We start from the raw sequence: 53,990 nt of genomic DNA on the forward strand, positions 1-53,990 counted from the left end.
CGCCCAAAACAGGTGATTATGAGAGGCAGGGGGTTTGGGGAGACTAAAAGTTCTGTGGCCAACTCTGGTCATTGCCACTGAGGTCCACTAGAGGGCGCATGATGCTCAAGCTGCTGTCACTGACTCAACACAAAGGAACAAGCCAAAGGCAAACAAGTTAAATATTAAGTACTAGTGTGTGTGTGTGTGTGTGTGTGTGTGTGTGTGTGTACACGTGCGCACACGCATGGGTGTATGAACCAAGCATAAATAATTTTGTTTGTTTTTTTGAGACACAGCCCAGGCTGACCTCAGACTCTAGGGATCCACCTATCTTTGTTCTATCCAGAACACTGAGATTTAAGGCCTGCACCACCAAGATTGCCTTTTTAAAAAGATTTATTTTTGTATTTTATGTATATGAGTCAGATCCCATAATGAATGCTTGTGAGCGCCATGTGGTTGCTCGAAATTGAACTCTGGACTCTGGAAGAGCAGCCAGTTCTTTTATCCACTGGCCTGTCTCTTTAACCACCCCCCATCCCCAAGAAAGGAATCCTTAAAAAGGAATAAAAGAATGGTTTTAGACTTAGGAAACAGGTTGCAAAAATAGTTTGGCACCTTATGTGCTTTTTTTTTAAAACCAAGACACACACATGATGAATTTGCTGCTACATACGATGTCTTGACATCGTTTTCAAGCAAGAACACATTGCTTATTAAACACAGAACAATCTGGAATGAATGGAATTGTGAGGCACACTGGGCTGAGCCGGAGCTCAGCCGTGCAGGGCAGTCCTGCCAGGAGAGAGGAGGGAAGAGGAGGCAGGATCCGGAGCGGGTAATATTACAACGCAGGAAACAGTTGTTGGAGGGCTGCTTTGGAAACAGGAAGTGTCTCTAATTTGGCTGTGGTGCTATTGCTGAGTAAAGATGAAGCTGTTACTGACTGAAGATGTTCAGGTGATCAAGGGCTTGGAGGGTGGAATGACATGGTACTGACACTCCCAGAGCAAGGAAGTGTTGGTGAGCTACAGATGGGCAAAGCTATGTAGTTGGGGAAGGTTCTAGGCCTACACAGGGGGAAGAGCTGGGTTGAGGGTTGGGTGGGGAAGAGAGAGAGAGCATAGGGTCTGAGATGGCCTGAAGGTGTCCTCTCCTACCTTGGCCTGAAGCCAGCTCAGAAACCCTCTACTGACAGCTTTCCTCTACCACAGCCCATCAACACGGCCCAGTGGGCAGTGTGCCCAGCCAGCCGCCTGACCCCCTCTCTGCACACTGAGCATAACCCAGCCCCCTTTACCCCCTTTTCCTCTTCCAATTCTTCAAATTTCTTACTAAAAAGGAAAGCCCTCCAGCAGCCGACATGCCCTCAGCAAAGGGGTTAGAAAGGAGAGGAGAGGCACACTGGATCCCACTCTCCTCCTGACCCACCAGGGCAGTGGGTTCGGGCAGGCCTGGTTTTCCATGACTGTGTCCTCTGCAGACACACAGGATCTCGGCAGAAGGGGTGATCCCACCCAAGCTGGGGGTGGGGTTGGGGTGAGTTTTGTCTTTTGGATTCTTGTTTTGTTCTTGCTTTCTTTATCCTTTTCCTGAGAGAAATGACTTGAAGTTGGATGGGTAGGGAGATGGGGCAGGGTTCTCTATGAGGACTTGAGGAGACAGAATATGATTAAAAAAACAGTGTATGAAAAATTGAGTCAGGCAGTGGTAGTGCACACACCTTTAATCTCAGCACTCGGGAGGCAGAGGCAGGAGGATCTCTTTGAGTTCAAGGCCAACCTGGTCTACAGGGCAGCCAGTGCTAGGCCAGAAAAAAAAACAAAAACAAAAACAAACTAAACACAAACACAGTTAAACACACTTAAATATAATCACATCATTTTCCTGTTCTCTTTCCTCCCTCACACACTCCCCCCAACCAATTCTTTCACTTAAATTCGTGGCCTCTAATTTTGCAACTGTGGTGACATATATGCATATATGTGTGTGTGTGTGTGTGTGTGTGTGTGTGTATGTACCTCCCAAGTGGGAATTGAATTGGGGTTACCTTTGGAGTGCAGGTATCTTATGGGCAGCTCTACCATCTCTCCTGAGCAATCGTTAAATGATTATTCATCCTGGAGAAGGCGGAGCCATTTGCTTGCAGCCTGTGGGCACTCTCCCTTCAGCCTCTGCAAGGGACTGCTAGTGATCTAACCTTGTCAGGGTCTTTTTCAGATCAGCACAGGTTAGTCATTTATCTTGTGGGGTGTAGGGAACATGCACCAATGTTGAGGGACTTGGTTTTCTCCCTCTGTGGAGAGCTTTTTGGTTGTTTCTAGAAATTTGCAGGAGTTTGACATTGGGCTAGGATAAGGAAGTAAGCTCTGGTAAGAATTTGGCTTTGATCTAGGACAGAGAAGTAGGCTCAGATAAGAATATTTACTTTTGGGCTAATACAGAGCTCAAGGTGAAAGACCCCCGGAGGGTATCTTCCGTCTGAAGAGACCCGTCCCAAGGAACAGCGAGACCACTCACTTCGGATGCAAGTAGCAAGAGGTTTATTTACACAGGTACCTGTGGGCACACAGTCTCTCGGAGGACTTGCGCACCGGACAAAGGGGCAGTCCCCCTTTTTATAGGGCTTGGGGGGCAGAAGCAAGGTACAGAAGCAGAAGCATAGCAACAGGGTTTTAATTGGTTAGTTTAGATGTGGCCAGGGAGTGAGCCCAAGGACATGGCTCCAAGGAAACAGCTCCTGATACCAGCTGGGGCTGCAGCTCCTGAGAATAGTTGCCTTGGGCTTATCTAAGTGTGGGAACTATGGCAGAAAAATGGCTTTAAGGAGGCAACTCCAGGTACTAGTCGGGGGCTGCAGCTTATCTGAAAGCTGGGCTTGTCTGAGTGTCTCCCTATCTTTGTCTATTGCAAGCTGGCCGCCCACTGGTATCTTGCTTGGCCACCTGGGACCCTGACCTAGCCTGCCCCGTGTGTGCACAGCCTTACAGAAATGGCATTTACTGTTGCTAAGCGGGGGTCTTTCAAAGGTAAACTCAGCTGTGGAATGTGGCATTTTTGTTTTTTTTGTCTTGGACATCCTGATAATCCCCTAGAAACATTGATCACTGGAATTTGATTGTTTGTCCCTTGACTTTTTGTTTATTGTCTTGTTCCTTGACCTAGAACTGGCCTTAATAATTGCATGTACTTAGAGTGGTATAAACGCAGATGGTGGAATAAATAAACCCATTTCAGCCTCAGCACTGACTGGGGCCATGCTACAGTGTTGTCTAGTCGTCCTTTTCTTTTTCATCTTCGCTCCCCCTAGAGAACCTGTTGACTGACTGTGCTGGTTTGGTTATTCCTCTCTGTGAGTCTAGGGGCTTAAAGTCAAGCTTGATGACAAATGTGTTCACTGAGCCACAATCACAGTTTGATTGTGAGTTCACTAGCCTAATCACATGTCATGCCCAAAGGACAAGTATTTCAGAGATCTGAGCAATATAGAAGGCCAGCAAGATGTCTCAGTGGATGAAAGGTACTTGCTGCTAATCCTGATAACCGGAGTTCAATCCCTGGGCCCCTGATGAAAGGGGAGAACAACTCTTGAAGTTGTTTTTTTTTTTTTTTTTTTTTTTTTTTGATCCACATATACAGTGGCACATGTGTCTACACACATACAAACATACACATATACACACAAATTAATGTGTATATAAAAATATTTAATGCATAAAAGTAGATGAAGATTTATTGAAGAGTAAATAAATTTAAAGGATGTGGAGACAGCATGGGACAAGGGTACCACTTATCCACATCCCAGTAAAGATGCTGGGAAGTTTGGGAGTCATCGGGTTTTCAGGTTAGCCTACCTTGAAGCTGAGATGGGCCACCCAAATCCCAGGTGTCCCTGGGCCAGGGCAAGTGAGAGCTGAACACATGGTGCTCAATCTGTTTCTGCCCATGCAGATTCAAGTCAGATGGAGATCACAGTGGCTTTTATCCACACGAAGTCCAGGTTCCAACCCGCACATGTCAAGTCCATGTTCTCTCTCCTAACGGTGTGACAGGTATCACCCGCTGTCTCTGAGCTTAGGTGAGCCCAGAATCTCCCAGCACATCAGCACAGTGATGGCTCATGACTGTTGGTGCCTAGATGTCAGCGTAGGGCCCTAAGTGGGCTCATCAGATGCCCGAAGAAGGTGTAGGGAACCTTGGACACCTCAAGACCAAGTTGTTAGCACAAAGCAGATTTATCTGTCCCAGATGGACAAAGGGCAAGCATAAGGGACAAAGACAGGAAGGAGACAGAGGACAAGAAAGATGGGAACAGGGGAGAGGGAAGGAAGAGAGAGCAGGGGTATTTGTCTTGGGGCACAAGGATGTAGGCCTCTGGATAGAGTGGAGACAGATGTGGTCCATGGGCAACTGGTGGTTTGTAAAGGTAAACTGGAAAACCCCGAGAGTTAGGACGAAGTGTTTAATTTTGATTGGGCATGTTTATAGGTGAGCCAAAGGAGGCTTTTGATTTCTGGACTTGAATAATTTGATGGTTGACCTTGGTGGTCAGCCTCAGGAGGAGAAAGTAGCCAAATAAGGGAATAGGCCTTGGTGGTTATCTGAAGAATGTAATCTAAGGTTTTTAGTAAGAAAGAGGGAATGTGGAGAAAGGCAAGGCCTGCCAGAGCCATGTTTGTGAACTGGCCAGAGTTCCTTCAGCAGGTACCTGTAAAGTGGAAAGTTAAGGGTTCTTTAGAAAGTCAGTTGTGTTGGATGGTGTTAGGCTGGGGCAAACACGGGAAGGAATGTTTCTTTGATGCCAACACAGGTGAAAGACTAAGCCAGACTCATGAAGGAATGCTTTGCTTTAGCACAACATCCTTTCACCTGTGTCTACTTCAGTGAAACACTCCTTCCCATGTTTGCTCCAGAAATACATTATCCCACACAACTGACTTTCTAAAGAACCCTTAAGTTTCCACTTCACACCTCAGTCAGACTCAGTTGAGAAGATGGGCAAAATCTTCACAGTGAGAGAAGAAGGCGTGTCCAGGAAAGTGCTGAGCACGTCCCTAGGGCCTTGTCCTGACAGAACTCTTCATGTTACCAGTTTTCCAGACCCACTTCCCAAGTCTGTCCCTTTTATCTACCTACCTACCTACCTATCTATCTATCTATCTATCTATCTATCTATCTATCTATCTATCTATCTATGGAACTTGGTATATAGATTAGGCTGGCCTTAAACTCATAGATCTGGGGATGGAGAGATTGCTCAGTGGTTAAGAGCATTGACTGCTCTTCCAGAGGTCCTGAGTTCAAATTCCAGCAACCACATGGTGGTTCACAACCATCTGTAATGGGATCCGATATCCTCTTCTGGTGTGTCTGAGGACAGATACAGTGTATATTATATGTAATAAAATGAATAAATCTTTTTAAAAAATTCATAGATCTGCCTACCACTAAATCCTGAGTGCTGGGATCAGAGGCTTGCACCATCAAAGCAGGCTTGGTTTATGAGTATTTACCCGCATCTGACTCGCTTGCTTGGTTTTGTTTACTTCCTGTTTAGTTGCATATTTGTATGTGGTACAGTGTTGTAGTTGATATAGGGGTATATTATTCAGCAATGGTCAAATTACGGTAATTAACAGGTTCAATACGTCGGTCATTCCCTTGTTATCACACCACTCAAATACCCCCTTTGTAATTTGCTTTGTTTTCTTCCCTTTTATTTAAATTCTTAAAAAAAAGATTTATTTATTTTATATGCATACACTGTAACTGTTTCCAGACACACCAGAAGAGGGCATCAGATCGCATTTCAGATGGTTGTGAGCCACCATGTGGTTGCTGGGAACTGAACTCTGGACTTTCTGAAGAGTAGTCAGTGCTCTTATCCACCGAGCCATCTCTTCAGCCTAAAAAAAATTTAAATGTATTTGTTTTGCAACATGGCCTGACCATGTAGACTAGGCTGGCTTGAAACTTCTATGTAGATCAGGCTGACCTCAAACTCACAGAGATTCACCAGCCTTTGCCTCTTGATTAAAGGAGGGATTCAAGATGTGTACCACCATACCTGGGTCTTTCCTTCCTTCCTTTCTATTTATTTATTTTTTTGAAGAATTATTTATTTTATGTATATGAGTACATTGTCACTATCTTCGGGCACACAAGAAGAGGGCATTGGATCCCATTACAGATGGTTGTGAGTTACCATGTGGTTGTTGGGAATTGAACTCAAGACCTCTAGAAGAGCAGCCAGTGCTTTTTCCAGCCCTGGCTCTTTTCTTTTTTTAAATTAAAGATTTATTATTTAACATCATGTGTCTGTGATTTTATGCTGTGTATAGATGCAGTGCCCTCAGAGGCCAGAAGAGGGAGATGGAACCCCAGGAGCAGGAATTTCGGTGATTTGTGAAGCATCTGACTTGGGTGCTGGAAATCACTCCGTTCCTCTGGGAGAGCAGAGGATGCTCTTACCTACCATGCCGTTCCCCCAGTCCCACTTCACACCTGTCCTTTCCACCGTTCTGGAAGCCCATCACCCTTGTCCAGGCCTAGCCAAAGGTCATCTGTAGCCACTCCTGACTGTTCTCTGGACCACAGTTTAGCCACTCACTGTCCTTACCAAGCAGCACTTGGTGTTCCTTTAAATCTTGCAAGTCTTGTCATTAGGTGCCAGAATGTCCACCTTCCCCACCTCAAGCCAAAGCTTCCGTCTGAGTCTTTCACAGGAACCACCACTGGGAAAGAGTTTTATGTGTGAACAAGTACAATTGTATAAAAAAGAGAGATTGGCCTGCTGATGTCACGCATGGCCACCCCACCTGCTGTGGATAGGTGTAAGGGGGTATGGGTGCTTTGTAAAATGTCTGCATTTGGCTTTCTCCCTTTAAAAGGATCCCCAGTTGCTAGTGAATTGGTCCTTTAAGAATTCTTAGCTGTTAGAACTGTGCTGGTTGACCCTTGGATTTTTTGAGCTATAAAAAAGCCAGTTGAGGCTGAGGGGGGAGCAGGGCTGGCAGAGCAAGAGGAGACGGCATTTGGTGTAGAAGATATGGTTAGGAGACAGCTGAGCTGAGCGGCTGGAACAGTCATTATAGTTCCGAGCTGCTGGCATTGGGGAAACTGAGAGAAGGAACTATGTAATCAGACTGTTGGGGACCCGGGGGAGGAATGATTGGGAGAAACCTTTGAAGGGGCTGGAAACTGGCAGGGGACTGTAGGGAGTTAAGACTCTGGTTACTGTTCAGAAATAGCTAGCTGTTTTACAGCAGGGTATTATCTTGTTTCAGTTGAAAAGTCCTGGCAGGTCTGTGAGGGTAGGTGCATATGGATGCAGAGACCCACTGAGGCTCACAGAAGCCCGAGGTGGCCAGGCCCTTGGCATAGGGAGCGGATGAAGCCCTGGCTGAGTGTGTATTGAGCAGCATTGATATGTGCACGGCCATGTTGAAGACTCCAATGCCTCATACCCATGGAGATGAAAGGCCTTCCCTGGTCTGAAGCATTTAGATAAGCCAATGAGCTTCCCTTCCTGGGCATTCCTTTCTGCAAAAGGTGTTTAATCCCTGGCTCACCCTGAGTAAGGTGTATGCATTTACACTGGTCATCAAATAAAGCATTGTGAATGAGCAAGGACCTTCTTTTTCCTTTTCCTCAAGGATCAGCATGGGGGTGGGGTGGGGGAAAGGCCTTCATCGGAAAGAGCCCTTGCCTCAATCTCCCAGAGAAGACCTTCTGTCTTTCAGCCTGTGACTCTACTCTTTGAAACCATTTGGAACCAAACCAGGGTCTGTTCCTTCAGGGGCTGTGGCTTTTCCTCCCTGCTTGGTGCATGGACACCCATGGGGGAAGCTTGGACCTCGGACCCCTATTCCCAACTCCCAGAAGTCTGCTAGCTGCGTCTGGGTACAAGGAGCTCAGGAACCAGTGCAGACTCCAGTTTCCCATCTGGAGAAACAAAGGCTGAGGACCTCCATTACCAACTGTATACTGCCTCCCCTGAGTGGCATGCTCTGGCCACTCCTGCATGCCAGCAGCAAAGCCCTGCGTTCCTCCTAGATGACTACACCCTGAGACCTCTACAGAGACTTCCTGTAGAGACAGGCTAACCTGTCTCCCTCTCATCTGGTACATAGTTGGGATGTGCTGTTACAGTATCTCCATCCGAGAATTTGGCCTTGGCCACATCCAGGCTCTGAGTAACAGTGAAGAGAAAAGTGCCAGATGTTTGCCCCTAATATTAAGAGGAAGAAAACCCAACTTCTTCCTTTTGTAGATTTGTGAATTTGTGGTGTTAAGGCCAGAGGGCAACATCCTCTGGGGTCCCTCACCAAGCCTGGAGTGCTCCAATTTGGCTGGAACTGAATTGCCAGTAAGCCCCAGGGACCCTCCTGAGTCAGCCTCTCCAGAGCTGGGTTTATGGGTGAGTTCCTAGCCCCCATTACTACTTCCAGTTCAAGCCTACAACCTTTGGACAATGCACCCAGCATTAGGTCTACATTAATGGTTGCCTTCTTTCTTTACATATTTATTTGGTGTTTTGAGACAAAGTCTCCCATAGCACAGCTGAAGTGAACTCTCTTTGTGACTGAGGATAGATGACCTGGAATTAACCCTGTCTCCACTTCCGACCACACGGAGCTCCCGACCTAGGCTTATTTCTGGCATGGTTTACAGACTATTCTCAGGACTGTTCATATGCATTTGAAAAGGATATTTTCCTATGTTGATTATTTTGTTTCTTTTTTTTTTTTTAAATAAAAAATTTTTAAATGTATATGAGCACACTGTAGCTGTCTTCAGACATACCAGAAGAGGGCATCAGATCCCATTACAGGTGGCTGTGAACCACCATGTGGATGCTGAGAGTTGAACTCAGGACCTTTGCAAGAATAGTCAGTGCTCTTAACTGCTGAGCCATGTCTTCGGCCCCTTTCATTTTGTCTTTCAAGATAGAAATTTTCTGTGTACCCCAGGCTGCCCTGGAACTGGCCTTGAACTCAGAGATTTTCCTCCTCTGTTTCCCAAGTGCTGGCACAAAAGGTGTGCCCCACCAATGCCTGGCATTTATATCTCTTACTTTTAAAGACCTCCATGGGCTAGGGATGTGGTTCAGGTGGTAGAGGATTTATGCAAAGACCTGGATTGAATCCCCAGCATCAGATTAACCATGCTTGGTGGTGCATGCCTGTAACCCCGCGGGTAATAACTCAGGTAGTAGGATGGGAAGACTGGCTGCTCAAGATGGCTCAGCAGAAAAGAGGCATTTGCTGCCAACTCTGATCACTTTAATTTGGTACCTAGAACTCACGTATGGAACAAGAGAGTTCACCTCTGCAAGTTGTCTTCTGATCTCTACAGACATGTTGTGAGACACACGAACTCACACACATACACAAAATGCACATGCTCAGGATAAATACATGAATGTAATAAAAGTGTTGAAAGAAGCTCAATGTCATCCTCAGGTATAGGCTTTGCTTGAGGTCAGCTGGAGTTCTTGAGACTGTCTCAAAAACAAGCTCTCTTTCATCACATAATAGAATGTTACATTTGGCCATCAGAGGGCATGACAGACATTTCTACAAGAAAAGACTTAGTTCCTGGCTTTGCCATGTTCCTCCTGCTAGCTCAGTTCAGTGACCAGGGCATTTTTCAGCTCCAAGCTCCTGCAGGACACTGTGGCCAGTACTCATGTTCACTATGGGGCTATGGAGGGCTTCTAGACATATTTCCTGTCTTAGGGTTGCTGTTGCTGTGATGAAAACACCATGACCAAAAGCAACCCGAGGAGGGTTTCTTTGGCTTACACATCCCAAGGCATAGTCCATTGAGGAAAAGCCAAGGCAGCAGCTCACACCAGGTTCTCACACCAGGTGGGAACCTGGAGGCAGAAACTGATGCAGAGGCCATGGAGGAGTGCTGCTTACTGGCTTTCTGCTCGTGCCTTGCTCAGGCTGTCTTTTTATAGAGCCAGTACCACCACATAGGGGCATCCACAATGGGCTGGGCTGGCCCTTCTCAATCAGTCACTGATTAAGAAAATGAACTATATCTCCTCCTTTAGTTGCTAATTAAAAAAATATGATTTACAGGCCTATTTACAGTTTTTTAAAACGATTTTTTAATTTTTATGTATATTAATGTTTTGCCTCCATGTATGTCTGTGTGAGGGTACCAGATTGTCTGGAACTAGGGTTATGGACGGTTTTGAGTCGCCATGTGGGTGCTGGGAACTAAACTTGGGACCTCTGGAAGAGCAGTCAGTGTTTTCATCTGCTAAGCCATCTCTCTAACCCACAGACTTTGCTTATGGGGGCATTTTCTCACTTTAGCCCTCTTACCTCTCAGATGATTCTAACTTGTGTCAATTTGACATAAAATTAGCAAGCACTCTTCCCAAGAAACATGGTTCATTTTCTGATATGTTCTATAAGGTCAGCACAGCCTGTCAGGAGCTTCTTTACTTCCCAGTGAAGCACAGCCAGCTGTTTCCTCTCCAACAGGGTCTGGGTTCCAGACTTGGGGTTGAACAGGGTCTTTCTGAAATACTATGTTTCAACTTAAAGGCTACTCCCTCTGTTCTGAATGTATGTATGTATGTATGTATGTATGTATGTATGTATTTAGAGACAGGTATCAGGTCTCAGTGGGATGTTCTGGAGAGTGCCCGACACACAGAAACTTGGAAAAGTTCCATTATCAATCACCTTTGCCATCATCGCTAGTATTACTACCATGTGATTAAAGTATGCCAGCAGGCTGGAGAGATGGCTCAGTGGTTAAGAACACTGACTGCTCTTCCAGAAGTCCCAAGTTCAAATCCTGGCTACCACATGGTGGCTCACAATCATCTGTAATGGGATCTGATGCTCTCTTCTGGTGTGTCTGAAGACAGTAACAGTGTACTCATATATAATAAAGAAATAAATCTTTAAACAATAAAAAATAAAGTGTGCCAGTAGTCCAGAACAACCTGTGCATCTTACAGCCTTTAACCCTATTGACATGGGAACCACATTACATAGATTCCCTGCAGGTATTAGAATGAGAACATCTTGGGTAGGATTTTTTGGCCTACTAACATGGAACAGGTACTGCTGTTCTATCCTTCTTACAGCCGAGGAAGCACATAAAGCCCCACAGCTCATACTTAGTAAACCTGGAAATCAAATCTAGTCATTTTAACTTTAAATTTTAACAACGAGATAACCTGGTAATAACCCTTCATGCCATGCACTATTTTATTTGCAGAGAATATTTGACACAGGATAACTGCAAATATTTGCCTGTGTGAAAAAAAGAGTTAAGGCTTCCTGCCAGAAGGGGCTGTCTTAGTTAGGGTTTACTGCTGTGGATAGACACCATGACCAAGGCAAGTCTTATAAAGGATAACATTTAATTGGGGCTGGCTTACAGGTTTAGAGGTTCAGTCCATTATCATCAAGGTGGGAACATGGCAGCATCCAGGCAGACATGGTGCAGGCAGAGTTGAGAGTTCTACATCTTCATCTGAAGGCTGCTAGTGGAAGACTGCCTTCCAGGATGAGGGTCTTAATCCCTGGGCCAAGCATATACAAACCATCACAGGGGGTGTTGGAGGCCTTAAAACTGGAGTTACAGGAAGTTGTGGACCAGCAGAGGGTGGAGAGTCACATCTGGAAGAAAAGGTTTAATCTTGGCTTTGCCATGTTCCTCCAGCCAACATAGTTCCGTGCCCAGCACATCATTTCCAGCTCTAAGCTCCTGCAGGACTCTGGCCAGCACCCATGTCTACTTTGGAGATATGGAGTGTTTCTGGACATACTTCTTTAACAACAGTTTCCCAGACCTCTCAGGACATTTGCACCCCCCCCCACCGCTACTTCAACCTCAACCCCATTCTCAAGTTACTTTACTGTAGTAACTAACAGGTCTTTTCACAAATTCCTCGCTGAGCCCGGAATCTTCCCACTGCCTGGCGAAGGAGATTTTGGCTTAGAGATCACCATTCTCCTCACTACTCTTACTTTCCCATCTTCCTGCAGGAAGTAGCCTCTTTTCTATCTCCCCATCTCTTTCCACCCACGACCCCCAGGTTTAGATAGGCTCTATTGTCATGCTCACTTCGTGATCCCGCCCCCTCATCAACCTACAACCGTCGCACGCACTACTTTTCATCACACTCAATTTTTCTATCTAGGCAAAGCCACAACTTAGGAGCGTTCAGAAGACCTTCTTGGCTCACCCCTCCTTCCACACTCCGCCCTGCTCCGAGAGGCCTGCCTTCAGCCCCGCCTCCGTCCGGCAAGGCCCCACCCCAAAGCCGCGCCCCCACATAAGCCACGCCCACAGACCAGAGTGGCTCTGATCTCGCCCCGCCCCGCCCCGGCTCGGGCGGCCGGAGGACCCGGAGTGGAGGCTCCCGAGCCCGTGGCGGCGGCGACGATGTGGTTCTTTGCTCGGGACCCGGTCCGGGACTTCCCGTTCGAGCTGAGTCCTGAGCCCCCCGAAGGCGGGCCGCCCGGGCCCTGGATCCTACACCGAGGCCGCAAAAAGGTGAGGTACTGCGCTGCTCCGCAGGCCGCGGCCGACCTCGGCCTTTCCTAGTCTGTATGCCGGTTTCGTTGTGTCGCGCCGGGCCTGACGTGGCGGCGACCAAGGATTCTGGCAACGGGCTTGGGAGCGGGGCGAGCAGTGACGACGTGGCGGGGCGGAAGGATCGAGGGACCAGCAAACCGGACGGGGATCACATGGGCCTGGCTAGATCCTTAAGGGCTGTCCTGGGGCGAGACTGGCTGGAGTCCCTTCACTTCTGTTCTGGAGACTGGCTTGGAGCTGCTATAGTCCAGGCAGGTTGGATCACCTGGCCCGCACCTCTCAGGTTGCTGTGTCCTCCACCAGGCCACAGGCAGCGCCGTGTCCATCTTCGTGTATGATGTGAAACCCGGAGCCGAAGAGCAGACCCAGGTGGCCAAAGCTGCCTTCAAACGCCTCAAAACTCTCCGACACCCCAACATCCTGGCCTATATCGATGGGTTGGAGGTACCTGTCGCCCGATCTGCCCATCTTACTCTCCTCAGGCCCTCACTTTGTACCCAAGTGCTTCAGCACCTTCAGATTTGGTATCTTCTCCACTACCTCTTTCCCAGTCACGTCCCTCACCTTCCCTTCCTTACTGGAATCGTGCCCTGATACCCTTTTTCTTACTCAGACAGAAAAGTGCCTCCACATCGTGACAGAGGCTGTGACCCCACTGGGAACATACCTCAAGGCACGAGCAGAAGCAGGTGGCCTGAAGGAACAGGAGCTGTCCTGGGGGTTACACCAGATCGTGAAAGCCCTCAGCTTCCTGGTCAACGACTGCAACCTCATCCACAATAATGTCTGCATGGCTGCTGTGTTCGTGGACAGGGCCGGCGAGTGGAAACTTGGGGGTCTGGACTACATGTATTCAGCACAGGGCAACGGCGGGGGACCACCCAGCAAGGGGATCCCTGAGCTTGAGCAGTATGATCCCCCGGAGTTGGCTGATAACAGTAGCAGAGCAGTTAAAGAGAAGTGGTGGGTGCCTGATGTCACTGTACCCTGATCTGCCCTACACTGGAGACCCCTGCACCTTCAGGACCCTAGACTAGCCGAGAGACCCCTGACCCTTGCTACCTGCCTGGGAAGGGAAGCAGGATCTTAGGAGGAGGGTGGTTGGTTAAAAGGGACATTGTTAAGGTGTTTGGTGCTTCTCAATTTGAAAGCTGTGTGTTGGGCTAATGAACTATTTGGGGCTAGGGGGTCAGTGCAGGAACACAGCCAGGGCCTGTGATACCGTGGGTGTTTGGTACCTAAAGCAGGTTGGAGGTATCACTAGTATCTGCTGGGGAGCCCTGAACAGCTCTGGGTTACTGCCACAGGTCAGCAGACATGTGGCGCTTGGGCTGCCTCATCTGGGAAGTTTTCAATGGGTCTCTACCTCGGGCAGCTGCCCTGCGCAACCCTGGGAAGGTAAGTGTCCAGCCTCTGCCTGCCTTATCTGCTCCAGGCCCTTCTTTCTTGTCACCCACCCATTATTCTTTCTTTGACATGTAACCTTCTCTTAATAGATCCCTAAATCCCTGGTGACCCATTACTGTGAGCTGGTGGGAGCCAACCCCAAAGTACGCCCCAACCCAGCCCGTTTCCTGCAGAACTGCCGGGCACCTGGTGGCTTCATGAGCAACCGCTTTGTTGAGACCAACCTCTTCCTGGAGGAGATTCAGGTGAGCCCCACAACCCATTGCCGAGATCCCTTGCTAGGACCTCTCACCTCTGTTTTAGCATCTCACTTTTGAATTGTGTGGAGGCAAGAATGCTGCTCACTGGCTTACTCCAGTTTGCTTTTTTATACAACCTAGAACCACCTGCCTAAGAGTGGTACTGCCAACAGTGGACTGGACCCTCCCATATCCGTCACTAAACATGAAAGTATCCCCAACAGATTTGACTATAGGCAATCTGATGGAGGCATTTTCTCAGTTGAGATTCTCCCTTCCCAGATGTCAGAACTAACAGCACAGTGGGGAGTTGGCTTTAGGACTCCTGAGAGTTGGTAAATGTTCTGATCCTCAATGTAAAATGGCATAGTACTTGTACATAATTTATATCCTTCCACAGTTATGTGTGTGTTTGTGTGTGTGCGCACGTGCGTGCATGTGTGTGTGTCATATATAAATGTGCGTATATACATGTGTGAGGATGTGGATTGTCTATGTGCAGATGTGCAGAGGCTAGAGGAGGGTATCAGGTACCCTCTATCCCTTGTTGTGTGATTCCCTATTACTTAGGGTCTCACTCAAGCTGGAGCCAGCAATTTCCAGTGTTTCTTCTGTCTCCATCTCCATTGCCCTGGGGTTACAGGTGTGTTGGGCTGTGCCCAGCTTCTTACATGGATGCTGGGGATTTGAACTCATTTCCTCATGTTTGTACAGCAAGTACTTTAACCCACTGAGCCATTACACCACTGCCTCCTGTATTCTTTAAATTATCTGTAGCTAACTTACTAGCTCCTTAGATAACGTATATCCTGTGTAATTACTATATCATGATATTTGGGCAAACTGTGCATATTACAGGTAGTGCTTTCTTTCCTGATACTTCTTTCTCTGGTTGTTGAATCCACTCATTGTGGAGGCAGATAGGGAGGGCTGCTGTATACATGTGAGCACACAGTAGGTTCTTAATGACTCCCTCTGCCACTTAGCAATGACCTGTCAGTCAGTTCATACTTGCATTGTTGCTGTGTTCCTCATGGGTACCACACAAAGTGCTGGGGAGGGAGGAGAGTCAGACCTGCCCTCGAGGATCCAGCAAGGAGCAAACAAACAGGTCCCTACCTTTGGGAGCTCTCATTACAGGAGAGAGACAGGCAGTGTTACTGAGAAAACCTATGCTCCCTGAGTAAGTGCTGGAAGAAAATGACCCCGTGTCTGAGGATCACTTAGAGAGGAGAATTGTACTAGGACCTGAAAGACTCAAAGGTAGGAACCATCTGGAAGGTGACTTGGGAAAGATGGTCCCGGAAGACAGAAGAGCACAGGGAAGGGGGTGCCCTGTGCTTCACTTCTGAATCAGCATTCATGTCAGTGCAAGGGAGAGAGTCAGCAGCATCCAGCCTCTCTTAGTGTAGTGACAAAGGCCTGAGGCTCCGCTCTGACCCAGCTAGAACAGGAAACAGAATCAGGAGCTGGGCAGGAGGGTGGCAGGCCTCAAAGGAACAGAGTGCATTGTTGGGGTGAAGCAGGTAGGCCAGTATCTTTGCTTTTTCTTTTTTTTATTAGGATTTATTTATTTCCTGTATGTGAGTATGCTGTCATCACTGTCTTCAGACAAACCAGAAGAGGGCATAGGATCCCATTACAGATGGTTGTGAGCCACCATGTGAGTGCTGGGAATTGAACTCAGGACCTCTGAAAGAGCAGTCAGTGCTCTTAACCACTGAGCCATCTCTCCAGCCCTTTTCTTTCTTTCTCTCTCTCTCTCTCTCTCTCTCTCTCTCTCTCTCTCTCTTTTTTAAGCAAGGTATTACTATGTATCCCTGGTTGTCCTAAGACTCACTATGTCATGTAGACCAGGCTGGCCTCGAACTCCTGGAGATTCTCCTGCCTCTGTCTCCCTAAGTATTGGGATTAAAGACATGATTCACCATGCCTGGTGGCAAAGTTTTATACCTTGAAGAAGCAGCTGGGATTGCTTGAGCCCTGATGTCTCCTGGCCATTGGGGGAGGGTGGGGTTGTTAACGTGGAGTTCTCCTCACATGGCTGGCTGACTCTGCCTGTCCCCTGAAAATGTACTCCATAGAAAATGGGTGGTTTCTGGCTAACCCCCAGGAGAACGTGGGAATAAGAGAGCCCTCTGTGACTCTCTGGAAGAGTGGCCTCGGCTGTGATTCACTCTCTTTGAACCTTACTTGTCACCTCTCCGGCTCTGGGGTCAGAGCTTGTTTCCCACATTGGACTACACAGCTTCAAGCCACCTTGGCTTCTTGCACCTCAGCCAGGGTCACTGCTTCTGAGCCAGGCTGTTCCTGAGGGTGGCAATAAAACGAGACACAGGAGGCTTTGGGTAATGACTACCCAAATACTTGATTTTCTTCTCCCTGAGGCAAGGTCTCAGTATGAATCCCAGGACGGGATTGTATCCTCCATCCTGCCTTGGTGTCCCCGATGCTTGGAAGGCATGTGCCACTATAACCAGCTTCCAGCCATGGGACCCTTAGCCCTCATAGTCTTTTGTAAATGGGAGAGTGCCAGCATCTTTCTGCAGTATGCAGTCACAGAGGTGTGCTGGTTCCTTCTTAGCTGTGTGTCCTTAAACAAGCTCTCTTTCTGTCTGTGATTTGGCTTGCCTGTTGGTAAAATGAATGTTCTTTCCTGTTGTGCCATAACATTGTGGAGACGGTTATTTGCGATGCCCTATGTGGATGTTTTAGTTTTCAGACTGTGCTCACGAAATTTGTGCTGTGGCTACCACAGCCTCAGGGTAGAGGTGTTAGAAGACTAATGACTGTCAAGCCTGGTTTGGCCCAGGTCTGGTGGAAGACTGTGTACCTATTTCCTGACTTTCTGTGGCTCTCCAGAAACCCCACTCCATGTGTACAACAAGGGCAGGGCAAGGAGCCAAGTAAGATCCTTCCTGCTTTGAACTTTAGTTTCCTCTTGTGGGTTGTTGAGAACAGTAGAAGACATGCAATCCCTTAGTGATTGATTACCTTATAGGCTGAGTGGCAGGGATATAGCAAGGATGGTCCCTAAAAGACTCTTAACTATATAGCCCAGGCTGGCCTTGATCTCACTGTGTTGCCGAGGCTGCCCTCCAGCTCTAGATCTTCCTGCCTTCACCTCCTTAGTGCTGGCCACAATGTGGGGGTCAGACCTGGCTCGCTGGCAGCTTTTATGAGCATTTTCTGGTTGAAGCCTCCAAGCTGTAGTAGTATTGCTACACCACTCTGCAGGTGAAGAGTCAGCCCATGATCACTCTGTGGTGGAGATCACCCCTGGACTCCATAGCATTGCTTCTCTTCCATCAGACTGGGGTGGCCCCTGCCCTCATCCAACTGGAGTGTACATGATATGGCTGGTTTCCTCCATGAACCCTGTCTATGCTCCCCCAGATCAAAGAGCCAGCTGAGAAGCAGAAGTTCTTCCAAGAACTGAGCAAGAGTCTAGACTCGTTTCCTGAAGATTTCTGTCGACACAAGGTGCTGCCCCAGCTACTGACTGCCTTTGAGTTTGGCAATGCTGGGGCTGTGGTCCTCACACCTCTCTTCAAGGTAAATGGGGCCAGGAGCTGTGGGATCCAGAGACCTGGGTGGATACAGCACTGGGTGAGAAGCATACTCAGGGTAGACTCAAACCCAGTATCCTCATGACTTAGCAAGCAAGGACTACCTGCTGAGGGACTTGTTAGCCTAGGGAAGGACAGTCCCTGTGTATCCAAGTTATTTTGCTTACAGACCCCTGCTTCAGCCCCACTGGTTTCCAGGGCCCAGGAATCTCCAACCCACTCCTCTCCAAACTCAACTCTCTGACTTTCAGCAGCTTGATCTTCCCCTCTGCCTCTAACTCTAGCCAGCCAGTGCTGACATAGGCTCCTACCCATCCCAGGAGACTCTTTACCCCTGAAGAGTCTTGCTGGAAGAGTCTAAAAGTCTAGAATTTGCAGCTATCAAATTCTATTTAATTGGAACCCTCAGAAATCATAGGCAGAATTTTGTGTGCATGGGTCATACAGGCTCTACTTTATAGGGAGGGATACTGAGTTCTCCACTGACTCTAAAACATGGAGGAAGGTTAAAGTGAGAGTTACCTGGGGCAGAGTGTGGGCCACAGTTCTGCTGAGGAAATGTTTTCTCCACCATTAGCTCATTCCTTCCCTAGGAAGCCAGCAGTGAGCCCAAGCAAGTTGAGGGCAACCCCTGTGAAGTTGCTCTAGCCCTGTGGGTGTGGCCAAACTCTCTTCCTGCTCCTTCCTCAGGTGGGAAAATTCCTCAGTGCTGAAGAATACCAGCAGAAGATCATCCCTGTGGTGGTTAAGATGTTCTCATCCACTGACCGTGCCATGCGCATCCGCCTTCTCCAGCAGGTAGACGCCTCAGCCAGTCTCTGCCAAGATCCTCCACCCAGACCTCATCCTGGCTCTGATCACCCCCAGCCTTAGGCAAATGGCCAGAGCCTGTGCTTTGGTTACCTAGGGACCCTAGAGACATCTTCCATGGCCACCTCACAGCTGAAGGGCCGGGAAGGAAGGTGGAGCTGGTCCCAGGGCTCCTTGCAGCCTTGGGTGTTCCAGACTCCATCACTTAGGTCCTTTAGAGTAGGACACGATTTCTCCTGTCAGTCCCAAGATGGCTGGAGCTACAGATTGTTGGCTTCTAGGTTAGAGGGTCCTTAGGAGCCAGAAAGAACTAGTGACTCCTAAGTTCCAGGAACCAATTCCTATCCAACTATCACATGCACTTTCCTCCTGAGGGGACACACACTCACTCATGCATGAACTGGGCTTCCTCAGGAGGCCACCTGGTGGCCAGTGTCTGCACTGGAACAGCCAAAGCCATAGTGGCCTGTGACTTCAGTGGGGGTGCAGCTATTTTCTCATGCCCTATCCTGGGTCACAGATGGAGCAGTTCATCCAATACCTTGATGAGCCAACGGTCAACACCCAGATCTTCCCCCATGTCACACATGGCTTCCTGGACACCAACCCCGCCATCCGGGAGCAGACAGTCAAGGTGAGTATAGTTAGGCCTTAAATGGTTACCCCTTGTCTCCCAAGACAGGGAAGTAGTTCTCTCTGGAACACAGGCTTTGGTTTAAGCCTAAAGGTTCATATGGAGGCATGCTACCAATTCAGTGCCTGGGTGTAGCCTTAAAATTGGGAGGGATTTGGGGTGACTTGGCCCGCAGTACTTTGTGTTGACATTAAGCAGCTCTCAGTGCCTGCCTGGCCCCATACTGGGACACAGCACACATTGGCAGCTTGTTCCTCAGTCTGTGAATGGGACAAACACTGGGCCCAGCAGACAATAAACAAAAGATGTGTATTTTATCAGGAAATGAATGGGGGTATAGAAAGGAAAGTTTGGAACTTTAAATGCAGGACTACCTATCTGCCTAGCATGGAGGCATATACCTATAACACCAGCACCCAGGGGCACAGGCAGGAGAATAGCTGTGAATTCTAGGCCAGCCTGTCTATGTATGGTGTTTCAGAAATGTTTCAAAAAGGCTGCTTTAGCCAGATGTTGAAGCTCTTGTAATCCCAGTGCAAGGGTGGCAGAGTCAGGGGGAATCATAGGTTCAAGACCAGCCTAGGCTACATGAAGAGCGTCATAAGAAGGGAAGGGACTGCCTTGATCTAGTTTGCTAGATGTCATGGAAGTAACATGCTCCTTGTAGGAGGATCAACACATGCAAAGGCTCTGAGGCTGGGGGGTCTCTAATAATGTAGATGTAACAAAGAAGGAATTAGCATGCTGGGAGTGTGTGGTTATGTCAGGTGGGGTCAGACAGATAACAGTCATTGGAGCACCTGGCACACCCACTGGAAGTGAGGCTAGAGCTGCACTTGGGTTGGGCAGTGGCAGGGTCTGACTTGCATTACTGGGTGTGGTAGTGCACACCTCTAATCCCAGCACTCAGGAGGCAGAGGCAGGTGGGTCTCTGAGTTCAAGGTGAGCCTGGTCTGCAAAGCGAGTTCTACGACAGCCAGGGTACACAGATTGTACTCTTTGTGGAGCCTGACTATCGGGCCGGCGTGGAGCTGTTAGGAGTTGTTGGGTGCTAGGATAATGATGGCCACACTCGGGGAATGAAACTGGACTGACAATCTTTTGTGGGAGTTAAGGATGATTCTGTGGCTTCTAGGCTAAGGTGCTGGAAGTGTGTGAAGGTGAAGTGTGCTGAGAGGCTGAGGAGCAGGCTGTGTGTGAAGGTGAAGTGTGTGAAGGTGAAGTGTGTGAAAGTGGAGTGTGCTGAGAGGCTAAGGAGCAGGCTGTGTGTGAAGGTGGAGTGTGCTGAGAGGCTGAGGAGCAGGCTGTGGGAACAGCTGGGCTGCGATATGGGCAGCTGTTTACTGTCAGGTGGAAGCGCTAAGCTGGCACTGACCGTGCACAGGTAAAGTACAGGGAAAAAGTCTTGGTTAGGGATGGCACCAGGGGACTGTGCTCTCAGCTTACTCCACTGTGACCAAATACCTGAAATGCCCTAAAGGGGGAAGATCTGTCATTTCTGGGGTCAGTGTCAGGGCTTTCAGTCCATGGTCACAGCTCCGTTGCGTCTGGCCCTGGGAGAGCGGGGATATTCTGGCAGGACCACAAAGTGAAAGCAGAAATACTTTCCTCATCTCAGAAGGACAGGGGGGAGGGGCTGGGCAAGTGACAGCTTCCAAGGATCCACTGCCTTGAACCAGGCTCATGCCCATAGCTCCCATCATCTCCCAACAACCGGCAGCACTGGTGAGGCTTGAGCGCTCAGAACCAGTCACTGCCTGGAAGTGTGACTCCGAGCTACACCGAGGCAGCAACCCTGCCTTCACTGCATGTGAGCCTTGGGGATCCAAGCATCAGGGTGTGCATGCCATGCAGGGAGAGAGCAGAAAGGGCAGGAGACTTAAGATACAAAAGAAGCTGAAGGTTCTGACCACCCAGATCTCAGTAAGACGAGCATTCACCCAGGTCGGGGCAGACTGAACAAAAGCTTAAAACTGTAGAAAGAACTTGGGGTATCAAAACTCCTTAGGGTCAGAGGTAAGAGAGAACGGGCCCTTGTTCTGGTTCATTTTATTGTCAGTCTGAAGTCATCTAGAAAGAGGGAAGCTCAAAATTTGGAATTGCCTAGCTCAGATTGGCTTTTGGGCATGTCTGTGGGGCATTATCTTATTTCTCATTCCCAGCCATCCCTGAACGTGTGGTCAGAGTGTGTGGTATATAAGTTTGAACAGGGTCAAATGTAGGCAAGCTTCTGCGGTCTTGCCATAAAAGGGAGCTAGAAATAGGGGACTCCCTTTTTTATATACTAGGTGGGAGGGGACTGGGCTAGACAGATGACAGCCTACTAGCAGCCTGCAAATTCTCCCAGTAGTGCATTCTTACACGTGTTCACAGTGCCCTCCATCCTTTCTCCTCTACAGTCCATGTTGCTCTTGGCCCCAAAGCTGAATGAGACCAACCTCAACGTGGAGCTGATGAAGCACTTCGCAAGGCTACAAGCCAAAGACGACCAGGGTCCCATCCGCTGCAATACCACAGTCTGCTTGGGCAAAATCGGCTCCTACCTCAGTGCTGGTGTGAGTGTCCTGTAGAGCTGTGGAAGGAGGGCTGCCTCCTCTTGGGCTACAAAGCCTATGTGCCTGGACAGTTAATAAGACTGAATGAAAGTTGAGCATGGTGGCATACAAGAGTCAGTTTGAGGACAGCAGAGGTACACAGTTAACCTCAGGGAAGCTGCTGTATGCACCTTGAGGCAATGTGGTACCCAGTGGTCCAAGAGAAACCTAGGTCCACATTGTAGGTATGTTCTTTCTTTTTTTGTTTTAGGTTTTTGGATTTTTGAGATAGGAGATAGGGTTTTTCTTTGTAGCCCTCACTTTCCTAGGACCAGCTCTGTAGATCAGTCTGGCCTTAGACTCACAGAGATCCACCTGTCTCTACCTCCTGAGTGCTGGGATTAAAGGCATGTGCCACCTTTCCCTGACATAAATTTTTTATTTTATTTTATTTATTATATATAAGCACACTGTAGCTGTCTTCAGACACACCAGAAGAGGGCATCAGATCTCATTACAGATGGTTGTGAGCCACCATGTGGTTGCTGGGATTTGAACTCAGGATCTTTGGAAGAGCAGTCAGTGCTCTTAACCACTGAACCATCTCTCCAGCCCATAAATTCTTTTCTTAAAGTTGAGATTGATAGGTTCACATTTTTAGATCTCGGGTCCAGAATGGCTCCTGATCTGGGAAGTGAGGTCTGGTAGGTTGGGGCTGCTTGTTGCTTCGGTATATTTAACCATCCTTTTCCTACCCATCTGGACTCTCAGACTAGACACAGAGTCCTCACCTCTGCCTTCAGCCGGGCCACTAAGGACCCATTTGCACCATCCCGGGTTGCGGGTGTCCTGGGTTTTGCTGCTACTCACAATCTCTACTCGATGGATGACTGTGCCCATAAGATCCTGCCTGTGCTCTGCGGCCTTACTGTGGACCCTGAGAAATCTGTGCGGGATCAGGTAAGCCACAGCCAGGGTAGACCGGGGGGCTGGGCTTGGAGATATTCCCAGAGGCCTAACTGTACCTTGCAATGCTGGAGCACCCAGCTTGGCCTCTTGCTACTCCACAGGCCTTTAAGACCATTCGAAGCTTCCTGTCCAAATTAGAGTCTGTGTCAGAGGATCCTACCCAGCTGGCAGAAGTAGGTGAGTGACCCACATTCATGTTCTTTCACTTTGCTGTGTCTTTCACTGTCCCCTGGTATGTCCTATCCCATGGGAGCATCTGAAAGCTGGGAACCCCCAGCGAGTTGCCATAGATGTTGTGTAGATTGGAGGTTTGCCATGCGTCACTGTGTTACAGAGCTGTCCTCTCTGTCATCTCAACCTGACGCGTGTACCTGTATATCTCTCACTGTCTAGAGAAGGATGTCCATGCAGCATCCAGTCCTGGAACAGGAGGAGCTGCAGCCAGCTGGGCAGGCTGGGCTGTGACCGGGGTGTCCTCGCTCACCTCCAAGCTGATCCGAGCACACCCCACACCTGTGCCATCTGAGACCACTGTGCCCCAAAAACCAGTGCCAGAGGGTGAGTCCCAGGCTCACTACATACATCAGTGGCTGAGGGCTGAGAGCTATTGTCAGACTCCCCTGCTGCAGTGACAGAAACATAAGGCACAGGGCATTGTCTAGTCACGCTTTGGGCCTCTGTGATACCCCTTCTCCTTTCATCTCTTTCCTTTACCGTGAGAACTCTGTTTTATAGGAAATCCTGCTCCTGCCCCTGCCCCTGCCCCTGCCCCTGCTACCCCTGCGACCTCAGGCCACTGGGAGACACAGGAAGACAAGGATGCTGCAGAAGACAGCACGGCGGCTGACAGATGGGATGATGAGGACTGGGGCAGCTTGGAGGTGAGCAGGGCTGAGGCCTCACCAGGGACCCCAGCTCGAGGCACGGGTTGTCCTTCAGCGGAGTGCACAGCCTAGAGTTGGGCCGCCCTCATCTGCATGGCATCCTGGTAGGGGAGCTTTATGGATGGTCATCATAGGCCAGCAACAGCCACTGAGGTCCTATTCAACTCCAGGGCCCTTAGAGCTGGGTCAGAGAAGAGAGGGCTTGTAGGGCTCAAAAGCAATAAAAAACCCGAAGAGCAGAGTCACGGCCAGGAGGGTTCACTGTACTTGCCATCTTGGGGGTGAGAATATTGCTGGTCATGCATCTCTCCTTCTTACCATGCAGCAGGAAGCCGAGTCTGTGTTGGCCCAGCAGGATGACTGGAGTGCCAAGGGCCAAGGGAGCCGAGCTGGACAGGTGGGCTGGGTCAGGCAGGGGTCTGTATAGAGCACTGTTTGGTCATTTACTCTACCTGGCCTGTCTTTCCCACTGTTCCCTCACAGGCTAGCCACCCAGACCAGGAATCTCTGGAATCACACTGGAGCAGCTGGGAAGTTGAGGGCTCCTGGGACCAGGGCTGGCAGGGACCCAGCTCTGTGGCATCTCCCCCAGAAGGCACCCGGCTAGCTAGCGAGTATAACTGGGGTGGTGCAGAGCCCAGTGACAAGGGCGACCCCTTTGCTGCCCTGTCTGTTCGTCCCAGTGCTCAGGTACTGGCTCACTAGAGCACAGCTCGAAGTGTACTGTACTGGGCGTTGACTCCCACTTCAGCCTGCCTTTTCCCTTTCAGCCTAGGCCAGACCCAGACTCCTGGGGTGAAGATACCTGGGAAGGCTTGGAGGCTGAGAGCAGTGAGTATTTCCCATGAGGAGCTACCAGGGACCTGTTAGGACCAGAGAGCTGAAACTGCTCAACACACTCATCCTTTCCTTCCTGATCCCAGGACAGATGAAGGCAGAGCTGGCCCGAAAAAAGCGAGAGGAAAGGAGAAGAGAAATGGAGGCTAAGCGGGCAGAGAAGAAGGCCACCAAGGGGCCCATGAAGCTGGGAGCCCGGAAGTTGGACTGATAGCCCCACCCCCAAACCTCTGGGCATTTCCATCCATTGGAGAGCAGGCCTGGCGGATGTATTTATTGTACAAACCATGTGAGCCTGGTCAGCAGGTCAGGCACATCTAGTGTACATAATCAGAGCCACAATAAATTCTATTTCACATCCTGGGTTCCAGCTCAGCCTAACCCGTCCAAGCAGTAGGTCTTGGTGCTGCCATCCCAACTAGCTTTGGATGTGAATATCAATTTGCCTTGAAAGCCAAGAGTAAATTAAAGGGGCAGAGCTGACTTCGACGTTTCTAGGAATTATCCTCGGGGATGAAAGCAGACAGCGCTCTGCAGCAGGAGCACCCTTGGGTGTTTGGGGTGTGGGAAGATCTGTGGGCTCCGAAGGATCCTTGGGTCCATGCTCTCATCCAGTGGGAAATACTCTCGATGATCACTGAGGTGTGGGCTAAGACTGTGTCAGCGGCGGCGCTGAGGCACACAGGCCCCATGCGGGCGGCTGCGAGTGAAGCCAGCTTTGCAAACGCAGCGGAAGGAACCGCTGGTGTTCACGCACCGCTCGCTTTTGCACAGCAGCCCGCGCTGGTTCAGCTCTCTGCACTCATCAATGTCTGCAAGGTGGCAAAACACATGCAGGCTTCAGCTAAGTCCCATTATGGTGCAGTCTGATCCCCACTGACTCTGCCCTTCTGTCCCGAACATCTTGCTCACCCACGCAGCGGGCACGGGAAGCGTCCAGCTGAAAGCCCCCAGGACACTCGCACACTGCCCCTCCTGGCCGCAGCACACAGCGGCCGCTCACACAGCGGCATTCATCTGAATCCTCCTCCGAGCTGTCCTCGTCTATATGGGCCAGAGGAACACAGATATCAACATGGGCTCCCCACTAAGGGCCTCTAATCCACACCTCTGCTCCCTTGGCCTCGCTCACCTCGCGGAGACTTCCCCAGTAGCAGGGGACTTGTGTCCCAGAAAGAATTGCTCTCACTCTGTGAAGTCGGGCACTGGGACCCTGGAAGTGGATTCAGAGTCAGCAAACACTGCTGTATCCCTGTCCCTACCTTTAGTCCCTCTGGGGTAGCTCACCAGTACCACGTGGCGGGCACGGTCTACACTGGGTACCCCAGCCACGGCCCTGGCGGCAGCAGCAGTCATCGAAAGTGAGGGCAGGTCCCGCCAGGGGCCCCATACACATGCCGTCCTCTCCGCGCTGGCCCCAGCACACTTCACGTCGCTCTGGGGCGTGCTCTGTGGAACATGACCCACATAAGCAGGAGGGAGGCAGGGACTACCCACTGTTGTCCCACCCCAGCTGCCGACTGTGGCCCGGGGGCTCCACCCTGACAAGACTCAAAATCGGCCCAGGACGAATGTCGCCCTCACCCGCCTGGCTCTCTGGGAGCTGGCAGTCGTGGCCAGAGGGCCCGGGCACCCAGGGCGGGTGACACTCGCAGCGGTAGGAGCCCGGGAGGTTGACGCAGCGGCCAGGGCGGCAAGCAGCCGGATCCTGGCACTCATCCATGTCTATGGGACATGGAGGGGGTTGGTGGAGGTGGTAATCACAATTCAGCCCGGGCTCTGCTCCCTTCTGCACCCCGCACTGATCCCCCGGGCCTCACCCATCTCCTCCGGGTTCAGACACTGGCGCTGCGCCGGACTGTACTCTGCGGGCGGCGTGCAGGCACAGCGGTAACCGCCGCGTGTGTTCTCACACACTCCGTTCCTGCAGTTGGACTCATCCAAGCACTCATCCACATCTGCAAAGAGAAAGAAGGGCTGGTGACAGGAGCAGGCCTGGATTAGGCCGCTTCCCCAGGAATACCACCCGGAGGTGTGCTCACCCACGCACTCCAGCAGGTTGCCATCGTAGTAGAAGCCCTGCTTGCAGTAACACTCGTAGCCGGGCTGCGTGTTTACGCACTTGCCCTCCTTGCAGATCTCTGCCCCAAACAATATGCATTCGTCGATGTCTGTGTAACCAAGGGAAACGAGGTGAATGCCCAACGGCCATCCTTTATGTGGAAGTTTAGGGAAGAGGGAGCTAGACTCATGGGCGGGGCTTATTGGGAAGTTGAACCCAAGACTGGGTTTTTGGTGGGGATTATTAGAGCCAAGCTGATGTAAGGGGTGAAGCTTATTCAGCATGTGGCAGACCCAAGCAGCACCCTTAAACCGAGCCAAACTGTGATGGGAAGGAGTAAGGAGGTGCCAGGTCAGAGCTTACCACGGTGGGCTGGAATGCCATAGTTCACGATGTTGTTGTCCTGAGTATAGCCCTTCCCATCCGGACACAGGCTGTGAAATTCCGCTGCAGGGTGAGTGAGGGAAGAAAAAGCAGGGCTGAGCACGCACCTGCCACACATCTGCTCTTTCCTCTTTTCCCTTTGGTTTCCTCTGGGAAGGAGTGGGCGTACCCCTCTTACCTGAGCTGTAGACTGGACAGGGATAGATTTCACAGTGGTCTCCCCAGCCAGCTCCCAGAGAGCAACAGCACTCCTGCTGGGTGACATTGGTAGCCAATACACTGTCACAGAACACTGTGTCGTCAAAGTTAAGGTAGCACTCTTTCTTGTGGTGGGGCTGCTCCACCTCTGGAGAGGGGGTGACAGTTCAAGTTCATGGAGATAGTAGTTTTGGCCCTGTTTACTGTACCCCAAAACTGCACCCACTCTGGCCTTCACCCGCCCTGGCCCTTCTTGTCACCTGGTGAGAGGTCTAGCTCCACCCACTTCTCCTAGGCAAAGAGGATTTCTTCCTGTTCCATGAATTCAAAAAGGCGGAGCTGGGACACATCTCCAGGCCAGCTGTAGCTCCATGGGTTACTAGTCTGAGAGAAGGGAGGGTACTCACCCTCACACCCATGCTGGTCCTGGGTGAGTGTGAAACCCTCATCACAGACGCAGACATAGGAGCCCTGGAGGTTCTCGCAGGCCCCATGGGGCAGGCACAGGCCTGGGTCCTGGCTGCACTCATCTATATCTAGGAGATACAAGGAGACCAGGAAGCAAAAGCAAACTCAGCTGTGGAGAGACCCAGCCCCTCGTTCCCTGGGGTATGCCCCAAGGCCTACACAGGCTCAGAACCCGAGTTTCTGCTTTGGTACAACAGAGCCTCCTTGGGCCTGTCTGTGTGTGACTGTTAATGACACTGCTGTCAGCTTGTGTAAATCTTAGGTCCTCCTGACCCTCAGCTGACATTCAGAGACCTTCCTGCTCATCTCCCACCACCTTTCAGTTTTGTTATTCCTTGAAGTCTGTTGCCTGATATCCTCCTGCCTCAGCCTCCTGTGTAGCTGTCCACATTCTCACTCCTCCCAAATTTTTGCTCCAGGGAAAGTTGTCCCCACCCCTCTATAAATACATTGAATACTTTGCAACTGCTGTTCATGGGGTAGAACCCCACTCAGAGAGGTCCTTCCCCCCCCCCCAGCCCCTGCTGAGACCCTTCCACCCAGAGAGATCCCTTCCCACCCAAAGTTCCTTACTGAGGGAGCCCTTCCTTCATCGAGCCCCTGCTGAAAAACCACTTGTACTTCAAATCTCAACTCTATAGTCACCTCCCTTTAATTAGCTTCTGGGTACTTCACCCTGAACCTGAGGCTCATTTTCATGCCTCTCTCCAATCTAGGAGCCCAGTTCATGGCTGAAAGACCTAGTACACCACTTGGCAAACGGGTGTGCAGGCCTCATGGCGGCGCATGAGCATAGCGGTCAGTCAGTTGATGGGTCAGATTATCATCTGTAAGGGGCTGAGCGGAGTGGCTGAAGAGGTGGCTCTTCCAGATGACCCAGCACCCACATGTTCACTCACAACCATCTGTAGCTCCAACACCCTCTTCTGGCTTTCTCAGGGTTGTATGCATGTGGTTCTCAAACATGATTCAGGCAAACACACATGCACAAAGTAAGAAAAAGAAAAGAAACACAGAAATGTTGCAGCCTACAGGGCGGTCCTTGTTAGAGAGCAAATGCACTGGTGAGTGAGTTAGATGGGCTGAGGGAGGAGTGGGTGGATACAAAGACTGCAGAAAACCGACAGTGTGTCACATAGGTCACACTGCCCTGCCGCTCCTGTCAGGAGCCCACTGCCAACTCCTACCTTGGCACTTCCTGCCGCCCACCAAGCGATGGCCCTGGGGACAAAGACATCTGTAGGAACCGTTGGTATTGATGCAGTCACCCCCGATGCAGGCCGCAGGGAAGTCACATTCATCAATGTCTGTAATTAGGGTTGGGAGAGTTTCATGGGTTGATCCCATAAACTCAGAGTTATCTGAGTTCCCTACTCCAAGAGCCCTGGGTCTCTCCCACACCCTCAAGTCACATCTGGAATCTGGATGGGGACTGGACCTGGGCAGTAGATCCTGGGGTAGGTAGAAACAGGCCAGCGCCTGGGCTTTGTGATCCCTCACCCACCCTCACAATGGCTCCGGTCCCTTGACAGATGATAGCCGGAGAGGCACTGGCACTGGAAGGAGCCTGGTGTGTTCGTGCAGATCCCATCATGGCACGTGGTCCCAGCCTCACACTCATCCACATCTGCAGGGCACAGACGAGGGTCAGGGGACCAGGCTCTGTGGCCTCAGGCTTCTGCTACTGTTTTCCCACTGCTGCCCATTTGTCTGAAGCACAAAGCTGAGGCCTAGGGAGCCTTCACCCTGCTCCCACATAAAAACCAGCATGGGTGTCCAAGCCAAGTGTTCCCAGGATTCCATGGCCATACTTAATGCTAAGGAGCTCATGTTTTCCCACCCTTCACCCACACTCACAAAACAAGAGGTACCCTCTCTTCTTATACTGCTTACAGTTCTTTAGCCTCTCAGGTGGTGCTCTGAAGGCCTAGCCACCTTCCATTAGCCCTACCATGCCTACCATCTCCTGATGCCCTTTCATCTATCCCACCTTCCCTAGTACTGGTGACAAGAGGCCCTGCTAGATGTTCTTCCATCCAACTTTATCTCCTTGGGTAAGCAGGCTCACCTCAGCTCTCCATAGCCCCCACGGTCCGCAAACCATAGTTCTTAGGGACATGTCTGATTCTAACCTAACCTACATTGCTCAGCTTCTGGCGTTTCTGACTGAGACCCAAATGGAGTTTATCTAGCGTGGATAGGCTCCCTAACTTCCCCTTTAAAGGGGCCCGAGGCCTAATCCCAGGGACCCTATCCCAATGGACAGCACCACACATGGAGGCACCAAATCAGACTCCCCTCTTACCCTGACCTTGACATCTAGCCAATTTGTTCTACTATCAAAGCATCTCATGGCGATCCCAGGCTACTGCCTGCATCCCATCCATCCACGAAGCATGCTGCTCTCTCATTCTTCTCTGCTTAGCTAATTCCTACCATCCTTTAGGGAAATGCAAGCCTCCTTCCTCGACCTCTGTCTCTGCTAGTTAACAACTTTGTTAAGTTTCCCAACTTGTCTGAATTCTAGTGTCTGGTCTAGTTTTTGGTATTTAAATATTACCACGAAGAAGAGGGCAATGATTCTCCCAGTCTGACATCTTCTTTTCCTTCAAATTATTAAGCTTCCCAAACTAAAGTTTCAAACCTCATCTCTTAAGAGACAAAAGTTGGTTCAATAGTTAAGGTCATTTTCTGATCTTACACAGGACACATCCACTTAAGAGTTCACCAAAGTCAGTGACACCAGTTCCAGAAGATCTGATCCCCTTTTTTGGTTTCTGAAGACACTAGGTATGGACGTGGTACACATGCACGCATTCAGGTAGAACATCCATACACTTTAAAAAAAAAAAATCACCCTCCAAAGTCCAGCTGCTTCGCTGAAAACATAAGCCTTAGTAAGACAGCAGAATTAGTCCCTCACCAACTACTGACTTCCGTGGATGAGAGTATCTGGCCCGCCTAGCATGCTGGAGCTCACCTATGCAGCTGAGGCCGTCCGGTGCGGGCTCATATCCCTGGGCACACGTGCAACGGTAAGAGCCCGGAAGGTTCTCACACCAGCCAGGAGAGCAAGGGTTACCCTCGGAGCATTCGTTGACATCTACAGGGAAGAACCCTAATATCATACTGTGCCCTACTTACAAACTGCTGGGGTGAGGCACTGCTCCCCAGGGCTAGGGGCGGAAATTTAATCTCAGGAGGCCCGCCCCCCACATGAAGCCAGATCCGCCCTCACCACGACAGGCCCCGCCCCCCTGGCTGCGGTAGCCAGGCTGGCAGGCGATGCACTTGAAGCTGCCAGGTTTGTTTTCACATTTGCCATCAGGGCAGGTGCTAGGGTCGCGACACTCATCGATGTCTACATGGAAGGGAAAAGGAAGGGAACAGGTCTGGGGATAAAAGCTGATCCGGTGCTCATAGTCCTCGACACGGCCTCCCTCCGTCACAAATCAAGGCAAAATGGACCAGTTTTAGCTTCCTTAACTGAGAGGCTCAGCGATGGGTGCAGGCCTCTTGCTCCCATCCTGAGTTGAGGGACGGCTGTGATACCCACTTTGGTCTGGAGGGTAACCCACCTTCGCAAACGGGTGGTCGGGAGGCTTTGAGCCGGTAGCCGGGATAGCAGTTGCATTTGTAGTGACCAGGAAAGTTGATGCAGAAGCCACCGTCACCACACAGATGAGGCTTGGCGCACTCGTTCAGGTCTGAGCAAAGACAGGATGCGATGGGGCGTGGGGCGGGCAGTAGGAGCTGGTCCCACCCAGTATACCCGGGTTAGCCAGGGGCTGGTGGCGCTCACCCACGCACGAACGGCCCCCTGCACCCACGTGGAGGCGGTAGCCTCGGTTGCAGTGACAATTGTAGGAGCCACCAGTATTCATGCAGATGCCTCTCCCGGGACCGCAGGGCTCTGCCTCGCACTCGTTCACATCTGGATCAGCCGAGGAGACATCAAAGCAAGTTGTGAGCTCTCAGGCTCCTCCCAGGCCAATCCCTACCCCCTCCCTAGCGCCCCCCACCCACGGCTCACCAACACAGTAGCGGTGCTGCGGATGTGACCGGTAGCCCGGGTTGCAGTGGCAGGAGTAATCCGAGGGGCCAGGCACACACTGTCCATGGCCACAGATATTCTGGTTCAGTTGGCACTCATCAGTCTCTGTGGCATGGGGGGATCGGGTCAAGGGGCTGATGAGGGAATATGTGCTTTCTGCCGTACCTCGGAGACAGATACTGACACCAGCTTTACTGACTAGGAGAGCTTGGTCTCACAGTGACCTCTTGCTTCTGTATATGGGTCTTTAAATCCTAGGAGTTCCTAAACATTATCTCAAGTAATACTAATGCCAGACAGTCTTCAAATAGGACTCTGGTGTCCTTGTCATCCCTGCCACCTTCATTACTTCCATGCCTACCTAGCATTCTAAGAGCCTGACCCCTGTCACCTCAAATCAAACCACGACGGCTAAGTGCCCTATGTTCTTAATGCTCTTTTCCAAGAGTCTCTGAGACGCCATTCTTGCCAGTCCCCTTGAAAGTTTAAACCCTGTGGTTTCAGGTTTATTAATGTCTTCTAGCCAGTGACTTCAACACCCCTTTGCTCAAGGACCCGTGTCCTCCATTTTCCAATGGTCAATTGTCTCCTCTTCCAAGACAGATACCAGTCAGTTTCTAGGAACCCAACTTGGGCCAGAACTGTGTCCAGATGGTCAGATGGAGGACTCTGCTTGTCCTCTGGTTATAAGTTCCATTTCTTCCTCTCCCCTTTTAGTCCCCAACTTTTCCATGAGCCCAGGGTGATGCTAAACTCAGCTTTGCCAAAACACACCTGACCGGTAGGTTTTTATAGGCTGCTCTCTGCCTGGTGTATCTGTCCACAGGCTTCCTTGCTCTCCTCCCAGGCACCTTGTCCTCCACATTCCCACATTCCACCTGAGCCCCTCATCTCAGGAACTCACCTAGGCTCAGGGTCACAGACTGTGGCCTTTGAGTCCCTACGACATAGGCTCCCCCTGTCTTCTCTGTGACCTGGGATAAATTGCTAAACCTCTCTGAGCCTGGGTCTTACATCTGGAAAACGAGGCAAGCATTTCCCCTTCAGAGTAAGAGAGCAAATGGATGCTCTGTGAAGTTCTGCCCCAGAGAGCCTGGCAGAGACTGCTCAGGTTGTGTTGGCAATCGCTCCGATGCTCAAGTCCTTGCAGACACTTCTCATAGCCTTTAGCATCAACCCTGGGCCTGTTATGGCGGCTCTATGCTTCCCCCTGCTTCTCTGTGGTTTCTCCCTCCTCCACCAATGATTCATACTTCTTACACCTTTGCCCAGACTTAACCTCCCTGGAATGTTCTTTTTCTGAATCTGCATGTCCCTCCCCTCCCCACTTCTCTTGAGTGTCTAGCAATCTTTTAAACACTATACACACACACACACACACACACACACACACACCACAACCTCTCATTGCTGTCTACTGTTACAATCTTCCTGTTTTTTCTAACTTACCTTGTTGAGTAGCATTTATGAGACATGCTAGACTTTAATTATTGTTCTATTTTGCAGCTCTCACACTGTAGCCCAGGCTAACCTTGAACTTCCTGAGTATTGTGATTACAGGTGTGAACCACCACACCAGACTTGATCTGTTTGCTTTGGTTGGGGTTTATCTGGGAGGCACATAGTAGATGCTCAATAAATATAAGTTGAACAACGAAGACTCTCTGTTTGATCTGGCCATCATACTAACAGGACCCCCGGAAAGCAGAGTGACACCTCTCCAGGTCACTGGCCCTTCCCAGCTCCGAGTTCTGGGCAAGTGCTGGCCTGTTAGCCTACGCAGTGTTGGAAGGAGCACTAAAGCTGGATGTGCAGCCTGTTTCAGGATGTGGTCCTGTTGGCAGGCCTTACCCGTGACCTGAGTGGGAGCGATCTCCACTGCACTTCGGGATGGAGGCAAGTCTGGCAGGAACCGGTGGAAGGTAGGTGGGGAGGGGCGAGAGATCAGCTCTGTGGGCAGAAGCAGGGGCTTTTCAGAAAGCAAGGCTGGTGACTGAGCCTCCTACCTCCTGCAGGCTACACCCAAGCTTTGCCACTCAGTCCTCACAGGAGCACCCACCAGGAGCACACGCCTCCCCAGTGCCTCGCTCACCTGGGTAAGGCCGGGCCGGTGGTGAGGTGGTGGTAGTGGGGTGGCTGTGCTGCACCGATCGCTCCTCGCTCACTGGCTGTGGTTATGGTAATATAAGCCCTCCTTGGCTCCCTCGGCTCCCTACCCCCTCCACCCGGGCTCCCATACTCACTGGGTCCATGGTCACTCCTAAAAGAGAAGGCGGAATATTATTTATGTCAGAACGGGAGATCAAGGATCAAGGTATATAACTAGGGTGGGTCTCAGAATTCAAAGGGCATGCCTTTGGGTCAAGGGTCAAGGCTTAGATCCTGGAATTAGGGTTTGCTTAGTAGTTATTGCCTAGAGCACAGTGGTTGAGGTCGATTTGTACAGTGGCAGCCTAGGAGGTGATAGCTCAAGAAAGAGGGTAAGGCCTGGGGGGGAGAAGGGTGTTCGTGGTTCTCAACCTTCCCAATGCTGTGACACTTTACTACAGTTCCTCATGTTGTAGTGACCCCCAGCCACAAAATTATCTAATTGCTACTTCATAACTGTAATTTTGCCTCTGTTGTGTCCTAATGTAAATATCTGATAGGCAGGATATCTGCTATGTGACCCCCCTCCCAGAGGGGTCCCGACCCACAGATTGAGAACTCCTGCCTTGGACGGTCAGCCCATGAGTCTTATCTGTGGATCTGGAGTCACTGCATCAAGCCAGACCTCGCTCTTCCTCTGTGTCCTCGAGTGGTGGTGCTTGGCTGGGGCTTTCAGGAAGATGCTGGGGTTTGGGTGGCCCATCGGGGTGCAGGAAAAGGGAGAAGTCACTTTCACCCTGGATGGTGAGCGTCTGGTGGGAGGTGAGGATATGGTAGCCCTTCCCAGCCGGGCAGATCTCCTTGAAGGCTGCTGTGAGACGCAGACACCGCAGCGAGTGAACTCCTGGTAGGTACCCAGCCTGGCTTCCCATCCCCCACCATCCACTGCGGGCCTCGGCCTCACCTGTACCGTCTGCTGGGCAGCGCTGGCACCGGGCACCCCAGGCTTTGCCCACACTGCAGCAGCAGAGCTGGCGGGTGAGGCGTGTGGTCAGGGGGTGCTGGCACTGATGTTCAGTGCTCACAAGGCGGAAGCACAGGCTCTTCTCCTCAGGTTTGTCAGCTGCAGGGGTGGTAGTGGAGGGCAAGACCTGAGCATTGTCCATGTCCCTCTGCCCAGCTGCTTCAGACACTACTTCACTGTTCTGTCAACTTTTGATCCATATGTGGCCCTGACCTCATGAGACTCCCTAAAACCTCTGTGACCACTGACTCCTGATTAGAGTTGCTCTGAATTCCTCTGACCTCAGGTCATGTGACTCACCACTGGTTCGATCTGCTCTGAGTCTTCTCCTTTCTCCTATCAACCCTTTACCCCCCCCCCACCTCTTCTGACCTCTTGACTCTGCTTGAAGCTCTGCCCCTCCTATCCAACCTTGTGAATTCACAGGACCAGGAGTCCCCAAGTCTCACCAATGCACTGTGTGCGTGAGGGACCCAAGCTATGACCGGGCGGGCAGACACAACGATAAGAGCCAGGGTTGTTGAGACAGTCACCATGGCGACACATGCCGGGCATCGCACATTCGTTGATGTCTGTGATAAATAGTTTGATTCTTGTAGCCAGGCTAATAGGGTGGCAGCAAGCTGCAATGACGAACTTGAGGGTTCTGCCTTCATAAGACCCTTTCTCTCCCACCTTGGGACACCCCCATGACCACTGATCCACCCTACAACCCACAGACTCTCCAGCTGACCATACCCTGGCAGTGGGTGCTGTTGAGCCTCTTGTAGCCCTGGGGGCAATCAGCACCCATCTCCCCACGTACAGGTCCTGGCTTCTGCACCCCTGTATCTGCAGAGAAAGGACAGGCACAGTAGCAACAAGACGGGGGGGGGGGGGACACTGTGGTTCTGCAGGAAAGAAATGAGGGCTCTGGGGAAGAGACAAGGATTTGGTGGATTCACCAACAAATTTGGGGGCAGAGGCTGTATTGGGGATGGTGTGCGGGAGATTCCCATAGCTGGGAGGGGAGAAGGATAGCGGTCACGGTCACGCTGTGGGGGATACCACAGGGAGCCAGGCACTCACACTGAAGCTGTGGGCACTTGTGACACTTGCTTTGTCCCCAGGCAGTTCCGATGCTACCGCAGCAATCTTCTTGCTTGGTGAGGCCAGGCAAAGGGTTGCTGCCACACTAGAAGAAGGGATGTGAAGAGGAATCACGGAGTGCCCCGCCCCTACTCGTCTCCCTCCTGAGGCCCCTTTCCTTTTTCCAGCCTCAACCTGTGACACTCGATTGTATGCAGTCACGATGTGACTCAGGTGACCCTGAAATAGAATGACTGTTCTTTTGGAATTGTGGTTTCACTCACAGGCTGCTTGGGCAGTGTATCCTGGAAGCAGCGTCCCAGTGGCTTTTGGGTGGGTGGCCTCGGGTGCGGGGGCTTGGGATGCGGCAGCAGGTGCTGAGAGGAGGCTGGGCCTTCGGCATTCGGCCCCTCGATGCGGTGCACCTGAACGGAAGCTTCAGGAGGGTGATGGACACGCACGTTCACCACGGGGGGCGGAGCCTGCACTGGGGGGCGGGGCGCGGTGGCCTCAGGGCTGTCCCGCTCCTGGAGGGTCGCGACGCTGAGCTCCTCCAGGGCCTGGCCCGCGCCCAGATCCGACAACCCTTATTGCCCGCCCATTTAGGCACCCCCGGGTTGCCCGTCTCCTAGTACCTTCTGCCGAGATTTGTCCTGGCCCCAGGGGCACCAAGAAGGCTGCATGTTGTGCAGGAGGACCCTCCCCCGGCCCGGGAGGATCTGCGATCACCTGCACCGCATAAATGGCGTGTTTGCTAGCCACAGACTCTCCTTCTGGGGCAAGGGGCGGCAGTGGGCCTGTGGACATAGCCCCGGTCCGGGCCAGTCCGGGGCCTGAACTGCTGGTGCCGGCTCCAGTTCCTGCGGCAGGCACCTGGCAGAAACGCCCGGTGAAATCCGGGGGACACAGGCACTGGTTTCGGGAGGAGCACTGGCCACCGTTCATGCAGGGTAGAGGGCACACCACTAGGGAGGAGACAAGGGTCAGAGCCCAGTTTCTCTTCAGGCCCACGTCCTAGCTCACCGTTCAGACTTTCTTGCCACCTACTAGCTCTGCCCTAATTGGGAGCCTGACTTTACTAAAAACTCACACATATGACCCTTAATAGCAAAAGAAAATAACAGAAAAGAGAGTCCAGAAGATGGAAGAAAGCCTTCTGCAGCTTCTGTCCATGACAAGGTTAATATCTGGAGTTTACAGAGAACCAAAAATGTTGACATCTAAAGAACCAATCAATTAATAAGCAGGCATGAAAGTGGCCTTCTGAAGGTCCCCAAAGCCTTTCTCTCCATGACCATGATGGATTGTGGAATCTTAAGTTCTGGGCTTAACTCCTGGCCAGTCCCCTTATGTCTCTGAGAACTTTCTTGCCCTTCCCATGTGTCTGGGCCACATCTACCGGGTAATGTTCTCAAGTGAGCAATGTCTACACAGATGCTTACCCCAGTGTGTAACGGTGTACAGAAGTGACCGTTAAAGCTCGCCCCTTAGTTCAGGCCTCGTTTCTCGTGCTCACCCTCATCTCCTCCATCTTGCTACCTACCCCAGCTCACACGGCTGCCAGTGACACCGTGTCTCACCTCACCAGGATCTGGCCCAGGAAACTAACAGAACTCAGTGCCTCTGTCTACCTGGGCATGATTACCCCCTGGGAATTCTTGACTGTTCAGCCACATGGAACCCATCTCTGGTCCTCCTCAGGGCCTTTGCCCACCTGTCCACAGTTCCAGCGCGACTAGAGAAACCTGCCTCAGGCAACGTTTTAGCCAAAAAGAACCCCACCCCTTCACTCATCTTATTGTTCTGCTCTCTGAACATTCAAGACCATGTTCCAGAACCTTCTTTTACTCCAACTCCCTTTGTTCGTCCCCTGCACACCCCTGGCCTAGGACCTACCTACCTCTTCCTGGTGGGCCAGGGTTCTCATGGTTGTTTCTCTACCCACACCTATGGAGTTCTTGCTGGTTGCTTCATGTTCAGATCTGACCATTCAGGGCCCAGTGTCTCTCCCAGAAAAGAGGTTTCCCGGTCTCCACCCTCTGCCCAGCCTGGCTGGAACTTTCCTGAGTTGTACTCATATTTGCCTCTCCAACTATTAAAGGCTTTTTGGAGGGCAGAGCCTGGTGGTCCTCAGCTCTGTGTCCCAAAGGAGGCTCCTGACTTCCAACCATAGCTCCTCTCCTGGCTGTTCTAAGGCCACTTCACTTCATAGGGAGGATAGGTGTCTGTGCTGTTCCCAGACACTCGCAGGGGCATTCCTGATCATGAGGGTGGGCTAAGAGCATCCCAGACTAGCCTATCCCATCCTGTCTGGAGATTAGGCCTCAAGGGCAACAGAGGTATGTCCTGGGCCAGAGGAGGCAGGATCCTCTTCTTCCTGCTTTCCAGTGAGTCACCCATCGTGGTGAGAGTGTGACCTCTCAGTGACATCCTCCCACTGTGGCCCGGGCACTGAGCCTGGGGGATGTGGGCAGCATGCACAGGATGGCCGGGCAGGGGGCCCGAGAGGCTGGGCATGCATACACTCACACGCAGTCATCCTGTTACACACACACAGACTCATTCTGACACAAATACTACTGCCTCACTGTGTAAACACTCCCAGACAGTGACTGTAGACACACACCCGAAACACACAGAACACAACTAAACACATCATGCCATGCCAAACAAAGCCTGTGCATGTGTATACACACACAGACACACACACACACATACACACACACACACACACACACACACACACAGCCCTCGTGAGAACTGGGAAGCTCATGAGTGGGACTCCTTGGGTCTGGAGCTGTGAGTTTCGAGTGAATATAAGAATGTGTGAGAGGGGCTGTTTTCCTGGTACCATCCTGGGCACGGCCTAATTACCCTGTCCAGGAGGGTAATTACCACTGGGACACCTCCCCCTGCCTAGCCCACAGGGCCCCAGGGGAGGAGTCTTGAGCACCAGGCCTTCTCTTTAGAGAGATGCTAAAGGAAGGGGGTGGGCTTTAGGTTGACCAGGAGGCCCTCAGGCTTGGAGTGGAGGCAGCTCTGAGGGCCTTTCAGATATTTGGAACTTATGAGTGATACAGGAAACAGACTAGCTGTTTGAGGACCCAAAATGACCCCTACCATCAGGCCCGGACCACTGTTTAGTACCCTAATTCGTAGGTCTCAAAACCTTCCCCCCTCAGATTTTGTCAATAGCTAACTCCCTAATTCCAGTCCTGACCCTAGCTCCGCCTTCCTGAGAACACAGGTGTCTTCCACCAGGCCAAACTTGGGACAGTTTAAAAAGATTCCAGTTTGGAGGGAATATTAACCCCCTTCTTCACAACTCCCTACCCTTGCTCTCATCTCTCCAACCCCTTGAATGCTCCCTCTTATAACTGAGCACCTCCCAGGAATCTGTGTCATCCGGGACTCCAGCTTAAGCCTCAACCCTTATCCAGCACTTAGAAGTCCAGGCTTCCATACAGCCCCTCGCTCTGTCTTCCAAAAGACTGCAGCCTCTCAAGACCCCTTGGCCCAGATCTGGACCGCTGTGTCTCAGCTCCCAGGCTCTTATACCCAGTGCTCCACTGTTTCCCGCCTGGTGCTGTTGCCTGCCCCTCCCTATGTCCCCAGCCAGAGCCCCCTGGCCCTCACCCACGCGGAAGCCAGAACCGGTGAGCGTGTCGGTGCTGTGGCCGTTCTCTCCGATGAGCGTCATATTGGAGCCCTGCTGACAGCTGTCCCGACACTGGCCCTTCAGACAGGTCCTCTTGCAGATCACCGGCGCAAAGACCACCTTGAAGCGTTCGCGGGCCAGCGCCCCGCCCCCGCCTGTGCCCCGCTCGCCGGCCGGCCCCCCCTCGACCCCGCTGCCGGGGCCCAGCAGCGCCAGCAGTAGTAGCGCCAGCAGCTCCGATGCCCCGGCCTGGCGCATCGCAGGGGCCAGGCCGCGGGCAGCCCCTCGGGGCCCGGGCATCCGGGGCCGCAAGACCCTCGGAGATCGGGGGTGGAGCCCGAGCAGAAGATCGAGTGTTGGGAGCCGGGGAGAGGGCTGCAGGGGGGCAGAGCGGGGCGAGAAGCTGAGGGTAGGGAGGGACAGCAGGAGCAGCCGGGATCCCCTTTGCGAGGGCGAGCAATGGAAGCTGCACTGAGGGTAGAGCGAAGAAACTTCCCTGGCCGGGAGAAACCCAGCCAGGCCCCGAACTGAGGCTGGAACGAGGAGGCCGGAGCAAGTGGAGGCGGAGAGGAGGAGCGAGGGGAGAGGAAGGCCAGGCGGCCAGCCCGCTCCGCGCCTCCCCCTGGCCGGGCTCCTCTCCCGCGGCCGCCGGGAAGCAGGGAGCGCGCGGGGAGGACGCAGGGAGAAGTGAGCAGTTGTTTTCCCTGGCTGGAGCGCGCCGGCGGCGAGGGGGGCTGGGACGCTGGCCCCGGGCCAGGGAGACAATTTTTTTTTCCTCCCTCTCTCTCTTTTCCTTCTGGTTCCAGAGTCTTTCGCTGCTGCCTGGAGAAGCGACGATGTGCGGCAGGGAGGGCGCCGGTTAAAGTGGGGGTAGTCCCCCAGGTGCCCGCCCCGCGCAGGAACCGAGCTGGGTCCTTTCCAGAAGAATCCTCACCTGGGGACTCACGGGCCTGCCCCGTCAGATTCCTCCGGGCGGGGTGCAGAGGCCTGCGCACACTTCTCCACCCAGCTACTTTCCCACCCGGTCAAAATGGGGAAACCGAGGCAGGTGGGCCGTGCTTGGAGGACCAGAGGTCTGGTAACTTTTGCCTATTGGCCTTTGTACATGTAGGGGTCCTCAAAGCCTTGAAGTCATGGGTCCTTATTCCTGGTCCTGCCTTCCGTCGAAGAAAAGGATTTAAGCAGGAGAGAGGGCAACTTTTGGCCAAGGTTCACTGAGGTCCCGGGAAGAAGCCTGTAGGGTCCAGAAGAAGAGCAGAAAGAACAAAGCTAGAAATCTGGCTTCCCTGCTAATGCCACCCCCCCCTTCTAGAGGGCTTCCTGGTGCCCACCCTGCCACCTCCCCCCTTCCCCTCGTCTGGCCTGGCTGGCGGTGCTGGCTCTGGGCCTCAGACACTCTGGAATCGCCAAGGTCTGAGCTCAGGGCCTGGCCCCCTTCCCAGGCTAACAGCCGGAGAAGGGGAGTGCTACTTGAGCGCTCAGGGGGCTGGGGAGACGTACAGCAGGGCCCTGGGGCAGGGTTTGACAGGGGCTGGGGAAGGGTCTTGAATTTGCTTAAGGCTGGAGAAGAGTTAGGCTTACTCACTAGTCTGAAAGAGAGGCTGTGGAGCCCCGAACCTGGACTACACTACCCGAATATGCCAGGAAGCCCCAGGACCCAGTGTCTGACTCAAAGAACTTCATAGGGCTAGGGGTGACCAGGGTCAGGCCCATGCTAAGTCTGGTTCATGCCCCGAACTTCTCCCGGGTGGTAATCTGATGGGAAGAGGGGGTTGGGCTGGGCTTTAAGCACACCTTTCCAAAGAACTAATGGTTTTTACTTTAAAGCTGAGTTTATTTGGGTAGATTTGGAGGGACTGAGGGAGGCCATTTGATGAGTTCTGCTTGAATTGCTCAGTACAACCTACTGCTGCAATGCTGGGAGGGGGTGACCTCTGTGTCTCTCCCTGCTAGAATCTAGGAGGACCCCTCCCCCCTGCTCTAGTAAACACTGCTGCAACAGGAACACTGAATACTTACCACCCGGCAGGAGGGATGCTGAACTTTTTACATTCATTTTTTCCCTTTGAACTCATGTAAACCCGACCCTTCCCTGCCCAGAGTAGGCCAAAAGTGGCTCACCTTGGAACACAGCACAGTAAAATAGTCCAGGCTTGGAATCTTGATCTCTCCAAGCCTTGGATTTCTTGACCATGAAATGAGATCAACTCTGAAATGGGGCAAAAGCAGTGGTGGGGGATGGGGTGGGGAGTGGTCCGGGCAGCTTCTTTCAAACTGGCTTTTCCATCAGACGCTGAAGGGAAGTAATACAGAGCCTTGGGGGATGCTGGGAAGCAGAAAAAGGGAAAAAGACTGCGAAGAGTCAGCAGAGGAAAGAGTGCAGGGGGAAAAAAAAAATCTGTCCTTTCCAAGTCAGAGAAAAAGCCAGGCCAGCAACAGGGTGGGAAGGGGGGGCAGTGCAGGTATGTAAGTCATGAGGAATTGTGGGTCAGCAGGCACTGTATCTCCTCTGGGAGGGATTTAGGGCTGTGGAATGTGGCACCATTGTGAGTGGGTTTCAGGGTTTGGCCTCATCCCCTGGCTGGGTGAGAGAAAAAGAGAGGAGAGGGCATCACTATTGAAGTCCCCTTCGAGTCTCTTGAGCAGAGACACATGACAGCCTGGGGACATAGGCTCAGTCCTCAGCCACAGGGAACAGCTACACTGTGGGAAAGGTGACTCAGTCGGTTTGAGAAAAGGGCCCATAGAAACAGGTAAGTCACGATTCCCATGTACCAGGGAGGAGAGAGAGTCACCCCAGAGACCCAGAAAGGACATCAGAGTGACATAACAGGAACTTGGTGTGGAAAAGCCAAAAGGAATTTTCTAGAAGAAGTATATGACCAGTAGCACATGTTTCTGTGAGTGGGAATGGGCTGCTGCAGGGACTCGGGACTGTCTGGCAAGAAGCAGCTGGAACCCTTCAGGTTGGTGAGTGGAGCAGGTGGAGGTGCTGTCTAGGAAAGGACCCCCCCCCCCTTCCTGCCATACTCTCAGACTAATATCAGAGGAAAGACCTTTTCACCGCTGAGAAGACTGAGAAGAACCTTTCCATCTCCAGGCTGACTGAAGAGCACCTGGAGCTGAAGGCAACCCTCAGACAACTGTGGGCCCTCAAGAGACACCTAAGGCTCCTGAGCCCCTGGGGTTCATCAGAAAGGAGCCCAAACTATGGATACTACCTCTAGTCTCCTCCTCTTTCCAGTTTTGCTGATCCTGGCGGTGCAATAGTGTGACCACCTAATGTGCTTCAGGGAGGTGGGGGCAGGTCTGCAGGGTAAACTGAGGCAGCTGAGCACCTGTGCTCTACTATCTTTTCTAGCCTCCTCAACACCCACAGCCATCTTCCTAGAAGGCATATTCTCCTGTAAGGTGCAGGAGGCCATGGCCATTCCAGACCATGAAGGCAGGTCTTCCCCTTCTACTGTCCCTGCCCTGGTGTGTTCTCTGACCTTTGGTCAGAGCCATCTTTAATGTGTTGTGCATGCACGTCTGTGTACTTCTGTATATGGGAGCAGGACTTGTGAGGGGGTGTCTGTGTATTCACTTGCCAGCGGAGACCAGAGATCAACTCAGGTTTTGTTTAGAAATACACCTTTCAAGGGCTGGAGAGATGGCTCAGAACCAGCACCCACATCGCAGCTCACAACTGTCTTTACTTTCAGTCCCAAGGGATCTGATGTCCATTTCTGGCCTCCATGGGCACTGCATGCATGTAGTGCACAGACATACTTGCAAATAAAACACTAATACACATAACATATTTTAATTAAATAATTTTTAAAAATTTATTTTGAGGACTGGAGAGATGGCTCAGCGGTTAAGAGCACTGACTGCTCTTCCAGAGGTCCTGAGTTCAATTCCCAGCAACCATATGGTGGCTCATAGCCATCTGTAATGGGATTCGATACCCTCTTCTGGTGTGTCTAAAGACAGTGACAGTGTAATCACATATATAAAGTAAATAAATAAATCTTTTAAAAAATTATTTTGAGAGCTGGCCATGGTGGCACATGCCTTTAATCCTAGCACTCAGGAGGCAGAGGCAGGCAGATCTCTATGAGTTTGAGGCCAGCCTGGTCTACAGAGTGAGCTCTAGGACAGGCCAGGGCTATTATGCCAGAAACCATGTCTCAAAACAATTTTGAGACAGAGTCTCATTATGTAGTCCTGACTGGTTTTGAACTCATAGAGCTCCGCCTGCCTCTACTGTCCAAGTATTCTGATTAAAGGCACAAACCTTCAGGTTTTGATATATTTATTTTATGTGTGCATATTGTGTGTGCACTATGTTCATACCTGGTAATGTCAGGGGCCAGAAGAGGTTATTAGATCTCCTGAACCCCAGGTACTACAGATGGTGGTGAGTTGTTGGGTGGGTACTTGGAACTGAACCTGTGTCATCTGCAAAAGAAGCAAGTGCTGTTTTGTTTTCTTCCCCTCTCTTATTTTTTGAGATGGGGTTTCTTTCTGTAGTTTTGGCTCTCTGTGAACTCCTAGATTTGTCTGAATCTGCTTTCTAAGCGCTGGGACTAGAGGTGTGTGCCATCACTGCCCAGTACCTCCTTTTTCAGATGGAATCTCTGGTCTCAAACTCCAGGTGTAGCTGAGGATGGCGTCTCTCCTACCTCCACCTCCATGGGGTTGGGCTTGCACACCAGGTTTGTGCAGCACTGTTAGGCCAGTTCCATCCCCAGCCCGGAAACCTGCTCTGTTCGTGTCTTATTGTCTGTCTTGCTAACTTCTCAGGAAGGTACAGTTTTATCTCCAGATCCCAGAGCAATAGTAGACAACCAGGAGTGCTGCTATGTGTTAGTGATTCCATTAAGAGTGATGTTTACAATGTTTCCACGGTTATATCCCTTCATCCATTCAGTGACATCGCTCAGGGGAATCCAAAGCTCTGAGAAGGGAAGTGAAACCATTTGACTCAGGTTCCCTAGAAAGTTAGCTGCAGGAACTGAACCAGACCAATCCTGCGGCCTGCCTGCTATTAAGGCTCCCTCCTAGAATGAGGAGTGAGGTTGGAGATCCCACAAAACGTCTTGAAGATAGGTGAGTGGGTCAACAAGACAGAAAAGAACAGAATCCAGATTCAGAGAATGTGTGGATTGCTCAACTCCTCAAGGCTCAGAGAAGGCACTTGCCTAAGGTCACACAGCCTACCAATGCTGGAGACATGACTGGAAACTTGCTGTGTAGGCTCCTGATTCCACGTGAGGAACTAGCTGGAGGGAGGTCAAGACAGGTGAGTCCAAGGAGAAAGAACATCATGGAGGTTACAGCACTGATCATCCTGGCTGTACTATGGGCCACGTTTCAGGTTTTTTAGAGGGGGTTTCTCAGTGTAGCCCTGGCTGTCCTGAAACTCATTCTGTAGACCAAGCTGACCTCAAACTCAAAGACTGGCCTGCCTCTGACTCCTGAGTGCTGGGATTAAAGTTGTGCACCATCACTGCCCAGTACTTCCTCAGTTTTCAACAGGGATCAACAAGTTTATATTTACAAAACCATCTGTTAATGTTCATGTTAGTCAGAGCTGGGTGTGTATTGGCTCTCTGCATTTTTATCTGGGTCTAGGAGCTACAATGAGCTAGGTGGTGCTTGGGCCATTCAGCAGGGCTTCTAGACTCTCAGGAAAGACTTTGTTCTGGGATGGTGTGTGGGTGACAGAGAAGGGGACTGTTCATCAAGTAAAAAAAAGTTTTTGTTGTTTTGTTTTGTTTTTGGGACAGGGTCTTACTATGTAGTCCTGGCTGTCCTAGAACTCAGTATGTAGACCAGGCTAGTCTGCCTGCCTCTGCCTTCTGTGTGCTGAATTAAAAGCATGTGCCATCACTCTTGGCTGCTCATCAAGTCTAAAGAGAAGGGATGGCACCACAGAGACTTGTGGGGAGACAACAATGCCCTGAAGGTCTCTCTCCAAAGACAGTGCACTGAATGTCTCTGCCACTCTGTTGGCGATGGGCTTCGTGAGGCTCGGGTCTAACCCAGGCTCTGGAACATAACAGTGAAGCAGGTTAGCACCGAGTCACATTCCTAGCCAGTTTCTTATAGTCTGAGCTAGAGTTTCACAATGAAACTGACTGGCTTTGAACTCAAAGCAGTCCTCCTGCCTCACTCCCGAATGCTGTGATTACAGATGCACGCTGCCATGGCTAGTGCAGCGGGACATTAAGATGATGAGTCCTGACAGGGTTTGATGGAGTTAAATGGACTGCACATCCTGCTCTCATCCTTTCCTTGGGTTGGACCCGGAGCCTCAGCATCCTGGGCAAGTACTCCACAGCTGAGCCACATCCCCAGCCCTCGGAGTTTTACTGTATAACCCTGGCTGGCCCAGAACCTTATATGTAGACCAGGTTGGCCCTAAACTCAGAGATTCCTGGTTTATTTTGGTGAATTCTCTGGTTAGGTCATGCCATCATGCCATCGGCATAAAATAAATATAAATAAATAAGGAGCTGGAGAGATGGCTCATCAGTTAAAAGTGCTTGTTGCTTTGCCAGAGGACCTTTGCTCCAGCACCTATATGGTGGCTCTCAACTGTCTGTAACTCCAATGCCAGGGGATCTGATGCCCTCTTCTGGCCTCCATGGGCACTAAGCACTCATATAGTGTACAGACACGAATTCACACATACACATAAAATAAAAATAAACAAATAAAACAATCGCAAAGATGGTTCTGATCCACAAAGAGGGCCCGGAGAATCTATCCATCACAGCATGCTTGGACAGTTACTTGAGCTGACCTGGTGACTTTTTTGTGGAAAACTGATGTTTCTCACCTCCCTGGAAGGTTTCTTAGAATAGCAGTCAATCAACTATCTAGTGATGAACAACAGACCCAGAAATTGGTTACATCTATTGAATTTCTGACAATTTTAGGAGAAGTTGGTAAGGAAGAATCCCTTGGGAGGGGGCTGGGGAGAGGGGCTCACTGGTGTCCTCCCTTACATACCACTCACGGTATGAGGCATGCCTTTCTCGGTGACAAGGGTATTGCTTTCCCTGCTCTCTCACAAAACCCATGAATTCCTTTATGTTTTCCTTTGAAACAGCATCTTACTATGTAGCCCAGGTTAGCCTGGAACTCACTAGCTTTAAACTCATAGCTATCCAACTTCCTCTAGCCCATGTAGTCTTCCTTTAACTCAAGTTCTCCACCCCAGACATTTCAACTGAGAGAGTCAGGTAGGAAAGGGACAAGGGCATTTTTATTATACTCCCCACAGTTGAGGTACTCAAAGAGAGAAGAGTACAAAACTCAGCACAGCTGTTATACTCATGGTCCAGAGCCCATGTTGGTCCAACAAGGGAGTCCTGGTGATCTGGACCAACACCAAGCTCGAATCTCCTAGGCACTCACTCATTCGATTCCACCTGAGACTGGTCAGTGACCACTGTCAGAGTGAAGTGTCATGTCCTGGAATGGTGAATGGGAAGCCTGGAACTTTCCATCTTGCTCCAGCTCAATCTACTACACATTTCTCAGTATGGCCATTACAAAGGATGTGGCCGAGAGGAGTCATTTCCTCGAGTTAAGTGAAGTTTTCAAGCAGTGGTGAGGCGGCTTCACTATTTATGTATGAGTGTCCTGTGTACATACATAGTGCATGTCAGAAGAGGGCATCAGCTCCTGTTATAAAGTTATGAGTGGTCATGTGGTTGCTAGAACAAAGGACCAGAGGTTCTTGACCTCAGAACCTCTGGAAGAGCGGTCAGTGCTCTTAACTACGGAACCATCTCTCCAGCCCCCAGAACTCTTTTTGAGTTGATTTCAGGAACATTGCAGCACTCAGCAATACAGTGCCACAGAGCAAAGGCAGGCTGAGCACCCAGGCTATCGGCTATTGTTGAGTCGATTTTGAGATAAAAGGTCTGCCACTGTTGTTGTAAAGGGTGTGTTCAGCGACACAGATTCATCCCAAGAACTACAGTGATATCTTTAGAGTTGGCAAACTGTGCTGAAATGAAGCCACTCCACCCCAGGACTGTGAGTTAGCACCATCGTCCATCAATGGGGACCTGAAGGTACTGTGCCTTTAATATCGCTGAAGTGAGCAGGGGCAACGCAAGGTATACTGTGGTTCCCTCATCACAACATCAACTTCTGGGAAATACCGTAGGCTGGACTTGTGGTAGCCTGGGCACCAGGAGCTTAGTATATTTTGTGTTCACCCTGTGATAGTTGATGTTTTTCGTTTGCTATGGTGACAGATCAGGCAGAAATGGAGACAATCCCAGAAAAGCCAACAACAGTGAGTTAAGACCAGAAGCCCCACGGAGCCTCCTCAGAGAAAGAGCAATTACTTAAGTGACTCACAGTTCCCCATAGCGTAAAGCACTGTTGTCAATAGCGCTAAGTTGTTTGAAGGGCTCTGCTATAAGCATTCTCTATTTCACACTGAAACTGTGTGACTCAGACACTACCTTGTGCCATTTTTCTTTGTTCTCACAGAAATCCACCTGCCTCTGCCTCCTGAGTAGTGGGATTAGAGACGTGTGCCACCATGCTTAGCTATATTTATTATGTTTGTGTATGTTTTGCTGCCTGCAAACCTGTACACTATGTGTATGTCTGATGCCCTTAGAGGTCAGAAGAGGGTTGTGTGATCCCTTGGAACTGCAGTTCTGCATGGTTGTGAGACGTCATGTGGAATCTGGGCACCGAAACTATATCCTCTGCAAGAGCCATTAGTGCTTGTAAGAACTGAGTCATCTTTCCACCACCTTCCTTTCTTCTTCTTTAAAAATTATTTATTTATTATATGTAAGTACACTGTAGTTGTTTTCAGACACACCAGAAGAGGGCGTCAGATCCTGGACCTCTGGAAAAGCAGTCAGTGGTCTTAACTACTGAGACATTTCTCCAGCCTTTCTTATTTTTATTACTTGTTGCTCTTGCAAAGAATCCGGGATTATGAGAAGCACTGGTAAGTCATTTGTAACCCACTCAAACATTTTGCCAGCAGGCCCTATAGTCATTTGAGAGGAGGAAACCTGGATTGAGAAAATGCCTCCTTAAGATTCAGGGGCCCTCCCATACAGCATTTTCTAATTAGTGATCAGTGGGGTGGGGCAAGCCCATTTTAGGTGGGGCCATTCTTGGGCTGGTGATATTGGGTTCTGTAACAAATCAGGCTGAGCAGTCCATGAGAAGCAAGCCAGTAAGCAGCACTCCTCCATGGCCTCTGCATCATGTCCTCCCTCCAGGTTCCTGCCCTGCTTGAGTTCCTGTCCTCACTGCTTTTGATGAGCATGTTATATGGAGCTGTGAGTGAAATAAACCATCTCCTCCCCAAGTTATGTTTGGTCATGATGTTATCTCAGCAATAGTAGCCCCAACGAAGACAGCAGGCTTTACACCAGCTCTAGGCATAGGAGGAAGGTGAACAGACGGACGACACCCAACATACAGACAGGTAGAGGTGTTGAAATAGGCAGAAAACGACCACAGTTCCCTGTGTAGCCAGCCTGATGCAAAAGACCTAATGAATTTCTGCGCCCTCACAGAGAACTTTTATTGTAGTGACTGCTGGGCAGATGTCATGGTCCTGCCTGCCTCTTGCTCCAACTGTGTGAAAAGACAACCTCGAGGGAATCAGGTATTTCACAGATCAAGGGGCCACTCTATCTGCGGCAAGTAGAAATGGAGACTCTGAAAAGCCACATCCGAGTACTTAAATGTGACCGGGGAGATGGCGGTACCCAAGGATAACTCTGGCTAACAGCCTAGCCTGTAAGTCAGAGTCAAACGTGCTGCAGACACGCCCCCCTTTGAGTAAAGCGCCAGGAAAACCGTGTAAACGTCACTTCCACCTTCAGCCTACCACATGTGGGAGGTGGAACCGTAGTGGGGGCGCGTCCTATTTGTGTCACTTCCGGTGAGCCCAGCAGTGACCACGGCAACATGGCCTTGAACGGTGCAGGTGAGTGAGTGCTCGGGTTGTTTGGGCAGTGGCCGCGGGGTGTGCGAGTCAGTTCTCTCCATCTCCTGTGCCTGTTTCCCCTAGATGTCGACGATTTCACCTGGGAGCCTCCGACTGAAGCTGAGACGAAGGTGCTGCAGGCGCGACGGGAGCGGCAGGATCGCATCTCTCGTCTCATGGGCGACTACCTGCTCCGTGGTTACCGCATGCTGGGTGACACGTGCGCGGACTGCGGGGTGAGGCGAGTGATGAGGCCGAGGCCGCGGACTATGCCGCACGACCTTTCCTCAGCTCTCTCTTCTGTGGACCCTGTCTCTCAGGCTCACTGTGTCCATGTACTTTCTGGTTCCCAGACAATCCTCCTCCAAGATAAACAGCGGAAAATCTATTGCGTGGCTTGTCAAGAACTCGACTCAGACGTGGATAAAGATAATCCGGGTGAGGGGCCGAGTGTGCACCCTGGGGAGAGGAACGTGGTAATGGTTACCCCAGAAACAGTGAGCCTGGGAGGTGACTGGGAATTTCTGCGTGTTGGGGCATTAAGGTGCCTTCTCATGTCAGCCCTAAAGAGGAAATTCATCCAAGAAAAACAATCAGCCTTTTTGTTTCTCATACCTTGGGAAGACTCTGAGCTAAATCAGCCATCCCCACTTGTAGAGTGGAAATGCAACCCAGGTCTTTGTGCCTGTCCTGCAAGCACTTTCCCCCTGAAGTACAGGTCCCAGTTTACAGACTTCATGGGTAGATGAGACAAAGATACTGTCAAGCTATTCGAGTGTAAATCAGCGGGGTAGTTTTGGCAAGCATATGAAAGGAAAAAAAAGAGTAGACATGAGACCGATTGGCCTACACTGAAAACACCAGATACACAGGGGAATCAGTGCACAGCAAATGGCTCAGGGGAGAGACGAGTCTGATATCCTGACTATTACACCCCTTTTCTTGTTTTAGCTCTGAATGCACAGGCGGCCCTCTCTCAGGCTCGGGAGCATCAGTTGGCATCTACTACAGAGCCTGCCTCGAGTTCTCGGCCCCCGTCCCAGCCACCAGTACCCCGTCCAGAGCACTGTGAGGGGGCCGCAGCAGGGCTCAAAGCAGCCCAGGGGCCTCCTCTCCCTGCTGCACCTCCAAATGTAGACGTGGTGGCCTCCACACAGACAGCCCTCCTGCAGAAGCTCACCTGGGCGTCAGTTGAGCTGGGCTCTAGCACCTCCTTGGAGACTAGTATCCAGCTTTGTGGGCTCATCCGGGCTTGTGCTGAGGCCCTAGGCAGCCTGAAGCAGCTGGACCACTGAGGCCTCTACCCTGACCCCTGTTACCCCTGAGAAAAACCCTCTAGAAAAACAGCTTTTCCTCCATGTGGTTTGTTCCTTTCTTGGCTCTGAGTGTGCATGCAAGCCTCAGCTCTACTCATGCTTTTTCTTACGTTTGGCACCTTTCCATGGTCTTTTCTACCTGAATGAAGAGGTTTTGCATTTAGGACAAGGAGTAAATGGCAGATGGATAAATGACACCTTATTCCAAGGAGTGACGTGACCTCAGTCTCCTCAAAGGCTGGGCCACTATCATTGTCTCTGATCCAATACAATACCCCCTTCATCCACCTTTTGGACCTGATTGGGAGGTTGACAAATTATGGGGAGCACAATGATGTGCTTTAAGAGCCGGGCACAGTCTTACCCCAGACTCTGGCCTCCCGCATCCCCATTCGTTTAGAATTGCTCCCTTGGGAGGGGAATCGTGTAGAACACATTGTGTAGGAATGAGGCAGCAAAATGAGTCGTCAAAAAAATCCTGTCTCACCATTCACTCCTCATCCCTACCGTCCAGTTCTTTGATGGAGTTTTCGGCTCCAGGGTCATCGCCGCGTTAAGGGAGGCTCCGCCCATGCAGAGGGGTGGAGCATAGGCGGAGTCGGAGGAGTCTGGGACGGAACAAAGCACGGCCTGCGGGCGGCGGCTAGGCTCTCTCCGGAGGCCCGGCCACGGAGAGCCGGTCCTCTGGACAGCAGCCTGCGGAAAACGTAGGAGGGGTGGAGGCGGCATCGCGGTCCTCGCCGGCCTGGTTATGAACGGGCTGCCCTCAACTGAGGCGCCGGGTGGCGCGGGCTGCGCTCTGGCCGGGCTCCCGCCGCTACCGCGCGGCCTCAGCGGCCTTCTTAACGCTAGTGGGGGCTCGTGGAGGGAGCTGGAGCGTGTCTACAGCCAACGGAGCCGCATCCACGATGAACTGAGTCGCGCCGCCCGCGCCCCGGATGGTCCTCGACACGCCGCGGGCTCTGCCAACTCCGGCTCTGCAACGGGCCCGCGTCGCCCGGTTAACCTCGACTCTGCACTAGCGGCTCTGCGCAAGGAGATGGTGAGTAGTGGGCGCCCCGCCAGGGTAGTGGCTCTTAGGAGAGGGCAGAGATAAGTCTGGGACCCGTTTCCCCATCTCAGGTCCAGCAGGAAGCATCTGGTTACGGGACTTTAGGACAGCTCTGATAGTAATGTGTAGCAATTGTTGCATTTTTAAAAACTTGCCTGATTTCATCCTGCTGGACAGTGTTGCCCCATTGTATAAATGAGGGCCAAGGACTGGCTGAAAGGTTTTACAGTTGGCAAATGCCATCTGTTCTCAGAACTTTCACTTAAGATGCAGGAAGATTGGATAGGGTTGTCGCCCACGGTGGGGATTCTGGGGGTGGCCTGGACCCCCAACTCCAGCCCACTGTCAGTTGTCTGCAGGTGGGGCTGCGACAGCTGGATATGTCTCTGCTGTGCCAGCTGTGGGGCCTGTATGAGTCGATCCAGGACTACAAGCATCTGTGCCAAGACCTGAGCTTGTGCCAGGACCTGTCATCCTCTCTGCACTCCGACAGCTCCTACCCACCTGATGCCGGCCTGTCTGATGATGATGAGCCTCCTGATGCCAGCCTGCCCCCAGACCCTCCACCCCTCACCGTGCCCCAGACTCATAATGCCCGTGACCAGTGGTTGCAAGATGCCTTCCAAATCAGCCTTTGAAAAGCTGAGGTGGATAGGAACGCGCCCATACAAAAGGCTCAAAACTTGCCCTTCAGCAAGTCCTTAGTCGACAGTGCCTGCTCTTTTACCGGTACCACCTCACCTCACTTCAGGAGGGCAAGGCATTATACCCATCAGGCAAAGCGATCAAGATTGCAGCCTCTGCCCAATGTGCTGGGCTTCCACTTCTCCCGCGTTTGCGCACCCTAGCTTGGCCAGCCCTTAGTCTGACCGTGGGGTCCAGAGCGTCTTGCACTCCCATTCGAATCTCTGGGACTGGGATGAGTGCCTAGCTTCCATCTCTTTTTCTGTCTTTTGCTGTCTCTTGCAGCTGCTGGCTCAGGGGCATTCCCTACCTGTGGCCCCCAGGGTTTCACTGCCTGGGACAAGGGCTCCAGAACCCACCTCTGTAGCCACCCACGACCAGAAAGGCTAAGATCTTTATGCTGGATATTTAAGTTAGCGGCCAGTTCCTAGGCGGGAAAATAAATAATTTCAGCATTGTATTCTGATTGCCTGGTTAATTGGTTCTAGGTTGGGGGGGTAGTTTTCTGGCAAGTGTACTCGGTGTTCTGCCTGCAGGTGGCGCCCAAGACCCTCTAACGAAAGTCTTAGCTGGTGCGGGATGCGAATCTTCCCACTTGGGGGCAAGATTGGAAGCATTCCAGTCTGTGGGAACCTGGCCCTGCAGCAGTATGAAGGCGGACTAGACTTCCCCTTGAGCCCTAAGTTTCAGAACCCAGCTTACTCTTCCGCTTTTCTTTGAACCTTCTGGGAAGGAAGGAGCCGCCCATCTTGAGGAGAGAAACTTTCCACCTCCAGTGCTGGGCGGAGTTGGCACAGGAAATGGGTGGGCCGGAGCTGGCTGACCCAGGGGCCTACCCTCATTACCGGGGAAAGGTCCAAGAAGAGCCTTGGAGTTGGTGCACCCTTGAGTTGTAGGGGGTGGCGGGAAAGAGAGGTGTGGAGGCCGAAAGGAGTAAATAAGTTTCGGTTTGCAGACAAGCCTTGGAAGGAAGGGAGATGGCAGCAGGGCTCAGAGCATCATTTCTGAAGTCTCAGGGGTCTGGCACCTCTGTTGCCGTCTCAGACCACCCAGCCTCCCCCTTAAGCACGAAGGACCTGTAGGGTTGTACACAGTGGTTCCTTACAAAGGAAGTGGAGGACCACACCAATAGGATAGACAAAACCGGTGTCTAGCCTACAGAAAGAAACCTTCTCAAAGTTGCACCCGAACATCCCCACCGCCTATCATAACTTGCTTGCTGAAGATGGACAGGCTAGCACTCCTGGAAGCCCAGACATCCTAACCAAACAGGGTTCACCAGGCACTGGGCAGGGAAAGCAACCGATGTGTTGCTCCAGGCCATCTCTGACTGGGTAAAAAACTTGCCAGGCTCATCACTGTGGAAGTTGGATGGATGAGTGATAAGGAACCTAATCTAGGTGTTAACACAACAGCTAACGCCCCAGGGACTTCCCAGGGGAGGTTGGAAAACACCCGTGTACATATTTTCTCTAGTTCCGATAACGGATTGCATTTAAAGAGACATAGCAAAACCAGCCC

General features: G+C 51.3%; 4 protein-coding genes across 7 annotated transcripts; 3 read left to right on the forward strand and 1 right to left on the reverse strand.

The window, feature by feature from the left end:
- Nucleotides 1-12,306: 12,306 nt before the first annotated feature.
- Nucleotides 12,307-24,799, forward strand: SCYL1 (SCY1 like pseudokinase 1). 2 transcript variants are annotated; one of them, XM_080912315.1, is made up of 17 exons: nt 12,307-12,516; nt 12,862-13,002; nt 13,172-13,521; nt 13,866-13,956; nt 14,055-14,210; nt 17,601-17,759; nt 18,464-18,571; nt 19,104-19,217; nt 21,617-21,772; nt 22,523-22,711; nt 22,822-22,897; nt 23,114-23,278; nt 23,456-23,601; nt 23,930-24,001; nt 24,088-24,294; nt 24,375-24,435; nt 24,528-24,799. In XM_080912315.1, exons 1-17 carry the CDS (start codon nt 12,406-12,408, stop codon nt 24,650-24,652), a joined length of 2,427 nt encoding a protein of 808 aa, XP_080768441.1. In that variant the 5' UTR covers nt 12,307-12,405; the 3' UTR covers nt 24,653-24,799. The 2 variants fall into 2 exon arrangements, with proteins under 2 accessions (XP_080768441.1, XP_080768442.1); XM_080912316.1 differs by having other exon boundaries at nt 23,933-24,001.
- On the reverse strand, nt 24,702-40,111 carry LTBP3 (latent transforming growth factor beta binding protein 3). Of its 3 annotated transcripts, XM_080912314.1 has the most exons (28): nt 39,424-40,111; nt 36,423-36,752; nt 36,072-36,274; nt 35,788-35,893; nt 35,458-35,550; nt 35,169-35,291; nt 34,660-34,818; nt 34,381-34,566; nt 33,851-33,867; nt 33,700-33,775; nt 33,459-33,557; nt 31,587-31,712; nt 31,356-31,487; nt 31,132-31,260; nt 30,792-30,914; nt 30,534-30,656; nt 29,058-29,180; nt 28,741-28,860; nt 27,493-27,621; nt 27,066-27,233; nt 26,867-26,950; nt 26,484-26,612; nt 26,262-26,399; nt 26,026-26,166; nt 25,729-25,890; nt 25,574-25,654; nt 25,354-25,485; nt 24,702-25,253 (listed from the first exon to the last, which is right to left on the reverse strand). In XM_080912314.1, exons 1-28 carry the CDS (start codon nt 39,743-39,745, stop codon nt 25,102-25,104), a joined length of 3,906 nt encoding a protein of 1,301 aa, XP_080768440.1. In that variant the 5' UTR covers nt 39,746-40,111; the 3' UTR covers nt 24,702-25,101. The 3 variants fall into 3 exon arrangements, with proteins under 3 accessions (XP_080768440.1, XP_080768438.1, XP_080768439.1); XM_080912312.1 differs by lacking the exon at nt 26,026-26,166; XM_080912313.1 differs by lacking the exons at nt 26,026-26,166; nt 39,424-40,111 and having other exon boundaries at nt 36,072-36,314; nt 36,423-36,601.
- A 9,272-nt stretch (nt 40,112-49,383) lies between these two features.
- ZNRD2 (zinc ribbon domain containing 2) lies at nt 49,384-50,776 on the forward strand. Its single transcript, XM_080913163.1, has 4 exons — nt 49,384-49,418; nt 49,503-49,654; nt 49,772-49,856; nt 50,370-50,776. Exons 1-4 carry the CDS (start codon nt 49,400-49,402, stop codon nt 50,711-50,713), a joined length of 600 nt encoding a protein of 199 aa, XP_080769289.1. The 5' UTR covers nt 49,384-49,399; the 3' UTR covers nt 50,714-50,776.
- A 132-nt stretch (nt 50,777-50,908) lies between these two features.
- Nucleotides 50,909-52,929, forward strand: FAM89B (family with sequence similarity 89 member B). Its single transcript, XM_080913164.1, has 2 exons — nt 50,909-51,776; nt 52,145-52,929. The coding sequence occupies exons 1-2, from the start codon at nt 51,486-51,488 to the stop codon at nt 52,421-52,423; spliced, it is 570 nt and encodes a 189-aa protein (XP_080769290.1). The 5' UTR covers nt 50,909-51,485; the 3' UTR covers nt 52,424-52,929.
- The last annotated feature ends 1,061 nt before the right edge of the window (nt 52,930-53,990 follow it).

Source organism: Micromys minutus (assembly GCF_963924665.1).
Source record: "Micromys minutus genome assembly, chromosome: 2".
Taxonomy (NCBI): Eukaryota; Metazoa; Chordata; class Mammalia; order Rodentia; family Muridae; genus Micromys; species Micromys minutus.

What these genes read in the sequence shown, in the direction of transcription:
- LTBP3 (XM_080912314.1), bottom strand. Translation starts at nt 39,745, where the DNA reads ATGCCCGGGCCCCGAGGGGCTGCCCGCGGCCTGGCCCCTGCGATGCGC. An exon ending in CTGCCCAGCAGACGGTACAG is followed by an intron (nt 34,567 to 34,659) that starts GTGAGGCCGAGG and finishes TGCGTCTCACAG; the next exon opens with CAGCCTTCAAGGAGATCTGC. An exon ending in TGGCATTCCAGCCCACCGTG is followed by an intron (nt 26,613 to 26,866) that starts GTAAGCTCTGAC and finishes TTGGTTACACAG; the next exon opens with ACATCGACGAATGCATATTG.
- ZNRD2 (XM_080913163.1), top strand. An exon ending in ACACGTGCGCGGACTGCGGG is followed by an intron (nt 49,655 to 49,771) that starts GTGAGGCGAGTG and finishes TCTGGTTCCCAG; the next exon opens with ACAATCCTCCTCCAAGATAA. An exon ending in CGTGGATAAAGATAATCCGG is followed by an intron (nt 49,857 to 50,369) that starts GTGAGGGGCCGA and finishes TTCTTGTTTTAG; the next exon opens with CTCTGAATGCACAGGCGGCC.
- SCYL1 (XM_080912315.1), top strand. Translation starts at nt 12,406, where the DNA reads ATGTGGTTCTTTGCTCGGGACCCGGTCCGGGACTTCCCGTTCGAGCTG. An exon ending in CCAAAAACCAGTGCCAGAGG is followed by an intron (nt 23,279 to 23,455) that starts GTGAGTCCCAGG and finishes TCTGTTTTATAG; the next exon opens with GAAATCCTGCTCCTGCCCCT. An exon ending in AGGACTGGGGCAGCTTGGAG is followed by an intron (nt 23,602 to 23,929) that starts GTGAGCAGGGCT and finishes CTTACCATGCAG; the next exon opens with CAGGAAGCCGAGTCTGTGTT.
- FAM89B (XM_080913164.1), top strand. Translation starts at nt 51,486, where the DNA reads ATGAACGGGCTGCCCTCAACTGAGGCGCCGGGTGGCGCGGGCTGCGCT. An exon ending in CGGCTCTGCGCAAGGAGATG is followed by an intron (nt 51,777 to 52,144) that starts GTGAGTAGTGGG and finishes AGTTGTCTGCAG; the next exon opens with GTGGGGCTGCGACAGCTGGA.